Here is a 72,089-nt window from a genome sequence, read left to right on the forward strand (position 1 = left end):
GCATATCAGCAAGTGTTGTGGTTCTGCAGTGACATCTTTTCCACAGCCCACAGAGACAGTGGGACTCTGGGCATATGTCATGTCCCTTCGCACTCACCAGTGAGAGTCTTGTTGCTACCCGAGCCCTGTCAAGCCTGTATCTATCACCAAACTGCCACTGCGGCGCAACATGCACACACCACACATTCCTCAGTAGACCGGAGCAGCTGGAGTGAATGGTCCCCTCACACTGAGATCCAGTTTGGTGTCAGCTGCTGCTTGTTTGCAGAAGAACCTGTGGTGGCCACTTGGCCTGAAAAACAACTGTCTCTAGCTTCAAATAAGAGTCAAGTCAGTTTACATATGTTGCGCAGTTAAAAAACAACAAGTGGTTGACTGACTTGCTCTACACAGTAAAACAGAACAGAGACTGGCAAATGTTGAAGGAGTCAGTCCACAACGTAGGCCGAGTCAGGGATGGAAAGCAAGTTAATGTAAAATGAGAAAGTGATATCCAAATGTAATCTGCGGCCACATTTTGCTACAGCTGAAGGTGTGACATACTAGTAAAATACTTTAAATGACCTGGTGATAAAGTGGTGAGTGTATTAATAATACTGAAAATAGGTATTTTTAATGGTTGCCTTTCTTTTTCTTTCTATTCGTCTTGCAGCCTTTTAGATACCCACACTGGGACCAAGCAGGCCAACAACCTGCTGGGGGAACACCTGCATATAGCGGTGAGAACACTTGCATGAAAACAAGATTGGGGGAAAACGATAAAAGCGTATCTGATCTTGTACCTATTTCACTGCACTGACAATGAACAGATACTTTTGTGTAAACCTGACTCAATGCCCTGGTGTGTGTGCAGTCGGAGAGCCTGACCAGTGAGAGGAAGTACCTGCAGACCCAAGTGTCACAGCTGAGCTCAGAGTTAGAGGATGCCCACAGGACCATCGCAGCCCTGGAGAACATCAATGTGAGCACAGTGCCGCCTACTGGACACATGTTAACACCACAACTTTTTACTACATGCATAAATTGGCTTGATCAGCCCATGCAAAAAAAAATAGGGTCCCATAGGGGGTCATGGGGTCCCGGAAATAGAGACTCTATTCTATGCTGTTCTGACCTGCAGAGAATTAACATATCTCATTGAAAATTCAAAGAGTTCAGTAAAAAGTTGAGATGTCCTGATCACAGTTTTGCTCATGATCCTCTTCATTGATGGAATAGAAATTCTAGACTGAAAAGTTATGTACAACAAGTACCTCAAAATGTTAGTATATTAGTTAAGCGCGTACACATGGTTAACATGCATGTGGTGCTAAAAACACAAACAGGGCAGGGGAAGTCTAGAGAGGGCCTTACATTCATAAACACTAGTCTAATGTGTGCAAGAAAATCTACTCATGTAAGTAACACATCTGAATGTCTCCATTGGTGAAACACTCGTTTCAAAACCAATGAGGCAGAGATTAGGAAACCTTTATATAAAACTCTCACAGATTTACAAAGTGTTATACTTAGTTTTTTGCATGGACTCAGTTCTGACAGAGTTGTGTTTGTGTTTCTCAGGTGCCGTGCTTGATAAAGGACTTATTGGAGAAGCACTTTGGTTCAGCCGATGCCATACAGAAGCTCCTGGCCACTTCTGCTCCGATCAGCCAACCTGTCGCCTCCCTGCAGGCAGGTGGCCAATCACACACGCCTAAAGTGGAGGAAGCAGTCAATGATTGGTTGACGAAATCAGAGGCAGCTCCGAAGAGGGTCACAGCCTTCATACCATTTAAACAGGGGGGGGCAACAACAGGAACTGAAAGCAGTGTTTCTGCTCAGCACGAGTCCAGGCACAGCCCACCTTTCTCTGTAGCTGACATCAGCACTGCTATCTATAAGAAAATGGCTGCCAGTTATGCTGCCAGGCCACAGCCTCAATATCCCCATAGCCAACAGCAGCTTGCTTTGGGCACCAACCACACTGACACCCCTCCCAACCTCCAGCCGGCCCATGTGGGTGGGGACAGCTGGGCTGGGAAGGCAGGGGTAAAGGTAACGCGTTTGGAGCAGGACGTTGTGGATGTGACCGCCGTGTCAGCCCAGCAGATCCTGGATGACTTCCTGCAGCAGCTGCAGCCCCATAAGGAGGCGGGAGGAGGGGAACAAAGAGACAAAGTGGCAGAATGAAAATGCCTTCCAACAACAGGGCAGGACCAATGTATATGATTGTGTTATTGCATTGAAATATGTAAGTCATTGTTATTAGATGTATTTTTATTAAGACCCCAAAATCTGTTATTTTTGGCTTGTATATAATGTACGTTTTAGGTATACTTTGATGGGTTTTATAAACCAGAGGAATAATAAGGAAAGTCTTTGCACGATGCTGAAGCATAAGAGTTGCCAACATTTGAAGTACAACATTATTGGATGCAAAAAAATTGTCTATATTAAGAAAAAAAAAACGTGTAGTTCACAGTGAAAAACAACTGACTACTTTAAATGCTAAAATGTAGTTAAAATATGTGAACGTGCAGTAGTAGAGTAGATAAATACACTAATGAGAAACTTTTTCAAAGTATGCTTTATGAATATACTTCCATTTAAATTATTTTTTAAATAATGTATTTACTGTGTACTCCCATATTCTCTTGTCCTCTAATTTCCCTTAATTGAACAAAGAAGATCAAATGTTGTCTTCGGTGTCACTGTTGAGTATCAAAATATACATAGTCTATAGCCATTCTTTAAAAAAGCCTGTTGTACCATTATAAAAAAGTGTAATTTGTATTTTAAGCAATAATTGTTCAACCAGGGAGATATACTGGATATTTCTTAATAAATAACTTTTGTAGGCAGTGATAAGTAACGCATGTAGAGGTCAGATACAAAATGCAGGTGAGCTGATATGAAGATAATTGTATAACATTATTTACTGATTTATGTGACAATTTAAATTAGTATAAAATGTCTAAATCTTTTTTTGAATTTGTATATATGATACATAAATGTATACGCCCTTAATTAGTGCATTCATATGGGTTAGATGTTTAAAGCTGATCTAGTGGGCAGAACAAAAGTGAAAAAGTGCAGCTGCAACACTTTGGTGTTATTTTTATTTATAGAGGCCCTATCCCTCATCAGTGTAAATGTAACCCTATGTATTATACAGTTATAGATATAGTCTACACCACTGTATTATTTCTATGTATCCTTATGGCTGTTCTACCAATAAAAATGCCTAATCTTAAATTAATACATTAAGTCAGACTACAGACGTCTGTTCTTTCTTCATCATTTCTTGTTCTCTTGTTCTTGTCATACATCATAGGAGTAATATTTCATAGTTAATATACATAGTTTCCGTGTTTGGTTGTTATAGTTGGGAATACAAAACTGGCTTCATCCTGACTAGCTGTGACTCAGGCTGTCATAAATACTTTTTAATAACAGCTTAATCCTATTGATCCAGCTCCACCATCCTCCCTCTCTATTGCACTCACATGCATCTAATCACATGCAGGTCTCCTCTAAATGGTCTTACTTAAACTTTACATGAACGAGCCTCTGCTAACATCCTCCACAAAATCCCTGACAGCATATCAATATTCAGTTATTTTCAGTCAATAAATGAATCATATATATATATCACATGTATATGTGAGCTTTCTCGTAATTTAGTCATCAAGTTATATTCAGTTGGGTGTTAATAGGAGAATACATGAAACTGCTCACAACACAGTCTGTGGATTAAAATGTATATGTTTGCCTCTGAGTACCACAAACCGAGTAACATCTTGTTTGTTCATATCAGAGGGAAGGCAGACATCTCTGACCAATAATTCCAACACTGCAATTCACACCAAAACAATCTAGATTGATAAATAACACTACAGGAAGAAAGATATGTGTTCATGATTTGATGGTGCACTATCCCTTTAGGTAAATTATCTTACTTCTTCCCACACTGAACATTTTCCAGTGTTTGATGTCAAACCTGGGACTTTTGGGCCCGTTTGAATGAATCCCTCTATGTTCTTACTGCATACATTTACCTCATTACACAATACAAAACATTCAGTAATGCTCACAGTGAATTAGATTTGATTTCTCATTTTCCCACACTCCCAGATTTCATTATATTTCCTCCATTTAGCCTCAGCTATAATATCCATTCTGTCCCTGAGGCATCCATAGAGTCCAGCTTGTGCTGAAGGGCTTCAGGTAACAACAGTCCCTCCCATACTTTGTGTCTATCAGGACAAGTTTGCTGATCAGACACTGACCTGTTTTCCTATTGGCCCCTGGACTTTAATAGGATTCAAGAGACTCCGTTAGGGGGATTATGGCTCCAAACTCTCAACTTTGGTCAGTTTCTGTGTCCTCCAGTCATGGGAACAGCGGTTTAGGGGGTCCTTGAGGGGCGCCATCAAAAGCAACATCAAGTCAAGAAGAAGAAATCAGCTTGAAGGGGAAACTCAGCAATGTGAAAGCTACGCAGGAACATTTTTCATCTCTGGAAAAAGGAATAACTCATTCTATCTTTCATTATTTGACAATTATATCCCTTTTTCTATGTTTTAGTTGACCTGATTTTGATTATATATCATCTTTTGGGACAATTTCAGCATCCGAAGAAAAACTTTTGGATTATCTTCCAAGGTTGATTGTGCCCTTTACCATTATAGGGATTTACCTGCTAATCCAGGAACAACTAAGATGAGCTCAACCTTATAATAACTCACCAAATAACGAAGACAGACCTGCATTGACCGCTGTGTTTCTTCAACATAGAAAACTACCTCCGCTGTTTGATTTGACTCTTCATGCAGCTGGCCTCTTCTGTATGATACTCATCTTTTGACCATCATTGCAGGAACTCCCTACTTTTCTCTCCTGTCTTTGTGTTGATTATTGCATGGTAGTGAGCTATGGTGCTGTTGAAGATAAAGTTCACCCAACAGCGGCGGGTGCATTTGGCCCAGGGTCTGTGGCTGCTGTCCTGGACGGCGGTGATATGGGGGGCCATCATCTTTTGTCTGGGTGTTTATCTTAAGATGGAGCTTCTACGCAGAGACGAGGTAGAGAGGGCAATATACTCATATCCACACAAATAATCCAATGTCAACTTAAAAACAAGAAAGCCAAGTTTAAAAACTATAGCATGAATTTATTCAAAGTTATACAAACATATGTTTATATTTTCAGACCTTTTTGTTGTTTACTGAGTCTGCTGTGCTGCCGCTTATCAGTGACTTTTATTTAAACTTAGCTCTAGAGTTTAATCCACAATACAAACACACACACTACTTGTGTAAACATTCAAACAGTGACACTCATGCACACTCATGCATGTTAAGTTGTGAGCACGTTGGGTGTTAAAAAGCTGTTATGAAAATGAGCTCAATGTGTATTGAAGTTAGTTAATGTCACCCGCAGGTGAAGGTCATGCCTTCGACCTGTTAGTCATCGGGCTAGATTGACCAAATTGATTTGGATAGGTTGCCTGCATTGACATCCTGTAGGTTGCAAAGGAAACCCGCAGGCAATGAACACACATACATTCAGATAGTTGTTGACCTCTTCCATAACCAGTTAGTTGTGTAGCAAATGTTATTGAGTTATTGTCGACCTGTCTTAGATGAGAGCAATAATGTCAGAAAGAATCTTACAGAATGATTCACAAGAGCTTAACTATTTTTATGTAAGACAAATATAACATTTAGACAGATTGTGTGTAGAGTATTCTGCATGCAAAATCACATAGTTTTCATCTGTAACTCACATATTGCTGGATAGATGTTACATACTGATTGTGTTGAATAGTGTCAGTATTGGCCTGAGTAATTGAATCGTAATTTAAAAACAACAATGGGGCAAAGGTGCTTTATCGCTGACAGGCCCCTAAAAGCTCAGCCAATGATAAACTCCGTCTATAATTGACTTTTGCTGTAGCCAGGGTAATTAATCAAAATTTGTCATCATATTGCCATAGTAGCCTTCGATCCAGTATATCAGCACCTAATTGAATCTCTTGGGTGCCAAGGTCATTTTTTCAGAATAGATAAGGCTAATTGAATGCAGGATTATTACCTGCTAAAGTGTGTGGAGGAAATGAAAAAGTGACCTGCAGTTGGCTGCTGCTCTTGTATGTAATTATCTCAAACTGCTCTTCTTTCTTGAGGTGATGGACAACACAGAGATCCACGTGGTGCCCAACATCCTCATGATAGTGGGCCTGGCCTCCATCGGCACCAACTGGGTTGCCAGTTGTGTGTGTCAAGACTCATTAGATGCAACCCGCTTCCCTCGTTGGAAAGTTCTCCTGCTGGGTTGGTTTGCTGTAGCTGCAGTGCTCTGTTGTCTGCTGATCTCTGTCGTGGCGCTCAGCTTCGCCGTGCAGGGACGCCTGGAGGAGTCCCTGAAGGTGGGTCACTAGGAATGAATGGAGGGGGACAGGTCAATGGGGAGAGTGGGTGTCAGCATGCACTTGTTGGAAAGTCCCACAACTGGTTTCAACCTCAGCTGATGTGGCTGAAAGATACAGATTAAAGAGTTTCAGCTGCAGAAAAAAGGTTTTCTCACATTCATGCAAACTGAGCAATAAAGGCAGATAATAATTTAAAAGAAAGATGTAGATAATAAAAGAAAAGGAAACAAAATCTTACAAACAAAATGTATCAATATTTGAGAAAACATTAACCATATTGTATAATGGTGAATGCAAAAGCGATCACTCTTGCATTGATCCATCAACTCAAAATGAGGTTTAAAATCTTTGGAGGTTGTCAATTAATTATTTAAATAGTAGTAGTACTAGGTTTCATATTTGACTGAACATATCATAAGTGTATAGAAAAGAAAACAGCATGTCTGAAATACAGTGGCATAAAAAACATCTCAGAGAAAGCTCGCTCTTTTTTCTCTATACAATCTCTCCACTGTCAGGTGGGCCTGAGGAATGGCATTCGCTTCTACAAGGACACAGACGTGCCGGGCCGTTGTTACCAGAAAGAAACCATTGATCGTCTGCAGATGGAGTTTCGCTGTTGTGGAAACAACAACTTTAAGGACTGGTTTGAAGTTCAGTGGGTCAGCAGCAGATACCTGAACTTCACCTCCAAGGACGTCAAGGAGTGAGTGAATCACAGGGAGCAGAACGTTATGAGATGCAGGGAGGCAAGAGGATGAAAGAAAAACCAACTTGAAGGATGAGTGATAAACCTGAAAGAAATAATACATTTAGAGGAATGAAGGATTAGTAGACTTCACATCCAAAAGGTCAAACATTCTGTTACAGAGGGGATGGGGGACAAAGAAAATGGTGTGCAGGTAGAGGAAGAGTGCATTAAAAATAGAACTGGCCTTTACTTTTGAGGAGAACGACATAAATGGATGAAAAGGTTTGCCATGAAGCAAGCAGAGAAAGGTTGGTCAAAGATGAAGTAAGTGAAAAGGAATGAGTCAACAGAAAGGTTATGGCATGATGACACCTGCACTGCTCATTCTTCCCTAATGTGAAGTGTGCATTGAGCTGAAAGTCAGGCCTATCTTTCTTCATGTATTCCTCTTCTCGTATTTATGTTGTTTTCTAATCTGTTTCCTCACTGTGCCTCCCTCCTCTGTCTTCAGTCGTATCCGGAGTAACGTGGACGGCCGTTACCTGTTGGATGGCGTTCCGTTCAGCTGCTGTAACCCCTCCTCCCCTCGCCCCTGCCTGCGCTACACCCTGACGGACAACAACGCCCACTTCAACTACGAGTACCAATCCGAAGAACTCAACCTGTACAGCCGTGGCTGCAGGCAGGCTCTGACCGACTACTACATGGAGCTGATGAACTCAACCGGTCCAGTTGTGCTGTCAGTCATCCTGATACAGGTGGGAAACGTGATGATGCACCTAATTTATTCTTCGAAAAATTGAGACAGATAATTTTATGCAAGACACAGGACTGTGATGTTAATGTTTGCTCACACACACACACACACACACACACACACACACACACACACACACGCACGCACGCACGCACGCACGCACGCACGCAACCACACACACACACACACACACACACACACACACACACACACACACACACACACACACACACACAGACCTCACTGACACATTGATTTCTGTTTTCTAATCAAACATGTTCTTTGCCAGGTGACAGTATTGACGGCACATTCTCTTTAAATAACAAACAGGGCCTCGGGTTGGAACAGGACAACATGGTTTGCATCATTACACACAACCTCGCTAATGAGGCCTCAACCTGAGCTGTAGATAATGTCTGATAATGATTTCCAAGAACAAAACTAAAACTTATTTGAAACATGTAGCCCTGAGATCAAACAAAGAGGGAAGAAGAAGAATGAGCTAACACTTAGTATGTTGTACAAGACATCATATTTATTTTTGCTTTAGTTATTCCACAGAAGTGTTTACTGTCAAAGCTTTGGGAATGTGAACCAACTTTGTTTAAGGTATTGTATGAGTGTGAGTAGGGAAGGCTTGTTGGACCATATGTTTCACTTTTTACAAGATAGAGTACTCTTGATTTAGCATTAACATTTAACCTTAAAACGTGAATGGATTATCAGCCCTGTAATATAATATACATTTGAAATGAGAACAATTTAAAAGACCCCATTTTTCCCTGCCAAATAGGTCAGACTAATTCATTATTCAATAAAAGTTTGAATATTGTTTAATACAGATTCAAGTTTACACTATATCATCATTATGCTGGCAATCATGCAGCCAAACAGAAATTGAAATGACCATGTTGGTTCTAAGGACCTCAGTTTATGTGATACTATAAAACCATTTGACCATTTCATTAGGGGGCAAATTACTTTTTTTTTTATTGTTTCTTTCTCTCCAGATGTCAGTGCTTCTGGGCATGCGGTACCTGCAGACTGCGGTGGAAGGAATCATGGCTCTGGAGGACCCAGAGGGCGAGAGTGATGGTTTCCTCCTGGAGAAAGGTGTTAAGGAAACCATGGAGGACCTCAAAGTCAAAGCTCTCATCTTGCTACAGTTTTGGCTGGTTGACCCCATCGCCCCCGAAGGGTCATCTGAGGATGCAGACTTAGAGAAAGCGGAGAAGGAAGCGTCCCCAACTCCTGCCAGTTAGAGGGGATTTTTGTTTTTAAATATGAGCTGAGGAGGAAGGGATGTGTTTGAGGTTTCTTGGATGTGTGAGTTGGCAGATGGTGGTTACAACACCTGTGGGGTTTTGACACATTAGGCTTGATTTACACACCAACATTGCAGCAGTAGCAACTCCCTCAAACAAGGCCAAACAAAGACAACAAAAAGAGAGTGTTATCAGGCGCTGCACAGAAACGAACATCTCCACCGCAGGACTCATGAATGTGTAGCCAATGAATAATCTGTTCAGGAGATGTGTAGTTCTTTAAATTGTACCTAGAAGAGGATGCAATCAGTTTAAGTGGATGTAGAGTTCACAGATATATCTAACAAGTTTCGACTGCTAACTACTTAACTGCAATGAAAGGATTAGGAACCTGTTAAAATGGCACATGAATTATATATCAAAGGTAGAAGTTTTCTACTGCTTTGTTTCGGCTTCCTTTTGTGCGAAAGTGAATTCCCCTGAGTATGGGTTATCTGAGTTCAGCAAGGAGAGTTGGATTAAGTGTGTGTAAGTGTGTTTGTGTGTATATGCGTTAGTGAGTGTGGTGCACTATAAGCTGTCATCTTGTCTATTCTGGCAGCTCATCAATCTGATAATCCCGGTGTGGTTAATCCAAGAACTGCTGCACAAGCGATATCTGGACACCCAGCAGCACACATGAACACACTGTCATACAGGGACAGGAACGACACACTGATACAACATGTTGGAAGACATTTTATAAAGCAAAACAGTTTTTAAATGCTTTTTATTAGCAAATTAGTAATCATTGTGGTCTGCCATTGCCATCCAATGTTTGCTCATTCTTCTTAAATAAAATCATATCACAGAGTAAGGTCTCTGAATGTTTTATTCATAACTAGCAGATTAAGAAGTCAGGATGAAAGTATGGCTTCAGGCTTGGTCATGTCTTTCAGAAATATAACTTTAATTATGATATTATAAATATTCCAGAAGCAAAATGAGAGATACAAGGTTACCTACTGTTTTTTTGTAGATGATTACAAAAAGCATAGTACAAAAATAAAAATCAATAATTCAGTGAATACACAAACATGTTTTCAAAGTCAGTTCATACTAATTTAAGATTCCCAGTAATTAAGTAAAAGATAACTTCTATTGTACGTACACATACCACAAACATGATATACATCTATAAACTACCTGGTTAGATATCACAACACAGCTAAAATAACTCTTTGCAAAATGACATATACTTTGCTGCAGAAAAATAGATCATTTCCTAAAATAGTGTTCGCGGTACAGGATGTGCTGCATCTAAATAAAAGTAGGGCTGCTTGGTTACACTTCCCCCCAGAGATATTGTTATGGAAATAATGATGTAATGCACCATTTTTAAAAATTAGGAACTTTTATTTCAGACCACCAGAGCTCGCTATTGCACAGTGCTTAAATCTGTATTTGTGTAGACATGACATTGGCAACACTACAGCTCTGACAACTTTAAGGTAATGACTAATTCAAAGCCTTAGTCATTTTCACCTGAAAACCACGGAATTATTAGTTCTCAGAGTGTCCATTAAGCCGTGTGTACATATAAATGACATTCATTCAAGTTTTGTGTCTTGGATAAACAATAAGGCTTGTTGTCATGGTGTTTAAATCGCACAACAGGACATTAGGCCCAACTCTCCACAGCGTCCAAATCAAAAAGTATCTATCTGCACACAATGCAGGTTAGTAGTTGTTGTATGCTTTAGTCATATAGTGTATTTAAATATATCTCTGTGTGTTAGCCGGTGTGTGGAGGGCGTGAAAGGATGTCGTCAAAAAAAAAGCAACATGTGCGTTTTGAAAATTCCGGTGTGGTTTTGCAATGAAACTGTCACACAGTCAGAGAGGAAGAGAAGCGAGGGAGGGGAAGGGCCGCAGAAATGTCAAACTACTTCACTTGACGCAAGATGGATTGTCTTTCTCTCTCATCAATTTTATACTCATTGTTGATAGTTCTTTTTTAATTAGCTGTCCTCTGTAGTACTTCACGGCTCTCGAAACACAACAATGGAATCAAACATTATGGAGATAATAGAAGAATTCATGGAAAGTGCGTTGGCGCAATGGGTACGTCATTTATCATTTATCACGTAGAAAAGGTCATGATTTCAAGAGGCAGTGAGAGGAGAATTAAACGGGAGGATTGTGTGGAAACCGTTCAGAAATCCGCTTTTGACAATGACCAGTAATGCAATAAAACATCAAGTCACAATATATGTATAACATTGTATCTTTTAAAGCACTCTGCTCTCCAGTTCTATTCACCCAAATAAATATAAATGTAGGAGTTGAATAGCTGTAGAAAAATTGCCTGGATACTGCTTTCTGGCTGTTGTGTACAGCAAAACAAACAGCCTACTTCTCCTTTTGGCAGCTTCCCTTGCCTCTTAATGACCAGCTTTTATTTTTCTCCGAAAGCCATGACACTTCCGTGTCCTTGGGCTGTTTCTTATTTGAAAATAAAACAAAGTTATCTACTGTGTATTCAAGAGGAAATGGACTCACAAAAATCAGCAGAGGACATTTGTCACAGACTGGATTTCCAGCTGGGCTTTCCACATGGGGAACCAATCAGCCCAAGGGGTTTTTCACATTCTGGTCAATGAACAGTATTTAGGATATAATGTGATAATGTGCTGAACCTTGTAGGGATACTCTCTTTATTTTTGCCAGACTCCAAAGAGGGGGTCAGAGGTCAGGTAGGCAGGATGCCTGCAGCTGGCAGAGGTTTAGTTTAGCTCAGGGGCACTGTGCCGTCATTCACTGACACGAGTGCTTCCACCCTGCTTCACATATGTTGAAGGGCATCACCCGCTGTAAGTTACCCTGCCGCTCTGTTTACCCTGTCCTGTGCTCAGGGTCTCGAGCTGCTCTGCCTCACCTTATCAGCTGAACCTACTTCAGCTTGTAACTCTTGTTTACCAACAGTGCAGTTTTTAGAAGGTGCAGGTGGGAATAAACCTCATTATACTGCAGTTTGCATTGGCACAGCTCTTCTTAGCAGAGAGAGAGACCTTGGCTGCTGTTCTGCTTGGCTGGCTGTCACTGTGAAGTGTTTCCCAGTGTGAGAGCACAGATCCCACCTGTCCAGACAGGTGCACCTACTCAAGCAGCTTCCTGTTTGAAAATGCTTGCATCTCTCCATCTCCTTCCCTCTTCCCCCCCCCCCCCCCTCTCTCTCTCTCTCTCTCTCTCTCTCTCTCTCTCTCTCTCTCTCTCTCTCTCTCTCTCTCTCTCTCTCTCTCTCTCTCTTTCTCTTTCTGTACCTTCTCTCTGCTCCTGACTCGGTCTTTCTTGTATTTGTCCACCTCCGGCTACGCACTCCACAGACCACAGTTTTCTCCGCACACACATACACACAATCAGAAATAATCATTTATCTCTGTCTTTCCCAGGTTCAGTTGTTTGAGAAGATGGTGGAGACGGAGGATGGCATCCCGCTCTACAGCCAGTACATGGAAGTAAACTCAAGTTCTCAGAGTGCCCGGGATCGTTACATGAGGCTGACCAATGGGATTTTCCTCAATGAGATCATGAGGGTCATGTAAGATTGAATAGGATTTTCTTGTTTAATTGCTTTGCATTGGAGGATATTTCCCTGTCAATAATAAAAATAAAAGGCCCATTTGAACTGTTCTGAGATAATACAAATAAAATCATCTGAAGTGTTCATTTTCAGCTATTTGTGGAACATGAAGAGAAAAACTGAAAATATTCATATTCTCGAGTATCCTTAAAGAGAAAAAACAAAAAAGGGTTTTTATTTTTAGTTACAAAATGTAGAAATGGGCCCTCAAATACATTTTCAATTAAACACAAATCCAATATCGGGAAAACTATATAACAACATTAAAAATAACTAATTTCACTTGCTTTTTAATAGGGATGTTGACAACTCAACAACTATTGGATGGATTGCCATGAAACGTTGCACAGATGTGTATTATCATGTTCCTTAGAGAATGAGTCCTATGAGTTTGGTGATGCATTGGTTTTCATCTGGTGCCATCATGACAATAAAATGTATGTTCTGGATGGATTTGGCATAGAACCTTATAGACACATTATCATATCAACGTTTCAATTAAAACTTGTTTAATTTGTTTTATGAGCAAATACGTGCAAAAACAAAGTACAGTGGTTTGTGTTTATTGCTCACTAGCAAATGTAAGCATGCTAAACTAAGATGAAGAACATGGCAAACATTCTAAACATCAGTATGTTGTTGTTGTTAGCATGCTAGCATTGACCTTTAGCTTATTACAGGCTCACAAAGCAGACAGCTGTAGACTCTTAGCTGTATTCTCTACTTGCATAACATTTGATGTTACATTAATATTTTCTAACCTTGCACTGTTCTGCAACCTGTGTGAAAGGATGCCATAAAACTAGGACCAATTAATATTTGCCACACATTTCAGGCTAATCATGAATGGAGGTTCTTTCTCTTTCAGCAGAAAATATCTTTATCTGTATTTGCCGAACAGCTGATTAATTTGGCCTGTCCCAAGCTACGTTATTTCAACAAATAATTGCATGTGGAGTTTCACAGCCTGCTTCTCTGGCTCATTAAAATGGTATTCACTCTGTTTAAATGCGCCGTTGCATGAGGATTTCTCATCTGAAGAGACGTTGTGCTGGGCTGTTTGATCGAGCTCCACTAAATACGCTGTTGTGTATTTCTGTGTTTGTCTCAGAGACCCAAACCCCAAGGTGGAGCGGCTGTACGGCAGCGAGAGAGAAGATCACATGCTGAGGGTCCAGAACTTTTCTATTTTAAATCGACACATCAGAGCCTTCTACCAGGTAGGGCAGGGTCACAGGGGAAAGGGTGAGATCAAGGTGCTACATTCGATAATCAGGAGCAAAAAGAGGAGTGATCTGAAAATAAACACAAGATGTGAAGTTTTTTCAAGAGTGTTAAATATTTCCACTCTCAAAAGGAAGAAACCCTTTGAATGTTTAATGCACTTTCAGTCCAATTACGCACTTGAACTGTTTTTTCTATTACTGAGCTAGATTTTGTAAGAGGTTTTAACACTTTTTTTTATAAATGATTTATTTTCATTTCAGTGATTAACCTATCGAGAATTGTCATCCAACTTTGCAGTTCACCTCAGCACTCAAGACATTTTTTATGTCTTTTAGCTAATTGTTTTGTTTTTATAGCCTGTTTTACTCGTTTGGTTCACCCTCACTGCTCTCATCAACCCATTTCCAGGTGTAGCAGGCAGCTATTTTCAGCAGGAAAGCTTGTGATAAACCCATTTATACGCTACCTGCCCAGCAGTAAATGGCAGACAATGTTAGCAACTAGCTGGTAAACAAAATAAAGCATGCAACTGCAATAACAGAGGAAGATTGTATATTGCACTTTTATTCGTTGGTAGACAGAAACACTTCTGTATGCTTGTGAGCATTTGCTAACAAAGACCACCTGTCAAAGTTGACAAACAATCTACTAATGTTTTTTTAAGAAGGCAACACATTGTACATCAAGAAATCATAATAAAACTCTCTCAAATTAAGTGCAGTTGACAGATTTTAAATGAATGTGTTCTAATCCAAAAATCTAGCCATTTGTCAAATTTTAAACTTTTCCATTTGTATCCCTCATTTCTCACAGCTTTCATAAATTAGCTTGAAAACATTGCTATCTTACATGCTAGTAAATGTCCGGGACCTTTACCTTCAATTATTTTCCTTTTGAATTTAAATTGTCCGTTGAGTAATTCCTTTCAAAATATGCATATTCGCGTTCTTGCAACAGTTCGATGAGAATATTGATATTACTCTCTCATCTGTGTTTAAGTTATGAAGCTACATCCAGCAGTCAATTAGCTTATGGCTTAGCACAAAGGCTGGATACAGGGTAAACATTTAGCCTTGATAAGAAAATCCATCCACCAGGACCATTAAAGCTCACAATTAATACATGATATATTGTTTATTTTGTCCATTTAAAACCCAGTGTAAAAGCAACTTCTTGGAGTCCCAGATTTACATTTTTGTGTGAGTAAAACCTTCACAAAGCCTAATTGGATATTTTTATACCTTGTGAAAAGCTCTCATTATTATCTCAGCAGTGAAGCAAGTCGTCACACAGAGAGGTGATACTGAGGCAAACCTGAGGCACAGACTCGATAATTTGGAAATTATCCGGTCCTTGATTGAGACACATCTGATATGTATTTTAAAAAAAGTATTTAATTGCCCTATTGACTTTCTCTAGCATTTTCAACTTAAAAACACTGGTGTAAGGACTTTTTTGGATAGACTGAAATGACTCACAGCTCATTATAAATAGAAAAGTCTTGTACGAAAAAGTATCCTGCTAAAACATAACTCGGGGCCAGACCAAATGGCGAGGGAGAGAGGGTGATGCAGGAGGGCTGGGGAAGCAGTTGTCTTGCTGTAAGGTACTAAAAACAAGAGGACAAGATGAAGCTCAACTATCAGTCTTAGCACGTGAATGTTTCGCTTGAGGATATTGTAGAAAGATTGAAGTGTATGCACGTGGTGATAAAGCATTTGCACAAAAAAAAGATGAAACACTGAACATTTCTCAGCAGACATGTCCCTGCTTATTATCAGGCAAACAGGGTGAGGAAAAGGTGGAAGAGTGGCAAGCTTACATTTTTAGCTGCAGTTGTGAGGGGGTTGAGGAAGGAAAGTGAATAAATATAAAACATAAGTATCTCGCATTTCATAATGTGCGTTTTAGGCGCCTGTGGCCATGGGGGAAATGACACATTTCTTTCCCCGGAGGATGATTCCTTTTCTCAGCAAAAGAAAAAAACCTCCCCAAGCGCTCATCAGGTGGACTGAACATGCGCAGCCCAGCTTGTCACACAACATAAGAACACGGGTCTACAAGGTTTCACTTCTTAATTCTCAGTGAATTACTAATGTCCCTTGAAAGATCAGAGCAGCAAAAGACTGGCGATAATTGGGTAGCTCATATCAACACTAGACTTTCACCTGGAGCACTCAGAATAGTTTCCTCTGTTGCTGTGGATGTTTAGTTCCACATCCTCATGGTTTTACTTCTCGCTGCCTTCCTTTAACTTGAATGTTCTGTGTACGTGTTTAAGTGGGCTTGTGTGTGCTTGTGTGTGCTTGTGTGTGCGCTTTTGTGTGTGTGAGTTTGTTGAGTGTTAGCCACAGCAACAGTCTGCATCCTTGCAGGACCTCATTTTCTCTGCTTTGACCTCAGCTGAATCTCTAATATAATATATAATACCACAGATAGTGAGCTGTTTGTGGAGATGATACAGGCGTGAAGGCAGAGCACGTTCACAGCATATACAGATATATACAGACGTTTATCTGTACTTAAGTGTCTCTTAAAAGCACTGTGTCTGTACTCCATTCTGCTTGTTTTAGTCCTTTCTGTAGGTTTGATTCAATGTTTCTGATGTATTTGTTCTATTCTTTTAGTTGGATTGTTTTTTTTATATATTCTATTGTGTTTTGCTCTAGATTGTATTCCATTGAGCAGCCTTTGTTATGCCTCTGAATGGAGACACTTAGTTTTCATCTTTCTGTTAATCTTAATTGTTAATGTCTCTTGCCTTCAATGTATTGACCTTTTTATTTAAATATCTATGTCCTTAATACACTGGGGTATTTTGAAGGCTCCTAAACATCAACAAATGATGTTTGAATTTACATAAAATAGTCAGCAGATGGAATCTGGTTTGCATGTGTAAAAAAAGGCAAAGTAAAAATCGGGAAAGCCAACAGAAGCTTTGAAAACCAAAACTGTCTGAGGGTGGATCGAAAACGAGCGCCAATCGAAACAACATAAAGTGGAATTATTATTATTATTATGATAGAAAGATTGAATTTGGATAATCTAATGTTGCAGATGGACTTTAATTCTCTTCAGCACTGCAGCCAGCAGCTTGATGAAATTTCAGGACTTCTTTATGCAACATTATATTATTTTCAGAGGTACAATCACAGAGGGCTATAATTATGAAAAATATATAAAGTACTTAACCTGGAATTCATATCACAGCAGGGATAATTGCACCATGTATTACCCATAGTATTCATCTATTTCTTGAGCAGGGGGTATTTTGGTACCAAATGGTGATGTATGTGTTTTGGCTTTATGATGCGATGACGTTAGCATGCCGCCAACAACAACAACAAGCTTCTCTATAATTCTTACTCTGGCTAATCCCTGCAGAAGTCTGCTTGGCATTATGAACCATGAGCTGCACGATGACCAACACAGAGCCGCAGTGGCTCATACTCTACATACCCTGAAGGAGCACAAACTTCAGGTTGGCTGCACATGCTTCTGATGCCAACCTCACACACAATGTTGCTGAAGGCAGTGCTGGGCTCTTTGTACACGGCCTTTCTCACTGTACACTTTATATGTTACAGTAAGCAGCAGAGAGAGCTGTAACTGTGACCTGCTTCTGGTGATTTTGCACTGATGCGTCGCAGGAGGATGTAAACAGGATTTTGTAGTGAATTTAAGAGTAACAAATATTACTGCAAACAAATACAAAGCCACTATGAAGGGAGAAGCTTTGGCAGCATGTAGGAAGCATCTAAAGTCTGTGGCTCTTTGACAGAAACATTTTTAATTAACAGGGAAGTTGTTCAGAACACCAAGTTAGTAAAGTCATAAAGTATCAGGCAGATGAATTGACTGAAATTCTATTTGCGAAATTCATCCTCATGATGAGCTATTATGGTGTTGCGTTATGAGGTTATGTAGGAGGAGGAGCAACTCACCGCAGGTCCACATGACAAATACTTGTTTTTGCTGCCAGAATAGCCAGGTTTCTGGACAGGGGAAGTCTGAGCCGTCTGCCATCCAGCTGGACTAAACGTCATTTAGAATCTGCCAGGGGATTTGTCCAAGATCTTTAAGCAGGAAATACAACTCGATGAAACACGCTGACCACAGTGTTGGCGGACTTCCTGCTTGTCCTGAATCTCCCATTTACTCTTCAACACATTATAAAAGCTTGCTAGCTCAGGACAGTAAAAACAGGAAGTTTCAAGAGATCGTATGACTTTTCACTTGAGGGGATTTTGGAATTTTAATGACTTTAGGAGATCGAAATGTTTTTTCTGTATTGAACACTAACCCACAGGAGAGATGAGACAGTGTCTAGGGGACTGTAACAAACTGTTTAAATATCAAAAGCAGAGGTTGATTAAAAAAAAAACCTTTGCAAAAATGAAAAAAAGACGTTCAATTTTGAAAAGAGCACTAGAAAAACAATTACAGTAGAAATCGTATAAAGTTTCTCCCCATTACTTTCAACCAGGAAGCTACAGACAAACCTAAGCTGGTGAAAACAAGTGAAGAATATTAATTATAATTGTACCAACATATACAACAGACAATGACTCACTTAGGGTACTTAAAGGTGACTAGTTGTAATGAAAAAACTCCCTCTCTACTCAACATGGTACAGTCTGAGCTCCCTCACTCTAAAACACATCGGAAGCTCTCATTTCCTGTTTGGCAGTTTGGACCCAAGGCAGGTATTATAAATTGGAGCTCATTACAAACATTTTGGTAGATTGGAGTTTCATATTACTAATAATTGCACTTGAATGAAAAATAATGAGTTCTTATTTAATTAGCGATGTTGCCAGAAATAAAATTAGTTCAAACATAACTATATCAAATAAATTATATTAAAGCCGACAGGTGAAACCATAAAAAACACAATCTCAGTAAAAATCAATAGCAGAAAGAGAAAGCATTCAGTGACTGGGTATGAGGTTTATTATTCAGGGCCATAAACAATTGTTGTGGAGGAAAAAGAGTAGTAAATTGAATTATTGTGACCCAAATATATTCTGAGCTGGACACTTTAGTGCTGAAAAACAAATTCTCTGTTGGACAAACACATTTAATAATACAATCAGCTTTTATATAATGCAATTCCTTGTAACCTGTCAGCAAACAGACAAGTACTGATTCATGTTTGACAAGCCAAAATCAGCCAACAAAAAAGTCATGATTATATTCTTGTCAGGTTCCAGTAGGTTTTTGTTTGTTCAAGCTTATTTGGTTTGTTGCTGGGTTGTGCATGACGTCTACTCGTGACTCTGTACATTGTTAGTATGCCGTGCCTGCAGTGCTGTCACATTACCCATATTATGCATATCCTTTAACCACAAGACATAGAGAACATGTCAGGGGTTTGTTGATTGTGTTGCAAGAATAACAATCTTGCTATTGCATCAAGTGAATACTTTGAGTGAGCTACACTGAAATATATAATCCTAATTTGTGCAATGACTCGTTGTGGGGAAGTGTGAATTAAAAGTTAATCTTATCAGATATCAGCTCTTTGTTTACACCACAAACTGCAGGAGGCTGGTGGAAATGTTTCTGTTGTTGTTTATCAAGCCTCGCTGTGGGTAGACAGACAGGACGGGCCAGCTGGTCACTTAAGGTAAAAACACTTACGTAACTCTTCGCATTTATTCTGTTGTTCAGGAAGACCTGCAGCAGTTGATACTGATGCCTCTCCCAAACGTCGCCATTCTGGGGCAGGACCCCCTAACAGGTACAAGATGATCCTATCAGTGCCATGTCTCTCAGCAGCAAGAAAGTAATTATACTTTTTATACGAGTCCATATCTCTGCTATCTGCGAAACACATTAAGGTGATAATGATAGGGAGGGTGGTGGTGGGGTGCAGGGATGATGGTGATAATGATGATGATGACACTTGTTTCCGTGTCCTCAGAGGCAGCCGTGGAGGAGCTGAGGCGACTGCTGCTGCTCTTACTAGGCTGTGCTGTGCAGGTGACCACACACTCACATGACCATCACGCTTTCCCAAGGTCGATAATGTCACCTAATGAAACCACGGACAGCCAGTAGTTTGTACTAAATGTAAAAGGTCTTTCTGTCTTTTGATCCCTTTGATGAGTGAAATAATGATTGGATGGATTATCTTTGGTCCCCATGAATCCCCTAATGAATCCCAATGACTGAGGCGATCCCCAGATCTTCTGGTCCAGTTTTCTACTTAACCAACACAATACATGACAGGATAATTCCTTTGATATTGTGTTTCAATTTATTGTAATGGAAAAACTATTTGTTTTAAAGAATACAAATTGTGATAATTGTCATACTTGTATTTTGTACAAGTTAAGAAAATACATTATAATTCTCATACTATCTGTCTAAAAGTACATGTAATTCATACATAATCTGTTCAATATTTAATACTCCATATTCCATATTCCATATGTCATATATTTTGAATATATATATATATTTTTGTATATATAATATCTGCATGTATATTTTCTATTTTATTTTATTTTTCTTTCTATTCTTGTTTATTTTGTAGTTTTGTTTTATTGTAAAATGCCTTGTCTATTATGCTGCTGTAACAAAAACAATTTCCCAATTTGGGATCAATAAAGTACTATCTTATCTTATCTTATCTTATCTTATCTTAATAGCAAAACCTGCGTACTATATATATATATATATATAATAAAAGATGAAAATACCGCTTTTTTAAATTATTCAATCTTACAAGTACGTTTTGTTGTTGTTTCTTATGACCAAAAACCCAAAGATAGTCAGTTCACAATCGAACTAAAAAGGCCGGACTCACTGCCTGTATGTCTATCATTGGATTTCTGAACAGCACTTCATGTGATCGACTTCACACATGGCAGATGTATTGCTAAGAACCCAAAGAAGCGCAGTATCGAGAGTGAAGTTGTTTGGATGACTGATTCTCCAAAAAGCTGCAAGCAGCAGGACCGGAGGCCCAGTTATTTACCAATCAAACATTAAATGAGTGATATAAAACAGCTGAAAGCAGCACATTATTACAGAGTAAGAGCAGAAACTATATTTGTATTATTAACAAAGTGAATAAATGATGGACAGTCATTTGCACTACTGTACATATTTTCTTTATGTATTTTTATTTCTACTCCTCGGGATTGTGAGAAACAACATTTCGATCTCCCTGTCTGTTTCTCACAAACAGATGATTGACAAAAAGGTTTACTTTGACTTTTTGGATTTGAACAATTATCAAAATAGTTTCAGAATACATTTCTGTCAATCAATACATCGTCAAATGACTCTAGATTATACGGTGGATAGTGTATTTTACAGATACCCAGTGTTTTTATCTAACACACACACACACACACACACACACACACACACACACACACACACACACACACACACACACACACACACACACACACACACACACACACACACACACACATACCCACCCCTAATTTAATTTCCTCCCTGTGTGTCTGCAGTGTGAGGAGAAGGAGACGTTCATCCAGCAGATCCAGTCTCTAGACATTGTGACGCAGGCAGCCATTGCCAGCTGTATCCAGCAGGTACGTTGAAGTGCAAAACATTTATCAAATCAAGCATCCCCGGAAATATGACACACATTCAGTGACTGACCGTCATATGTGGACATATTATCCAGAGGAGACACTGCTAAGAGGATTTTCTTTCAGAAATATGATTTGGCAAAGAATTTCTTCTCTGTCTGGCCTCTGGGCAGAGAGAGAGAATCTATTATACCTTCTCCTGGCGCTTCAGTAAGTGTGAAAATGAGCTGCTTGTTATTCTGCTGGCAGCCTTTTAAAGGACCTCTGGGTGCCCCTTGCTGCCACCGTTGGATGGATCCTCCACCCCTCGTGTTCACCTCTCCACCTCTACCTCGGTCAAATCATCCTCTCTCTTTTATCTTTTCATGTGATTCTCCGCTGTCCTCTCCAATATGTCCTGATTGCCAAATTGTATTTTTTTTTAAATATCCCCTGTGAATTATTGCCGGCATTACAAAAACAGCATGTTGAATAACAGCGGGTCTGAATTACAGTAACAGCATGTTGCCCACCAGCTCTTTTGTGCCAGGTTTCTTGGCCTCATAAATCACAGAAGTGAGAGGTGCTCTTCCTGTGTGGATGCATGCACCCCCTACTTGCTGTTCATATGCCTTCCACCCGGGGACATTTCGAACGTGTCTACATAATCATTAGTGTTGCATGCATTAGTCAGGCATTTTTGGACACGGTTCCCTAGCAGACACATTCCCAGAGAAATGTGAGAATAGTTTTTTTTCTTTCTTTGCTTGGTATTCACATAGATATTCATGCTGCCTGGATTGTTTGTCCCCAGATCTGTCATTTTATGTAAGATTCCCCAGGCGCATATTGATCTTATCATGTGACCTGAGAAACTGTCCTTGCTGCAGGTGACTCAGGATCCTCGCATGGTGCTGCCGCTGAGGTGGGAGGAGCTGGTGGAGTTTGAAGGTGCAGATTTACAGCTGGTGTTCAGCTCCATGGCCAAACAAATCCAAAGCCTGCTGGCACAAAGAGACACACACCTGGAGGTATACATACACACATATAACAAATACATCTGACATTTTTGAGAATGTGCTTCTTCTATTTCTTGATGAGCTAGAAATCCCACATTTTGTCTCTTCTGTAAATATAAAGCTACAGCCAGCAGCCAGTTAGATTAGCTTAGCATACACTCTGGGAATAAGAGTAGGCTCTGTCCAATGGTAACAAAATCAGCATACTAGCAACTTAAACTGTTTCTTGGCACATAACGTCCTGTAAAAACATGTTTTAAAACTAGCTTTTAAATTGTTTCAAACCATTGAACAGATCCAGGCTAGCAGTTTCTGCGTGCAGTTTTCAATGATGTGTTACGCTAAGCTAACTGTATATAACTAGATATAACCATGTATACACACATCTACAGACCCACACACACGTACCTATCCATAGGAGTACATACTCATGATGATGTAATACAATAAAACAGGGAACATGCATAGTTAAGTAGATTGTTTCATCAGGGCCTTATTGTTTCACATATATGATCATTATTTTGTTTATTTTGCTGCTCAGAGCTCTTATTCAGATTGAAGCAATTATTTACCACCCACAGTTGCTGTAATTCTGCCTGTTGGCAAAAAAGGGAAGAAATGGTATCTCAGGGGAGCAGACTGTAGGATAGAATCAAACTCACAAAACATGAGAATAATTTGAATGCAGAAATACAAATATCTTTGTGGTCTCTGTTTGTATGAACTAATTACTAATCAATGTGATCTCAATATGAGATCAGAGAATCATAAGATATTACATTTTGATCCAATCATTTCCACTGACTCCAATAAGCCCTGATGAAACATTCATTTTAGTATTGTTACCAAATAAAACGGAAGCGAAAAAGAAAATCATTTAAAACTCATTTTATAGAATAAATTGTTTAAAACCCAAGAGGTGTATAAACACGATAATGACACTGTACGTACAATCAGTACAAAATGAACAGACATTATTTCTCATTATCAAACACATTTTGAATATTCAACACTTGTTAATTCCCTTTTCTAATCTCTTCTTAGTTGCTGTAATTCTCCCATATTTTATCTCGCATGTCTCATTTTCTCTCCAAATCTTTATTTTATCCCCTCTCCCAGAGGATGGCAGAGCTGTGTCGGGAGCGTGAGGTCCAGTCTGACTCGACCACGGCGCCCCTGGGTGGTCGCAGCGAGGAGCCACCCCAAGGTCTGGTGCTCCAGCTGGCAGACAGCAAGGCCAAACTTCGGCGTCTTAAACAACTACTGTGAGTGTGTCTGTGAGTGGGTGTGTTTGTGTGTGAGTGTGTCTGTGAGTGAGTGTGTTTGTGTGTGAGTGTGTCTGTGAGTGAGTGTGTATGTGTGTGCATGATTAAAATAACTCAAGATAACCTTTATTAAAGTTAGAATAAAGGTCACATGAAAAATGTGCAAATGATTTTGTCACACAAAAATACGTTGTTTCTCAGCAACGTTTGAGGAAAAATCAGGTACTCACTGCTTTTACTAAATCACAAAGGTCACTGTTGGCCAATTAAAATGCCTACAAATACATTCCTTGTATTTCTAGGATACATAATCTCCTCTAATCCCTTTTTTTATTTAATAAACCAATGTAACACGGAAAAAAGTAATCTGCAAAATACTGTTTTTAAAAATGTTGTAATTGCATTTTGATGCTTTGTTTAACTTATTCTTTAGGGAAGATAAAGGTGATCAGATATTGGATTACAACATGGAGATTCAAACCATGGAGGAACAGCTCATGAAACTTCAGAAAGAGGTAAACACAGCCTGGTGGAAACTGAAACCTGGTGTTCTGATTTAGTTATTCTTCTTGCTTTGGATACACACAATGACTTTGCAAAAGAGCAAACAAATTATGGTTCAGCCAACAGCACGAAACACAGGAGGCTTTTAATAGCCAATGAGTGGATTCCTCTTAGGTCATGTATGTATTCATCAGCAATTAGACCACACACACAGCAGCCATCTACAATTCAATCAGGAGAGATGGTTTTGATGTAAGAATACATATTTATTGCCAGGAATACACGAATGAATGTAATGGAGTTTTGGCGATTAGGCCCCGTTGTGCAGGAGTATCATTCGGGAAGGTAGAACCGATCCGATGAAATCCCCCGGGGTCTAGACACTGGTGGTGGTGAATGGATAGTTGGGTTCGGTCTGAAGGGGAGTGGCTTGGCTTGACCCTGGATTCAGAGGGACAGGAGGTGAAAGAAGGGGTGGAGGAGGGTTGCGCCGATTCACCTGAAATGACAGCTGTCAGAGGGGAGAGCAGATTTAAAAGGTTTAGCGGAGCGCTATGATAGGCTTGTGAGAATAGAGCGAAGTGATTGGTTAAGCTGGGGAGTGACGCCCCCGATCACTTATTGAGAGGAGAGAGAGTAGTAACATGGAAATAGTGAATAAATGAGTAAAGAAGGTCTTCCTGGTTGAATTTACGCTGAGCTTCATTTGTATCCAGAATAGCATTGTGGTTAGTTTTTCTTTACCCGCTGAACTTGACAGTTTATACTGTCCACTAAAAAACAACAGTAAAGTTATCCTTGGTTAACAAGAGGACTTCCCCAAGTCATTTCCTTATATGTTTTTATTGGTTGTATTGCTACATTTTCAAGCGCATTAAACCATGATCCCAAATTAGATTAGAATAGATGAGATATACTTTATTCATCCCAAAATGGGATTTATTTTTTAATCACAAGATGTGTTGGCATTATTTGCAGCTACCACTAAATATGGGAAATGTCTTCTTGAAATGTGTACTTGAAAATGTTTCCACTATCTTGCAAGATTTTGGACATCATCCAGAAATCCATCTTTTTTTTTAATATATGTTCACATTATAAATTCTTGTCATTTTGGATTGTACATTTTTTTTAAATGTACACACAACAAGCATTGCATGTCTGTCTTTTCTCGGAGAATCCTCCTCTGTTGCTGTACTTGAGGTTTCTTAAATGTCTTCCTCATTTACTGTGGGGTATCTTTGGTGTATTTTTCCTTGAACGCTGTACACACTCTAAAGCCCCCTGTCAAAGATGTGCAATTTGTTGTATTCGGCTATATGAATACAATTGAATTGATTTAATGAATTTGAATTCTAATTTGAATCTAAACCTAGTCCTAATGTTCACCTTAAACTAACATTTTGGAGGCAGCAAAATATTTTTTTCCTAAGGACATATCATTCTCATGCTGCACACCCAGTCAAAGAAACCCACATATCTTCCTTCTTCCTGCATTAGACTTTGTCAACATTTGCTGTACTGCAGCCCAGATCTGTTCACAACCTTCTTCAACCTCATCCCCACTGGTTTGGTGTGTGTGTGTGTCTACGTGCTTGCATGTTTGTGTGTGTGTGTGTGTGTGTGTGTGTGAGAGCAGAACCGTTCTCTGCAGGGAGAGGTGAGGGGCATGCGTGCACTGCGGGATGAGCTGGACTGCGCCCGGGAGCGAGCTGCACGGGCCGAGCAGCTCCAGACTGAGCTTCAGAGCTGTAAACACAGGTTGCGCAGCCTGGAGCTCACACGCACTCAGCTGAAGGTACACACACATTTTCACAAACACAGACTACTCATGCACTACACATTCTTCTAAATCAGTCATTCGCAGCAGAAAGAAAACAAGCAGCAAGCATGGCAGCATTGAAACCATGAAATGCATTCAAATTGTTTTGGCATTAAGTTGGATATTTCAATCTCACATACACAAATACAGTCAAACATACAATGCATGTATACATGTATACACATAAAAACACCCACACTTCTCGCAAGTGAAGACCTCTTATGAACATTACCAGTGAAGGTCAAGAATATCTTCTCTTTAAACCTTTCTCTGGGTAAGATTATAATTTTAAGTAAAGTAAAGTACCACTTTATCTTAAAAGCCATATATTCCCTCTCACAGCCCTGAGCATTTCAATCAAGAGTGGGTATGAACAACTTTGAATCTCAAAGACAGCGTATGAGATTATATTGTGTGATGTCGTGAGGATGTAAAGCCCGGAGCTGCTTAATTGACAAAGAGCAGGAGTACGTCCTCAGTTATTGGAGCTTTTACACCCAAATTACATTTATTCTGAGATAGTATAACTGTTCTGAGGCAGAAAATGTGCTCATATCCTTGTAAAACACCTCACAGTGTCCTCACTGTCACCTTCTCAGTCTTTTTTGAATTTATTCTGGCTTTATACTGCATCTCTGTGACAACCCACATTAGCTGGCGGCATGATGTTTTTCTCGCATTTTGGTTTATAATTAATTTTTCACAATTTCACAGTGAACTCTTGTGTGGTTGTTGAAACCAGCGGAGCTAATGTTGGATGTTGACATGGCGATGTGTTAAAAGAAAAAGCCAGCCAAACACACTTCAAGAGTATTTTCATTTTATTTGCATAGTTATATGCAAATCATCATCATCATAGCCATTATTCCTCCCTGTAAAAACAAAATTGTACTTGTAAATTGCAAAGATCTAAGACTTTGAGGATATCAATAGAAGGAAGCCTCAAGGGGACAATCAGTCAGGTCATTACTAGCATTTTGGGTGTGCTCACTTTTTGTGTTTAAAGTTTACGTTTTCTTGAAAAATTGGCTTAACTATCGGCATGTTTACAACCAGCCTGATTACTTGTTTTTCTTGCCCCGTCTGACTTTGTTACAGCTGTGTTATAATTCTTTCCTAAACTCAGTGTGCAATAAGTATTATAACTGCTAGCCATGATATTATTAGACCCAAATTGTCCTTACATGCCACTGAAGAGGACAAACGATGTGATTGTCTTGGCAAATGTTTGCTCTTAATATCATCTGTCTTAGCTCTGAATATAGTATGAATACTGAATATATTCTGTTTTCTGATTCCCGTCTCTTCGTGCGCGGCGCCCCCTGCAGGAGCAGCAGCAGCTGTGTGCGGCGCTGCAGGAGACCAAAGTTCTTCTGGAGGAACAGCTGGCAGACGCACGGGCTCGCTGCTCCTCGCTAAGGGAGCTGGAGAGGGACAATCTTCTGCTGCGTCAGAAAATCATAGATGTGGAAGCGGTGGGTGTGATTAAATGTTTGAGTATTTGTTTACATATATGTCTAAATATGTATCTTATTTTCTGTTTGTGTGCATACGCATGTGTGTGTTTAATATGTGATGAAACGCAAATCTATCCTAAGATCTGGATCTGAGTTTGTGCACATACTGTTATGGCATAGTAGTAGCACTTCATGAAAGTGTATGTGTGTATATCTGTCTGTGTAGGAGCGAGACACCGAGAGGCAGCGAGTTGATGAACTGCTGGAGATGAACATGAGCCTCGAGGCCAACCTGAGGCACAGCAGCAGCGGAGCTAGCGATCCAGCTCTGGTACACCGACGTTTCCTCCAATCGGAACTGGACTCTGACGAGGAGCTGAGCGAGCTGATTGGTCAGAGCACTTTCCTCTACACACCTTGTCATTTAAGACATTTTAATTAACTGATAAGAGAACATATGTTGAGGTAACACTGGCCCACAGGTTATCGATCAATATTAACCGAGTTAATCTCTTCATATATCCATTTTCCTGCATTTCTCTTTCTACCTCTCTTTCCTGATTTATTTTTTCTTCTTTCTCCCTCAGTCTCAGATCAGAGGCCGCTGAGCGTGGAGGTTGGCGAGGCCTCGGCGCTGATGCTGCTCGGAGCCGAGCAAGAGAACGCAGAGCTGAGGAGACGACTGGAGGAGCTGCAGGCCCAGCAGGAGGTCAGGGTTCAGGGGTGTCAGGGTTACGACTCTCAGTTTACACTTCACTGCACTTCAGAAGCACATCGCCAACTCAATAATACCAACTGTGCTTAAAACTTCTCATGTTCATGTCTTGGTTGGAAGATGTTTTTAAAGAAAATACCTTTAGACACACCTTTACATGGCATCACTAAAGTCAGGCAGGAGGCACGTCACTCTAGGGGTAAATGAAACGGGAAAAGCCGCAGTTGGAGGAGTTAAATACCCCTTCCTCTCTCTGCAGGCGGACTCTCCAGATCCAAAGGATGAAATGGCTTGCTTGGAGACGGAGCACCAGGGCACACTCAGAGAGGTGAGCTGAGAGGAGAATAAAGTTAGCTTTAGACCTTAATTCAACAGATTTGACTCGTGCAGATACCATAGACTAAAAGGATGGGGCAATTAAAACTTATATCATCTTTACCACTAAACATTCATCGATCTTAATCCTAGTTGTCTGTCAATCAAGTGACATTTATTGCTAAAAAAGGTTAATCATTATTGCCTCTACACACATATATAATATATATATAGAAATGATTAAATATTCAATTAATTCAGCTCTATATATGTCACATAGTATGATATCAAAATATATCTTAGTGTTGTTTGAACTACCAGTTATTACTGTACTTTTCATAAAAATAATATGAATGCTGATTCAATATGACTCAAACGCAAACACCTACAGAGGCTGTGTAGGCTGATCTACAGATAAGTAGAAATCACCGGTAAGTTTTGACAGCTGTGCAGCTGCTCAAATGTACAAATGGTGTATGAATAATATACGTATTTATTTTTACAATGTGGTAAATATTTTCTCTAGATTATACCAATATTTATGAAGGCTGATACCTGTCATACCTTATAGGAATAAGTTACAACGATACAATGGAGGACCAAAAGAAAAGACACAAGGACACTTAAGAAGCAACAAGCTTTAAAAACATCCCAATATTTCACTTTTATTATTCTATTCTTTTTTTCAGTTTCAAAACATGAAAAATGAAAATGCCACTTTGAAGCAGCACCTTGAACTGCTGGTGACCAAACTCCAACAACTAGAAGATAAGAAGAAGAAGGAGGAAGGAGTAAAGGAGCCAGACAAACAGGAGGAGGAGGAGGAGGAGGAGGAGGAGGAGGAGGAGGAGGAGAGAGGAGTCCAGGGCTCTGAATCCTGCAGGGGAGAGGGGGAAGGAAGGGTGAGGATGACGGGGATGAGGGAGAGAAGAGGAGAAGTCATTGGGAGTCAGAGGGAAGCAGGAGTTGGGGAAGAGATTGTCCATGTTGAAGTTGGAAAAGAAGAACCATGCAATGAGGAGGTCGAGTCCAAAAGGAGAGGAGAGGCAGAGGGAGGTCAGAAAGACAAAGAGAAAAAGGAGAAAGAAAGACAAATAAAGAACAAACAAACCTCAGTAACAACAGACTCAGAGATCCAAAATCACCCCAAAAGTGAAGAAGATAATACAGAGACAACAGTTGCAGATCAGGCTGTTTGTGCCCTGTCTGCTCCTGATGTGGAGCTTCTGACACATCGGCTCCAGGAGGCCCAGGAGGAGGCCGAAAGGCAGGCGATGGTGGCCCAGGATCTGCGCTCCAAGCTGGGGGAGCAAAGCAGAAGGAGCTGGGAGGCCGAGCAGAGGCTGGTGGTCCTGGAGGCCGAGCTGCAGCGTCTGAAGAGAGCGGCCGAGAGCCTGGGAGATGCCCGCAGGCAGATAGAGGTACGCATGGATGAGTGGGAGGAGAGAATGTGCTAATAGATATATTTAGATCATGGAGGTTTGCCTGGTTGGATGGATGAATTAAAGACACATTGTGTTCAATAATATTAACACAAAGGAAGAAAATATATCTCAACAGCTTTAGAAATAAGTTTGAACTGAATTATAATAATTTACAGAACAATTTCATTCAACGCTCTAATGTAAATGTAGATTGTGTCATTCTTTCTTCGAAAATAGAATTACCAAATTATATATCAGTATGTAGGCTACTTGTACTTATGTAATGTTGTAGTAATCATGGAGACAAGAGGCAGAGCTGACAGTTATCTAGTTGTGTTGTGATGTTAGTTGGTTATTCACTGAGGAATACCCTTGTTTTTATGCCATGCTAGTTGTATCTCTCCACAGATGACTTTGTTGACTGTTGTCTTGTCCACCATTTTGTTTTAGACTGAAGTAACAACGACCGGATGGGTTGCATTGACATTTGAGTCAAACATTCATGATACTGTTCTGCCTTTTCCTCTATCTACAAAGTTTCACATTTCAGTTAAAATATCAAAAAATGTACCAGATATATGGCAACAGATTTTTGTTTTAGCAAATGTTAGTTTGCTAAAATGCTAAATTCAGGTTAACTTGCTATACTTAAAGTTTAAGTTTTAAAACAGTGCCATGTCAGCATTGTCACTGTGAACATAGTAACTCAAAACCACTGCTGTGTACAGCCTCAATGAGCTGCTGGCATATAGATATGTTGTGGACTTACATATATTCTTTTACTTACTTAAGGTAAGTTAATCAAAATAAATGAATTCATTGTACCAACGCTCTCCATTTATTTGTAATAGCTCCAAGTTAATGGACCTTCAATTGCAAATCATGCACGAGTTGCTTTCAAAGAATCTATGTGACCCATAAGATCAAATCTTATATTAAAGTGTTTGTATGAAAATGATGACAGTTCCCCAGCTCAGAGTTTTCCTGTTGTTCTCTCAGGTTCTTCAGGCGGAGGGGCTTGTTATGGAGGAGGAACTGTGCCGCCTGCGGAGCCAAGTGGAGCTTCACAGCATGCAGACCACGGTCATCGCCACCCTGGAGGGGGAGCGGGCCGCGCTGGAGAGAGACAGGGACACACTGCGCAGCACCATGGACACCCTGCGCACCGCCCACCGCAAGGTTGAAAAGAACACACACAAACACACACACACAAACACACAAAATGCAGCTGTGACACCAAACATTTTCATGACAAAGACAGATGTCATTTTAACTTCAGGGAAGATGGATGAGAGGCATAGATTTAGAAATGTACAAAGTAAATGAAAGGTATTTTTTGTGAACCATCTCAAACCCCATGTAACAGAAATGCATTCAATTGTTTAATAGCTGATGTCACTAATTTTGTAATCTCTTTAGATAACTACTTGACTATATTAAATACAATACATGTGATAAGGGCTTTGCTTGCATGTGTTTTGTCTTGCATTTACATCTGAAATCTAATCATATTATTGCATGGAGAAGCTGTTCAGCGGGGGGGTGGATTTGACTGTGTGAGCATGGTCAAGAAACTCCTCCACACTCAGAGGAGAGATCTCAGGTGTTGGTACAACTTATTTAGTGTATTTCCCTACATGAGGGTTCAAGGAAAAGCCAAACCAAAAAAGAACTTTTTCAGATACTTCATTGCCGGATAAAGAAGTCTGAGATTTTCTGAAAAAAAAAGGATGAAGAATAACGAGCTAAGTGTGCTATTTGCTGTAAAATTGCAAGACATCAGAGAAATTGCAAGCGAAGGAGAAGAGCAGTGCTAAGTCAGCATTAACGAAATGCCATAAAAAGTATTCATGAATACCTCTCATTCAGAGTGAGTCGTACATAATCCTTCTTCTGATGCCGCAATATTCAACTGTACTACCCGCCTCTTCATGCAGAGAAGATCCTGTCTTTGTTGTGGATGTTGTACCTTAACAACAGTAATGTACTTAAATACACAAATAAACAAATACACTCAGTTTTGGCTAAACCAGTGCAATATGCAGTTTTCAATTCAATGTAAATGTTAAAAATGTTCTGATATGATGCTATCTAGCTATACAACCGCATGGAATCAGGTCATATAGATATATATAACTTAGTAAACACTTGATACTTCCTTATATTTGACTAAAACAACACTCCACTCTCTAAATGTTAAAACAGGAGGAACCACTTTGCCAGCATTTTTGTTAATGAGTAACATAACTTACATCAGCGCAGTCAGCCCCAGATTAAGTGTTCATTTCATCATAAAACAGCAGATTTTCCGGTTATGTTTGAGGAAGACTTTATATTCTGACCACCAGAATGAGAAGCAAAGACTCTTAGAGAATTAATGGAGACTATAACAGTGTGTGGTAAATGAATCATGAAATGCACTCTGCTGCTTTCAGCTGGGGGGGTGAATAAAACCCAAATAGGAAATTACAACTCATCTACATTCTCATTCTCTCGTTGTTGTTGTTGTTGTTGTGTTTGTTGTTGTGTGGGTTTACCAAACTATTTTGTTTTGAAACGTACTCAACAATATGTATTGATTTTGGCATACTTTTTCTCAGTTTATGGAGAAAGATGTTGCATAGGTTGATTGAATTTGCATAAATGAATATCCCTAAGGACTCATGTTTACATTCAGTGCCACACATCAATACACATCGTTTCTAGCTCAATTATTATGTTGAATGCAGTTTTGTCAATAGAAAGCATTTGCAAAGCAGATTTTAGTAACATATTTAAATCTTGATTGTTAGTTTTTTGGCACGTCTCTGCCACCTGTAGTCAATGAAACAGGGTAAAAGTATTGACTGGCAGGAATTAGTCTCACATTACCTGCATACTTAAAGGGGACCTATCATGCAAAATGCACTTTTGTACGTCTTTTATACATGAATATGTGTCCCCGGTGTTCCAGGGAACTCACCAAGTGTCAGAAAACACAACCCTCTCTATTTTCCTCCATACCCAAATCTCTAAAAAAGGGGCTGCAACGGATCTGATAAAAACTGATCCAGATTTGAACGCTGTCCTGACGTCAGGACTGTGGCGCTACGGCTATTGGGCCAACTCCACCAATCAGGGGAATGTGGGGTTGGGCCACGGCCGGCCATTGCTGCTCGAAAGCGCTGGAGACGCTGTAGTACATATGCCAGGCCTGTAGGTGGTGCTGTTCTCACAGAATCAGCCCTTGCAAAAACAGGGGTAAAAAAGTGCAAATTGAGCGAAATGAGGCATGGCTAAAATGCATGATCTGTTTGGTATTTTGAAAAAAAAAAAGTATAAATATGCCTTATATAGGTATGGTCCTACACTATATTATTATAATATAGCATGATAGGTCCACTTTAAGTCAAATTGTAAGGTACTTTTCTGTTTAAATACAATATTTATACAATATATTTTAAGGAAAGAAGAAGAGTCCGAACTATACAACAGTGGAAAACATCTCCATGAATGCCAAAATGCTCCTCTGAACAATTCAGCCTACATATCTTTTGTGCATTCGGCTGCAAAACCTTTGAATTTGGTATTTGGGTTGTATTGTCAACATCATTTTAAGGTTCTGTTTCATATTTATTTATTGCCTGTCTCATTGGTCTAGTTTTTAGATGCATCACGTTTTGTTAGCCTTTAACTATATTTGACATTGTTTGTGAAGTGTTTGGCTATGCAGTGTTCTGAACGAACTGAGATCTGCTGAGAGCAATTATTTATTTTATTTGTAGTCTTTTGTGACCCTTTCTGATTCGTGTTTCTTTTTTGATATGTTACTGTTTGTTGGCGACTAAAGCAGTTACGATTTCAGCAGTTACAATTCAAATGATTGAATGTTTGTATAGTAGTATTAATGATCTATTTTGTCTCTTTTGCCAGAGCGACCAGTTCGAGCTCACCACTCAGACTCTCCGGGCGGAGGTGGAACGTCAGGGTCGCAGTTTGGAGACTTCTCGTCGCCGCGAGGAGGAGCTGGAGGCAGAGCTGCGCGAGGCGACCCTGGAGGCCGAATCTCTGGCGCGGGCGCGAGACCAGGTGCTGCTGGAGGCGTCGAGGCTGGAGCAGGAGAAGGAGGTGTGTGAGGCGAAGCTGGACGGCCAACACAAAGAGGGGAGGCAGAGAGAGAGGGAGGCAGCGAGGCTGAGGCAGCAGCTGGAGAGCACCACCCTCGCCCTGGAGCACAGCAACCAGAGAGCTCGGGCTCTGGACGGCGAACACAGGTACACAAACACTCCTGTTCACGCACTTAACCTTGATCTAAGACTGAGGTATGCAATTAACTTTACAATGCATCAGAGAGCTACCTGGCTGCACCATGCATTTATCTTGAATGTCAATTCTTTCTTTATTCAACCTGTGTCTGACCTATGCTGCTGCTGCGGCTGTGTGTGTGTGTGTGTGTGTGTGTGTGTGTGTGTGTGTGTGTGTGTGTGTGTGTGTGTGTGTGTGTGTGTGTGTGTGTGTGTGTGTGGTGTGTGTGTGGTGTGTGTGTGTGTGTGTGGTGTGTGTGTGTGTGTGTGTGTGTGTGTGTGTGTGTGTGTGTGTGTAGGCGTGTGTGTCAGCAGTTGTCTGAATCCAAGGAGCTCTGCACTCGGCTGCAGGACCTGGAGAAGGAGCTCGACACTCGGTTAAGCAGCATGGAGGAGAGTAAACAGCAGCTGCAGGAGCAGTACGCAGATGCTCAGGCCAAGATGAGTTCACTGTCCCAGGTGTGTGTGTGTGTGTGTGTGTGTGTGTGTGTGTGTGTGTGTGGTGTGTGTGTGTGTGTGTGTGTGTGTGTGTGTGTGTGGTGTGTGTGTGTGTGTGTGTGTGTGTGTGTGTGTGTGTGTGTGTGTGTGTGTGTGTGTGTGTGTGTGTGTGTGTGTGTGTGTGTGTGTGTGTGTGTGTGTGTGTGTGTGTGTGTGGTAGTTAAGTCACTTAGTCACTGACTGCAGGGGATGTATTGAATGGCAAACTCGCCCACACTCATCTTTTCACCTTATCTAATCATAACAGCAGATTCACTTTATAAACTGATATCTGTACTTAAACTTATTTTGATAATAGTTTATTCTATGATACAGATCACTGCTTTATTTCCCACAGCATCCAATCTCTGAACGCTGCTTCTTATCTCTGTCTTATCAGGACTTATCAAATGAGCAGGCAAGTTCCCAAAAACTGTCTGCTGAAGTCGAACGTCTGAGCCAGAAGCTACAAAAAGCAGAGGCCAAACTCAAGAAGACAAACGATTCTTTCAACAACTCACAGGAGAAAATAGAGTCGCTCTCCCAGTGCCTTAAGAAAAGTGAATCCCTTCTCCAGTTGGAAAAGAGAAGAGGAAGTGTGGAAGTGGAAGCTACGTCCAATTCAAATTCAGACTCCTCTAGCCAAATGCACAATTGTCAGACTCACACCCAGGACACCTCACATCTGGATCAATCCCCAGCAGCTGGCAAAGGTTGTGACCTTTCCACGACCCGGGAACTTGCCACAGGAGAGACAGAGAGGCAGCTGAGTGAGAGGCTGATAGAGCTGGAGAGAGAGGTGTGTATCTGCGTTGGAATATAGTGCCGTGAATGTGTGTAGCAGCCTTTGAATCTCATTTGCAGGGTGTCTGTGTGATGGAGATGATCTATGTTATGTTGACATTCTTGCTCTAGGGATGCTTGACGACTATCAACTCACAGTGGGCCTCCACTTCCACGAGTACAGCACTTTATTTCCAGGACTACCGCTTTATCTCTGCTCATCAGTTTTTATAATGTCACCTCGGCTACTGTTAATCTTCCTTATCTCGTCTGCTGCTCTCTTGCTCTAAAGCTCTCACCTTTTCTCTCTCTCTCTCAAACACACACACACACACACACACACAGACACACACACACACAGAAACTCTTACATCAAGCACAAGGGGCAGCTCCAGCGCTGGCAAGGTCGAGAATTACTTTCAATACATTGCTCAGCAGGTGCTGCATTAAAATGACCTTAAGTTTTAGATTAAAAAAGGATAATGTAAAAACTGTAACAACAGAAATGTTAAAATACTCTCTTAGAAAAGTTAGAAAAAGTCCAGAGGGTTTATCAGGGAAAATTAACTTTGAGTATAAAAAGTAACATTTAATCTTGTTAGTGGATGATTTAATACTGATGCATTAACGTAGAAGTCATGGTGTAGCTGCTCAAGGTGGAACTGGTTTACACTACGCAATATACAGCTGGGCAGATTAAAATATAAATCTGAGGTGTCACGAGATGATCAATGAGAGAAGAAACGAAAAATAAGAAGTCTCCTAAACTCAGTCGTTTAAATTATTTTTGGATTTTTCTCTTCTTTTCTTTTCTTTTTTGAGAAATGGCTCAAAACATTAAATATTTAGGGGATATATTTGAGTCTCAAACTGCTAACTTCTCATTTGAAATGTGACAACATACAACCATTTTTGTGATTGTTCAAAAGCCAAACATGCTGAGAGCCATTGGTTTAATGTTCAACAATGTATTTTATTTAGAAGGACTTTGTATGATTTTAAATGTAGTATCTTAAAATGAATCATGACTAAAAACTCCAAACAGCATTAGAGGAGTCAAAGTAGAAAGTGCCTCAAAAAAACACTGAAGCACAGTACTTTATTTATTTATTTTATTTAATCGTTTATTTGGCAGAGACAATGCACAGTAATGAACACTTAAAACATTCAAATGTGTCAAGCGTAACAGTGCCAAATTTAGCTTTGAGCTAATTTCCATCCGCAGTCCCTCACATAAAACATTTAAGAAAATTACATTTACATATGCAAAAAGTGCAAAAGAGCAAGAGCAGCATACACAAGTATTTACCACATGGCAGTACAATATAGCAGCTACGACATATAAGGTGCAAGAGAAGATAAAAGTGCTACATAAAGTGCAAGAGGAGATACCCCTGTGTTAAAGTGCATGGAGTACACTGGAGTATATGTACATAATAACTTTCCTCTACTGACATTGGCAAGGGAAAACAGTGAAGAGAAAATAAGGAAATCTAAAAAAGACAGTGAAAAAAGTTACAATCCCTGGTGTAGCAGAACGATTCAGTCAGGTGCCGGTAGGAAATGTGAAGAATCCAAAATGAACAAAATAAGAATTGTTGCACACAAAGAATTGAGCTCCAGACCCTCCAGATGACTCACACATGAAGTGTGTGTGTTGTTGCTGTGCCAGAACTTGGACAAATGTTCAAATATATTCACATTGTTCAGTGGGTGTCGAGCCAAGATTTGTTCGTCATTTTGGACAAAAACACCAGATTTTATGCCCTCAGAAAAATGTTGCTCCATTGTCTTTTTTTATCTTTCCAACACAATGCCAGATTAATGCAGTCCTTTCTTTATGAGAGCAGATTTCACTGTTAAGAGTCACAAATACGTTTTAAGATTTTATAATTGGATTATAAACGCTTGTGCAAGGATTACACCAACCGAAATCTTGCACTAGGTATCAAGTGTAAACAACAGATGTGAGCTTCTAGTTATGTTATGCGTTATATATTTCAGCAAACTGTTAGACACTGGATGAATTTCATCTCTGTGTTTATAGATTCACATTAATGCACATAAAGCTGCTGTACCTGACTGAAGTGCTTTAAAAGGTCAGCTGCAGATGAGGTGGTAGTTCAAATTATATGGATATTTCCAGACGTGTCTGATGCAGCTGCCTCTGTACAGCGACGCTCTCTCAATATGCAATGTCTCTCCCTCAGAGAGCTGTGGCGGTTGCAGGACGGGAGGCTTTGCTGTCGCGGTTGTCTGAATCCCAGGAGACGGGTGAGCACCTGAGGGAGCAGCTGGAGGCGCTGCGGCGGCACGGCCTCAGCCTGCAGGACTCCTGCACCAGTCTGCAGACACTCAACACCCAGCTACAGGTGATCAAACACAGAGGAAGAGCATAGGATGAGATACAACTTCATTGATCCATTGTGGGGAAAGTCACAATGACTATGGCTGAAACCATTGTTCAACTTGGAAACAATTGACTCCACATTGTTTTTAAATGTGGTCCTTCTAAATGAAAGCAAATGGATGCGGTTTAATCATTATACCCTTGCAATGTGTAAGAAAATACTGTCGTTTTTATGATTGATAACCTCTGGACTACCAGACTACTTTAATGTAGGGAGATTACATATTAGTTAGCTATTTTTAAATTAGACATTGCGTCTTCACATTCTGAACTTGGGTAGATCATCAACCGATGCATCAAGTGCCACCATTAAGTCAACATTATACATTTTCCAGTACTTTATGTTTATGAATAATATGCTTGATAACTACTACAATTGCTATTATCCTTAGCTGGGCTTTAATAAGCAAATATACTGTATGCATGCCAACACGCTAAACTACAATGTTAAACGTTATAAACATTATAACTGCTAAATATGTTAGCATTGTTATTATATGCTGTGTTTGCCTCACAGAGTTGCTTGTGTGTGGACTTCAGACTTCAGTTGAATTCTCCACAGTGTACTCGGAATGTTTATATTTCATCTTCATTATATTGTAACTTTTTATAGCAGTATGTGAAAGTTCTACATAGTGCTAGCATACTGCATGTGGGACTATGAGGAAACTTTAAATGGGTTGTTGTTTTTCTGCTGATGTTGCTGTTTATAACACACAGGTGGAGCAAGCATCCCTGAGCTCCCAGCATGCAGCGGTGCTGACGCGCTGCAGTGAGAGCGAGGCGCGGTGTGCGGCTCTAGAAGCCGAGTCCAAGGTATGGGCGCGGGAGCGAGAGGATTCAGTGGCCAGGATGGAGGCTCTGCGGCGGGACCATGAGAGGATGACGGCTCTGCAGCAGCGGCAGGAGGTGGAGCTGGAGGAGCTGCTGGAGAAACAGTCTCAGCTGAGGAGCAACACCCGCAGCCTGGAGGCCCAGCACAGGGAGCTGGAGGCCAGGTACACACACATACACTGCATTAAACAAGACCCTTTAATAGACTGCAAACACATCAAATCCTGACTGCAGAGTATTTTTCTGACCTTGAAATATAGATTTCTCTACAGTTAAAGTCATAATTGTTGATTTGTTGGGCTGAATGTTATTTTTGCAATATCAAGGTACAAGGAGCTCCTGGATGGTAAAACCAAGCTGGAGGAGAGAGAGCGGGAGATTAAGATGGAGAGAGAGGAGATGGAAGCAGAGGCTCAGAGGAGGCTGGAGAGGGAGCGAGAGCTGGCGAGGCTGAAAGAAGACAGCGAGAGGTAGCAGATACACTCACCAATTAGCTTCATCAGCGTCATGCTAAGAGATCTGATCATCCTTTCACGCCTCTCCCTCTACTGCATGCATGTTGCCTTAACTATAGGCAAGCAGCAGCATTATTGTCTCTAAATTAGGCACAGGGACCGACACAATAATTGGTTTGAATGCAAATGTGCACAGCATGCATATTTTATTCCTGATTTAAAACCTTTTTGGCTCAAAACAGAAACACAGACTTATAAAGCAAACCAACACATACATGTAGGTTGGTTGTAGGTTGGTTGGATATTTTACAACATCCACAAGCAGAAAATATAATGCTTTTGAACTCAAATCATTTATTCATCTTAGATGTTGAGTTATAGTCTCAGCCCTGATTTTTTTTCATCTTGATCACACTGATGTGTATTTAAGCCACTGATTGAGGCTTAAAATACTTCGAAGTGCATCTGACAACCTCCAAGATTACATTTTATCTTGGAGGTTGGTGGATATATAATGATGATGATCATCATCATACTGATACTTATGTACCCTATTTACTTAATCAACCAGGATTTCATCATCATATTTATGTGAATGATTACTCTTGACTGTCTCAAATCATGGGTTGTCAAGCTGAAAACCGGATCTCCTGGTTGTCAGATGACAGTTTATATAAGACAAAAAATAAGCATGTCCATGCAACTTCTTTTACATGAGGAGCATTGTAATGTTCTAACTGAATCAGCTAAATTATATATACATCAATTTGTCAATCGCAAAAAATGAACAACAGATTTGATCATTAATCGTTTGAATAAATTCTTTAAAACTGATTTAAATAATAATTTACTGTCATAATTACAATATATCAATTGATAATCTTACAATATTCCGGTTTAAGAAAAACTTGCAGAAATACAGATAAAACATCCCAAACTAATATTTTTGTGTTTTTTTTCTCTTTAATTATAGTAACCTTAAAGGTCCCATGTCATGCTTTTCCGGTTATTACCCGTCCCCTTGTGTGTTATGAAGCTTTTTATGCATGTAAACGGTCTGCAGAGTCACAAACCCTCAAAGTACACCCTGTAGCGAGTAAAACTCTAACACAGAAAATACCTGTCTATGCTGCCCCAGAACGCCTCGTTGGAGATTTCTCTTTTTCCATTGTTTACTTCTTGGGTATAGTGGCGTATTTCGGGTAAAGTGACGTAACGTAACGTAACGGCTCCGCAGATTGGTCCAAATTGACCAATCCGCGGAGCCGTTACGTTACGTCCGCGGAGCCGTTACGTTAAGTCCGTGGATTGGTCCAAATGGACTTCCTCACACACACACACTCAATCTTTTCTCAGTTGCAGCTCCGCCGATTTCTCCTCCCTGAGACGGCGGGACGCGGCGAGGCTGTGAGTCGGTGTGTGAGCACACATACAAAGTCCCAGCCAGGCTGCGGGTGTGTGTGTGTATTCGGGCTGGGTTTCGGGCTGGGTTTCGCTGTCTCACAGACGGCCACTGGGCACATAGGGAGGGGGGGGGGCAGGAGCTCCAACAAGCCGTTTAGGACAGAGAGTGAATACACATACTATACAGAGATGCTGTATGAGAAACCAATGAGATTTTGGAAAATTGCACAATATAAATGTATTTTAGTATACCTCAACAATGGAATTATGATCAGTAGAAATGGCCATGACATGGGACTTTTAATATCTTTCGCGGTTCATTTTTAACTAACATAAAATGTTTTATTCGAAAACACTTTAAATCCACATTGGGAAGATAAAATGCTTGAGGTTTATTACTGAATATTACCATATTACAATTTCCCCCACAGTGACCATTCAGAGTTTCATCTCATCTCATTGCTGTTCTCGTTACAAAATGAAACAAGGAAATGTTTTCTAAGCAATGGTCTAAAACCTCTGAGTGACCCCGTAATGTGTTCTTTAGCTAGCTTTAATGAGCTGATATCAGCTTGATCTGTTGTTGTTGTTGTGTAGCTTTGTGAGGACTCCTCATGTTGTGTTATAATATAATAATGAGCTTCAGTTAAAGAGCAAACAAGTCATACACAACACTTTTCAGGAGTCAGGACACATAATAGTGACAGCGTTGAGTAAAGCCTGTATGTGTGTGTCTGTGTGTGTCCGTGTGTGTGTGTGTGTGTATGTGTATTTTTCAGGCTGCAGGCCCAGCTGAAGGAGGGGTTGGCGTCCCAGGCGGAGCTGCTGGCTCAGGGCTCGGAGCTGAGGGGGGAGCTGAGCTCCTCCCAGCTGGAGCGGACGCGGCTGGAGGGGGAACTCAGCGGCCTGAGAGGATCCAACCAGAGCCTGGACCTCAGCAACGCCCGCCTCACCAGTCAGTACCAGGTATTAACCACACACACACACACACACACACACACACACACACACACACACACACACACACACACACACACACACACACACACACACACACACACACACACACACACACACACACACACACACACACACACACACACACACACACACACACACAGCTGCAGTTGTTCTGTATTCACGCCGCTAGCGACCAATTGACATGCAAAAATGGGATTTATTGCTTCACAGCAGAGGCACTCAGATACCCTCTTAAAATTAAATAAAAACACATTATTTGGCAGTTAAGTCAAATCTATTAGGAATTAATTGCAGGTTCAAGAGAGAGTGTTTTAGATAAATGTGGAACTGAGGGAGGAACTGTGAGAAGCTGCCATAAAGTACATTTCAGCTTTATATTTCAGAAATAAATATGATTTATTTGTCCAAAAAGAGAATTAATACCAAGTAGCTTTATTTGCCCTCAAAAGATCTTAATTTTTCCATGTAATGAAAAAGTTCTTTAAGCAGGGAAGTGTCGTTTGAGGGACAAAACAGGAGGAAATTGACTTCCTTGTAAAGAGTTGAAGAAGTCAACCAGCAGCTGTTACATCATGCTGCTTCATCCAACTGAATCACAAGCTGGCAAAGGACTTTTGGCCCGTTGATATAAAGTATAAGAAGCAGAAACACAACATCCCTGCAGTAAGAACAGCAGCAGGTTTTCTGGATCATTATCATCAAGTTATTACAAATAGTTGAATGTTGGGTAAATACATATATGAATATCTTAATTATGTATATTTGATAAAGATTAACCTTGAGCCAGCTTAGCTTTGTTTGGCATAACGGCTGTAAACAATGGTAATAAAATGCACCTACCAGCACTTCTAAAGCTTTTAAATTACCACATTGTATCTCAATTTGGTTTCACAGCAGGTGATCTGCGATAATGCTTTTTGGTTCTGAGCAGTTACCAGGCAACCATCTCAAGGAAGTTACTGCAACTGGCAAATAAATTAAAAACACAACCGTACATAAACAAGAGGTTTTCATTTTTACAGGTAATACAGTGTGTTATTCATTGAGCTTTAAAGGTGCTGGTAGGTGGGTTCTGCTTTCATTCTTTGTGCTAAGCTAATTGCTAATCACCAGCTTGCAGGAGCTTGATTTGTGCCATGCCTCTGAGAGAAGCCCCCTCCATCCCCTGATAGCAGAGAGAGTGATGGGGCAGAGGGGTCGGTCTAGTCTGTCTGACTCATCAGTGTTTTACGTCACTGAAGTACCCGGACCCTGGCTCTGAAATATCAGTAGCCCTTTGTATCGGAAAATCTATTTCCCTATTTGTGGAACTGCAGAAAGATTTGTAATTGAGAGTTTTTCTTTTTGCTTTCCACACGGTGAAACTATTCCTTTAAATGACTAACCAGAAGCAAATTAATGCAAGAACATTTTTAAAATGCAGAATAAGCATTCCTCGTTGAGTCTGATGAGCCAAATCGTCTCATCAATTTTAAACCTGCCCAGGGACCACAGATGTAAATTAGCAAGCAGCTAAATTAAAAGTATCTCTTCTCCTTATGTGAGATTAATGTTGTTGTATATGGTCCCTGACCAAAAAAGTAAATCACCAATTACATCATTTCTAGGTTCATTTTGTATTAATTTTTCCCCCACATTACTTCTTTATCCAAACTGTCCCTTAATTAAAATGTACCAGCGTTCCAGTGTGCCTCAGATCATGCATATTACATATTCAGCACCCCACAATGTTACACTGTAGGTATTACGGTTTAATCCTGGTACTCAGACACCCAGGCTTCTCATTATGCTGTTTTTTAGAGAAGTGAAGAAATGAAAACGTTTCGCTTTGATCAAAAAGTTTGGAGCCTGTTCGGTCTCACAGTTGCAGCAACTAATTTCACTGCAGTACATCTTAATGAAGTGCGGCTAAGTAGGCTAAATAATTGGAAACAAATTCCCAAATAGTAAATCAAGAGAGATGTCCATGTACAGGTGTGGCCATACCTCCTACGTTTTCTTAGCTTAGACATTTACTCAGATGTAGAAAAACAGGCCCTCTTTCTACTTTTCTCACTGCTTAGTGATTATGCACACTAGATGCTGTGGATCATTGTGTTAGCCTTGGATGTTAGCTCTGCCTTAAACACCATCTTTATAAAGCTCTCACTGCTCTGGTTTTGTTCACACAGCTTGTAGAGCAGCTGAATGAATTATTTGGTCATTTATAAGAAGGCACTTTCTGTGTATGTGCTTTTCAGTCGCTCCGGTGAGCTCTGACACCTTGCTTCACACTTTTGTCAGGTTTTATTATTCAGTTTTTATTTTTAGACCAATGTTCTAGCAGTTCAGTCATCAACTATTGAGTATCTTTACCTTTTTCAGTTATATTGATGATGGCTGTCTTTCATCTTTAAATGATATTTATACAGATACATAGTGTTTTGTCTGTCTTTAACATCTGTTGCTCTACTTGAATGGTTAGTGTACAAATGGGCTGTAGTATTGGTATATTATGAGTCAGTTGATATAGAGTACAAGTGGAAAACTGCACTTTAAAATATAACCATCATTCTTGTTTTATTAATGCCAGTTTAATATTTAATTTGTTAAGAAAAAAGGATGGTTTTTGTTTTATTCAACAAGCTATTTATTGCTTTGTGTGGCAGTCAAATCAAAACTGACCTTATATCTGTTTATTTATCACAAGTAATAGCTTCAGGGAATATTCCACAAAGTCATTGCATGTTTTCCTTATTTTGTATTAACATGTAAGTATGTTCTGTGTGTAGCTCTTGACCCAGTTAAAGGGGAACATGGAGGAGGAGAACCGACAGTTAGCGGAGCAGAACCAGGGTCTGCTGAAGGAGAACCGAGCCTTAATGGAGCAGAGCCTGGAGCGCCGGGACCAGCACTACTCACAGCAGACGGAGTACCAGTCAGTACACACGCACACACGCACGCACGCACGCACACACACGCACGCACACACCTACACACAAATAGTCCAGATTAAGTCTGTCTAGCTTGTCTTTCACTTTGTTTATCGGACATTACGTTTTGTGTTACTTTGGGGAACGGTAAGAAAAATACACAAAATAATAAAAGACGCCGTATTGTTAGCACTATATACATAATAGTCATATTTATTTGCATTTACTTCATTGTCAATGAACTGAAGCATACAGTATTGAACAGGGAATCAGATATGTGTGTCAACAATATTGTGGAAAACAACAGTTATTATTTATTTCCAAGACATAAAAGCACTCGTGAAAAGATTGAGACTGAGACAACAATTTCACAGTCTAACAGCACCCGGCAGGAGGCCTTTTGAAATGACTGTTAAAAGATTAATCCAAGACTTAAACTGGTTTCACCCTCTGTCTCTAATAAGACATATTTCTTGAAAATGTCATCTGTTTGTAGCTTTTTACTTTTATTCTGGAAGAGATATTTTTTTCGTAAAGGGTTATTTCTCCCCCTTTAATGACTGAGAAAGATGTCACTGTTACTGAACACACATTTAATTCAGCACCCCACCACCAGGATTATCGACTGCATACAATTGCATGATAAACAGCCATGTTCACATTTCATATTCCATATCGGCACAGTTATTATAATAAATAAAGGAATGAATCACACAAATTAAAATCAATCCCCATTGCAAACTGGGATTAACAGGATAATCAAGAATCCAAGATGTAAAGTTGGATTTTGGTTTGATTAATATATGTAAATTGTTGCAGGATATCAATTCAGTGAGTGGAACAAACAGATGTTGCAGATTTCATACAGATAACGTACACAAATATTGTTTTATCTGATTTTTAAGCTTGTTAAGAAGAATTTTAGGGTCAACTTTAAGTAGCTGAAGGTCAAAGTCACTCTGGGTACTTAATATAAATCATAAATAGTGCTATGGGGGAATGTTTCATGGAGTGGATTTACATTTTATTTAATCTTATTGATATAGGAGGACAGACAATACATGGGCAAGAGCTCACAATGTCAGGACACATATAACTGCGTACGGTTCTGATCCACATTAATGGCAGTAATGCACCTAGCAAAGTAAAACTAGTAAAACACATAGCGATCTACCATCGAAAAGCAAGAAGACACTAAAAAGCTAGTAAACATGGATTTAAACTATGTAAGGTCAAAATATATAACTGTTCATTTGTCTTTGAATGTTTTACGAGTAATGAGTTGTACTACAACTTAATTGTTAGGTCTTAAAAAGTGTTTGGGTGAGAAACAACAAATGTAAACATAAAAACTGACTACCTTTACCAAGATGGGGTACTGGTGATCCAACATCAAAGGCTAACTGTGTACTGTGTCTAATTTTTTATCTGCAGTGATTTCTTATCTCTTTCAATTTACATCTTAACACTTGAACATTGGGCAAACTGAGGGAGGAGTTCAAACTGCTCTAATCAATATTCTCAAATAGATCCAATAACTACAGGTGTCTTTGAAAAAGGGTTGTTAGTAGTCATCACCCGACTCTTCAGCTCCCTCTGCTCTAAAATGTTTTTTGAATTAAATATATTTAGCTCGAAGCACACGATGAGTAAGGGGTTTAGCATATTAAGCACTGTAATGTTAGAAGGAGACAGGATTTGCTGTTCACTGTGGGAAAGATCTTCAAGGGAACTATCCTAAACTCCACACGCTCCGACCTCCAGGCGCGTTCATGCTAAATGTGCGAGGGCTCAGGGCTGTCCAGGTGTCACATTTTCAAGTGCATGAGGGCTCTGATTCATGCTTTTCAACACAAACATCGGACCTTTTGTGAGTCCCCATGTCTGCAGATTTGAGGGACTTGCCTATAGTTCACAGCCATGACGACTCTTTTGGGGTCTTCCTGCCCCGAACAAAATGTACCAAACTAAGCATGGATGGCGTAGGGAAGAAATCCGCTAGGACTGGGACATTAATATTTAACATTTACAATATTACTAAATGAATAAAGAAACATGAGATCAAATTGTGAACAGTTGTAGCCACAGTCAAATGCTGCTTAAGGGACGCTTTAAGGTTTATTGAACCAACATATGCTATATTAATATATGCTCTACTTTGAATTATTAATTCATTATGCATTTAATAGAATATGCATTTCTTAAGATACTGCAAAAACATTTTTGGAAACCACACAGGACAACAGACCTGTTATTGCTTATAGTTTGTAAATTCATGACTTTGTAAAAGTGTTGCTCACCCTGTAAGGTAAAAGCCTGAATGATGTGAAAATCTGGCATTCGAGAGCACCTTGAGATGAATAGATGCAAAAAGAAAATCCTAGAGAGCACTTGTCAAATACATACCAGAGGTGTGTTTTATGGCGATGCATTTTTCCTTGTAATGTTTGATGTCATGATGGTGAGTCCCTTTTATCCTGTTTGGATAACCAGACTTGATCCAGTGTCCCTCTCTCCAGTCCTACTGTTCATTATTAATTAAAAAAATATTCAAACTTATTAAAAAAGAGTGGTGTTTTGTGGGAATAAATGAGTAATTGTTCTCAAGTGAAAAAAAAAAAAAAAAATCTGTAGGGCTCTTGAAACCCAAAGGTTTTGTGCTTGTTCTAAAAGCTTTAACCGAAATATCAAAAGATTCCCTGAGCAGCATTTATTTTCTGAATGAATAGATTAGAGTCTTATCATCCCAGTGTCTGAAGTTCAAAACCAAAGGTGTACTGTGCTTTTTTAGAGCAGTTTTATAAACCGCAGTGTTTATTCCTGCAGTTCTGGTTATTTGAGCACAAACTGCAGGTCTCTGTTCAGAGCCAAGTGTGCTGCGGTGTGGTTCATTAGGACTGAGAATGTAATCCAAACTAACACCAGGATACAAATCCAAACAGGCTGGATGTTATTGTTTTATAACCTGCAGTTTCCCTAGCTTAGAAAAACAGGAAATAAAGAATGAGGTGAAGGCAAACTGAGTCTGACTGAGGCTTATTTTCAGCTTTTTATTTGTGTCCCTTAGTGGAATGAAAAGCTTAACGACAAGTTCATCATGAAAAGATAAAATAACAAACAGTATGACATAACAGTCCAACGACTCAGCTGATTTAAAGACTCACAAAGTGAAGTGTCGGGCAAACATATATTTAAGACCTTGGGAAGTGCAAAAGACAGTTTAGATGTTTGATTTACGAAGTCACTTTGTTGTGAGTGACGCAGAGCAAATGAGGCAGTGACTTTGTCCTTCCAAGCTTAATGTTGCAGGAAATGTTCTGAATTCAGTGTGAGGAGGCCTCATAAACTTTCATGAAATAAATCGAATAAGCCTTCGAAAGAGCTTCATCAAACTTTTAAAACGTATTTAATAAATGAGATCCTCATCTGCTGCTCGATTTTTGAAGAGGTTATCCAGAACAGATGTTAGGAGAAAAAATAAACGGAGCTAATGGCCAACTTATTCAATCAAAAAACATCCAATAAACTAGACTTACCTATCAGAAAACGAAATAAGGAGTCTAACAAGTTAATACTTACCCGGTATAATGTTTACCATGTTCACCATCTTAGTTTAGCGTGTGCTAACAAATGCTAATTGATATCTGATACCTGATATCATAGAAACACACCTGTGAGTTTACATTGCAGATATATGGTAAAAAAAAATAAAATAAGGATATCCAAACGTTTTTGCAATTATTCTTTTTGCAATCTGCATTAATGTTCACGGAAACTCATCCAAACAGTAAACATTAGGTGCAGTAGTGTTATTAATTAGATATCTTCCTCAAAACCACAAATGAAAATCTCATCGTTTCGCTACAGGAAAAGTCTGGCTAAAAACAATCAAAACGAGTTTCTGTGTTTAGTTAAAACATACATAAGGTAATACAGTATCATAAAATGCCATGTGTGACACTTAAACATGTGAATGGGTAATATACGAAGATGTGTCTTCTGTTTTATGGCAAGGCATGGCACCCGGAAATCAATAATCATCTTTATGGTGCAGACCCTGCTTTCTTATTGTTCACAACAGTATTTTTTGTTCAGTATCATTTCAGTATTTTTCCAATAGTTGAGATATTTCAGTCTTGACCATAGCGGTGTACTCGCTGAACAACGGACCAAATGTCATCCCTAGATTCATGCCGCTAGCATGGCTAAAAATGTACCCGAGCCTTTGTACTGACCGTTGCTCACCTTGAATAACCTTCCTGATCTTTTCCGCTCACTGCTGTGCGTCAGTAACCAGCGGTCAGCTTATACTGTCAGACTTTTGTTGAGAATCTTTTTTTCCCAAGCCATCTTTTCTGTGGCATGCTATTTCTCATCAAAGTCCTGCTTTGTTTGTCCTCACACCACAGCTCAATCTCTGAGCCCTCTGCTGAACAGCCACACATTTTCAACATCTTGTCATTGCTTCTTTTATTTTTCTTTGGATTCATTTGATTGACATGTTTTTATTGTTTTATATAATAGTATTTTACATTTATATTGTTTTATTTGGCCTCACTGTTCGGCTTTTCTGTTGTTATTTAGCCTTGTATCCTGCTTTTGCACTTTGTACATTGTTTTTAAAGGTGTCATACAAATTGAATTATTATTATTATTACCATCCACACACAGTCTCTCTTGTGATTTGTTGGTTTAAAGAGAATCTAGTAAAAAAACAACACAGCAGGCTTCATTTCTCTGTAGTGAGTTTACAGGAACTTGGTGATTCATATGCCATCAGCCTCGCAATAATCAACGGGTAATGAATGCATGAACTGAATCAAGCAGGCCTTCCTACTCAGCTGCTTTGTTCTGATGCTTCGTGTGTTTTCCTTCAGGGAGAAGCTGAGCGAGCTCCGTCGGGAGAAGCAGAAATTGGTGGAGAAGATTATGGATCAGTATAGGGTCCTCGAGCCGAGCATGCAACCTCCATCAAGCAAAGCCAAGTACTGTATAGAAATATATATACCTTTACACCGTTTATTGTAGCTTACTATTTCTGTGCATCTCAGTACATTAAAAGATAGATACTTTATTGATCTAGAGGGAAATTAAGGCTTCCAGTTTCTCATACACAACAAAACAAAGATACACAGAGGACTAAAAACAGCAATACAGAATAAAATACAGCATTGATAGTACAGTATGTGCTAATAATGGTAGTATTGCAAATGTATGTTGCTTAAAAAGTAATAAAACATTCAAGCTTACCTTATAGTCTGATTGGGGCCACAAACTGTGTTAGCCTGCATTTGCACTTCGTACTTGGAATCTGCTCTGTAAGATGTTGAGGTTTCAGAGTTGTTACAATGTAAGTTTATATAATCCATATGATCGAAAGCTTTTTTTACATGTTATTGTTCAATAAGGTAAAAATAACTAAGTACCTCCCCATACCTGGCATGATAGCTAATTTTCTAGGAGAATGTCTCTTTATATATACAGTTTTGCCTCCATGTATAGTTTTTTCCTTTGCATTGTGGTTTCCATCATGTCTATTAACCTTGGTGTATGAGGACAGTCTCTTTTTGTTCCTTGTGTGATATCATATATTTAAGGAGGAGGATATCAGTGTTGTGCTGCTCTCATGAGGGCTTGTTTCCAGAAATCCGTCAAAATAAGAAAATAAATTGGTACACTGGGATGCAATCATCTCAGTTCATATATTGCTGTCACTTCAGCTAAACGCCCAATTCATCCAGATAAAGCTTACTTTACATTTGTGGGACAGCTGGAAATACTTTTTACATAAACAAACATTTATTCATTAGTATTGTTGTACACATTTGCCAAAGTGTCATGCATTTTGTCTCTAGTGCTACCAATTAATATGGTAATGACATTTTAATTCTAACATTTCCAAATGGATTTTCATGACATCTTGTTACAAAGTGCTCTTTTTGGCATAATAAATGACAGTTGGCACCTTCAGCGACATTTTATCCCCATTTTGAAAACATGCAGCCCTTGTTACACTTGGCATCCTCCAAGTGTTTTCTGGAAAATCAAGGCTTTTTTTTGGTGAGCATGCACACACTTACTGTAGCCCATCCGTCTTTGTAAATGGTCCCTGTCCTCTGTGTCCTCGCAGGAAATCTAACTGGATTGCGGACAGGATGAAGAAGCTAATCAAACCCCGGGGAGGAGGAAGAGACGGACGCGCCCTCTTCACCGCCGCAGGCAGCGTGGAAAACCTGGCCGACAGCACTGAATTTACATCAGACACACACACACCTCACCCTGGTAATACCACACACACACACGAACACACACACACAGCCCAGCACACTACGTCTCTTTCTCTCAAACACACAAACACCAGCCGAATGGTTTTCACAAAGATATGCTCACATACTCACCCCATCAAGCGAGGCTACAGGCATGCATACAAATCATCTCATGACTACCAAGTGTGGTCTGCATTGATACCGCTCTCTTCTGCTTAGATCTCTCCCTGCAGAGAGCCGAGACTTACTGAGGCCGGCTTTCTCTGCTAACCACATGTTGAAAGCAAAAGATTCACAAGGCTTCATCCTCTTTTTATACACCTTGACTGTGGAATGAATGTTACTGTCTGAGAGAGGGGGAGAAAGGTCTCTGCAGACACTTTCAAAGCCAAGATTTAAGCCCGAACTTGCTTCATTGATATTCCTTTCTCTCTTTTTGACATACTGTTGTTGTCCCTTTTTAATGTTACTTTCACTCACATAGTTTTTTTAATATACCACCTAAAGCCTGCTTCCTTAGACAGTGTCAGGACACACACTGGGAGGTATTTCTGTTCCTCAACAAGAGGACTCCTAGCTTTTTATTGAGCCTGTTTCTCAGATAGATTATATCTCTACACAGAAATCACATATTCACATCCCAGTTTAATTGTTATAAATAAATGACTTGTATTTTAATCTGGAGATTGTTTGAGCCAGCCTAGACATCGAGCCAGTCAAGATATATTGCACTTCATGGCTTGTGTCTGTTTATGTTTGAGATGACATTTCCCATAACACCCACATTTAACCCCGAGGCTAGCCGGCTTTATGTCAGGTTAACTTGACCTTTACCCCTGGTCTCTGGTCAGCTTTCAGGATGAAGCCAGGCTAATAACTCTCTGACGCACCGAGGCACAGCGAGGTCTGCCACAGCAGCTCCTTATCCAATTAAGAAATTACGAATGATTTAAAATATTTAAATTTGACATAATTTAATGTTTAATGTTATGATTGCCTTTTTGAACATAAAGGTCAGGCTTCCGCGTTGAGCTGTTTATTCAACTGTGATTTAAAAAAAAATATGTATGCATTTTAATAAACCTAGAATTACAGTTTTTATAGCACTATGAACACAACTTGATTTTAAACTTACATTTTCACCATAAGAAATCATACCATACATCAGGGCTATTCAATTAGTTTGGAATGGGGCCGGTTGATGAAAATGATCCAAAGCAAGGGGCCGGGAAAAAGATGGCTTGAAATATGAGCAATCATATTAAGAGCTTCAGATACAGTAAATACTACAACAGCATAGTGGAGTGCATATATTGTGTTTAATTCAATCAAACAACATAGCTCCAAGGCCTTTATAGATCTAAATGGCAAGTTCAAAACTCAGTACATGTGAAGCTAATTTAACCATCAACATCATTTCATTTGATTTAATTTAGGTGAATTTATCTAATCATTCACGCAGAGATGCAATAAATGACAGGAGTTGTCACTACAGTAGCTAGTAGGTGGGTTCGAAACCCGAGCCCGCAGAAGTTTTCAGGCATTGTCTTCCCCTCTATCTCTCAATTTAACACCCTCTCTGGAATAAAGGCACTATGGCCCAAAAAATAATCTTAAAGAAAAAGAAAAAGAAAGTAGATTACTTTTTAACATTATACTCAAAGGGCCAGTAAATATCACCCCGGGGCCGGATTTGGCCCGCGGGCCGCCAATTGAATAGCCCTGCCATACATCATAAAAAACAGTTTGATGCATCCCAGGAAGAATTGCATTTGACAATGGGTACATTTAATTATTTGAATTGCACAATACAAAAGCAGTTTTGAGTGCTATACATACAAATACAAATAACAGCAGCAATATTATTGCAAATTATGCAAACAGACATCCATACATATATACACACATATGCAAATACATAACACACACAAACAAGCTTATCTGGGAAAATGTGGTTTGTTCACTTAAGAAATTGCTCCAGTGAAAAAGGAAGTCTTTATTTTGGATTTGAAAAATCCTGCTGCAGCAAGACTAAACATCAGCAGGTAAACTGATCCACTCTTTAGGTGCTGACATACTTAAGAATCTGACTGGATTTAGAAAGTGTTATGGGCACATTCAGGTGATTTCAACTGTGTGAGAGATCTGCTATGGGTTATAAACTGATTGTAGATGTACAGTGGAGACCAGCAAGTGCTAATATATTTAAATAAATTAAATACTTAACATGTGTGTTTAACTTAACTTCAGGTCCAAAGCATGTGCATATAATTGTTGGTGTATTGCTTATGATTGCAAAATAAGGGGTTGAATTAGATTACAAAGCTTTATTAATCCCCATTGTAGACACTCATTTGCAAACAAATCAATTAATTCAGACAACAAACAAAGGGCCTAGCAGCAATACATTCACAGTAAACAACACAATCAAATACGTACACAGTACAACAAATAAATATAATACCACTTCATTCACAGTGCTTTTCCTCTTCAGCAGAACAGGGCTCTTTACAATTACACTCACAAACATCCACACACAGACAGACCGATGGTTGACAGAGCTACCCGTCTGTCCAACAGTAACAATTGTCAGTGTTTTATGTTTTCGGGGGGTTGCTCAAGGACACCACCACATGTGCCAGGAATCAAACCACTAACCCTATGATAAATGAAAGAGCAGTTCTACCACATGAGCCACAGCTATCACATTTCTTTAATTTATTTTCTGCACCCGCCATTGTTTGATGTCCTTGAAATTGCATTTGCACCTGAAGAAAATGTATTATGTTCATTCCTGATTTGTGCTGTGAAGATGTTTGTAGATTAGTCCCACCTGGTGCCCCACAGTGCAAGATAAAGCATAGAGGAAAACAAAAGTTGATTAAATGAGCCAATGATTTACTGATGTCAAAATATTATCACCTCCCTCGCCTTTGTACACATATGGGTTTTAGGTACTAATAACTTTTCATCTCATTCTGTTTCAGACCCCCGCAGTGCTCCCGTCTCTCCCTCTCCCCTGAGAAAGGCTCCGTCCCAGACAGAGCAGGACATCTCGGCTCCCGGGACTCCATCCCTGCGCTCTGGCTCCGGGGCCCGTCGTAAACTGGGATCCCGTCACGGTTGGGGTCTTGGATTGACCAGAGGAGGCTCTGGAGTCTCCCAATCCTTCAGTCCTGGGGACCACAAAACACCGCCCCTCCTGAGGGTACGCTCTGACAACAGCAGCTCCAGTGTCCTCTGGGAGGGACAGGGAGGCGAAACAAACACAGACGCACCGCTGAACAGTCAGGAGAGTGTCGAGGCGGATGAAGGCAGAGGTGAGGTGGAGAAAGTGGATTAAGGAGGATGTACTTAAACTTTCAAACACCTCTCCCCAACAAGTCATTTAGTCAGATTTGTGTCTGATAATATTTCTTTTTTTTTTAAGGGAAAAAAAATATTAAGAACATGCCTATGTTTTTTTCTGAAAGAACTGTACATTTATTAAAATAAATAAATGACTTGTTCAGATTGTTTTAAAGTGTTCTTCTGTGTTTGCAAGTATGCTATGTGCACAGTATTGTAAAAGGATAAGTAACAAGTATAAACTCGAGCTTAATAAAAATAGGTCTGTAAAGTAAGACCATGCCTAGAGTAGCCATAACATTAACAGGCACTCAAAGTAGAGCTAATTATTTTTATAAAACATGCTTGCGCCTGTTAGTCTGTTCTGACTTCCAGACGGCCAACACTCCAGTGATGAAACCGCAACGACCTGAGAGAGCCGACTCAATAAAGGAAAATAATGTTTTATGCTCCTGGCTAATGTTTTGATGCAGCTCTTTGTGTGTTTGACATTGTTATATATGATTTATTTCTAGTAATTTTAAATACATAAAAGAGAATACAAGAGAAAAATTATAAATCCTTCTGTCAATTATTTAGTTTGGTGTAACCTAAACACGAACAAAATGTTGCACGCATTATTGGGCACAAGTCACTGATGAAAACTGAATATATAACTACATAATTGTGTTATTTAACCTCTTACCAAAAATATCTGTTGAGTAGTTCATTTAAAATGTTAATGCAAGATCATTTTATTTTACATCTCCTTACTCCTACTTTCTTTTCTCAGTACAAATGTAATGATTTATGTATTTTTAATACCTACAGTACACACGCTGTTTGCTAACCATTTCCTACCAAAAGTCCTCTTTGGTTTTATTTAAATAGCAACAACCATTCCCGTACCCTAACAACATATGTATGTGTTTTGTCTTTTTTTGGGAGGACTTGTTTAAAGTAGAAAGCTGTTGCTTGCTAGCTTAACCGAAAATACTGTTGGCTAAACGCACCGAGCCTTTACAGCTAACGTTAGCAGCCTTGCTAAAGCTAGCTTCAGTCATAAGACTAGAGAGGCCAGTTCACGTAATTGTAATCATACTGAACAACATTCAGCTTAATCTCTTGTTACATCAGCTAAAATATTTTAGACAACAAGCTAATACTAAGTTTGCTGGTTAGCGCTACTTGCCAGTTGCCACCAATACTGCATTTCTAACTATACAACTTCGTTTTTTCTTTTTCCACTCAATGTTAATTATTGATTGACAGTTTTATTGTAAACAGCAAAATGTTTTACTTAAAACTTGACTACAATCTGTTGGTTTTGGGGCTCCATACTCTTTACACACAATAAATCCCTCAGCAGACACAAACACAGCAGCTCTGCAGCGTGTATGGGGCCTCCCATATATACATATAGCCTACTTAGTGAAGACATTAGGAAAATCAAAGGGACGCCATATATTTAAAGTGCAGTGCAAGAAGCGCTTCATTTTGTCCTCCATAAAACTTGATAGGATGAAGTAAAAATGCTGGGGTCTCCTTGTGATCCCTTCCTTTTTAAGAGTCAGAAACGTAGCCTGTATATTTTGAGAGCTGAATACACATTCACATAAGACTTGAAACAAGATATAAAGAAAACAATTACCAGATGCTTTTTAATGTGGAATATTAGCTCTAATAAAAGGCAAATCGAAAGCCGGAAAATCGCTGTAATTGACAGAGACTAATTAAATGTTTATTCAACATAAAGAACTAAGAAATTAGATTAATTGCAATAATCTGCAGTCTAGTTATATGGTACAAGCAAATACAGAATGATAAAGCTCCTTGTAACCCTGGATCATATCTGTGCACAGCGGGATAAACATGGATGAACCCCTCCATCTGGCTCACTATATGGCTGAAAATCCCACTTAATTTGAGGGTTTCTGTTTAAATCCAGTCATTGATCTAATAGCAAATGATCTGCACTAGTGCTTTAATGAGAATCCTCTTTAACTCCTTGCACTATTGCACCAAATGGTGTCAGTGTGGAGCCGGCCGTGGCCTCTGCCGACAGACAGACAGATGAAGAGAGGGGAATTAGCATGCAGCTTTCCAAATGAGCAGACCTGAGAGTCCATCACGAAACTAAAAAGGCCCTCGTATAAGACAGGCAGCCTCCAAAGAGCTGTGCCTGCCAGATTAGGACGAGGATACGTCAGAGTTTCCGGTAGGGTTTTTTTTCAGAGTGTGTGTGAGTGCATAAGACAACAGTGAGGATAATGGCAGGCTGACGCTCGCTCACAAGCCTGCCCTCCCCAAACACACATCCTGAATTATGATTTGCAAATGACAAATGGGTCGCTAATACAATTCATGAATTATGTAGTTGTCATGGTGACATTAATCAAAAAGCAGACCCCCTTCTCTGGGCTCCGAACATTGTGTTTGTGGAATTGAGATGCATGACGGGAGCTGCACACCGAGCCGCCTGAGTGAGCGCAGGGCAAAGCGATAGCAAGATATTGGTTCTGCCAGTCACTCAGAGGCTTATTATGAGTGCAATGCAACAATCACACGCCTTCAGGCACACAGACAGACAGCTCGCACTGACAAAAAAGTGAAAGGTAAGGCTTTACATTCACAAGAAAGGAGCCTTGTGGTTACGCACACAGCAAGAGTGCCCACAGGTTTTTTTTTGTCATTTATAAACCAAACCAAGAAATTCTTAAAAAGGTGCACTTGAAAAGGACAATGAAGAAAACTCAGGAACACAATTCACTTGGAATTTGACCCTTCTTTATTTTGCCTTACAAAGGGTACAGTATCTTTTGAGAAAAGGCTTTGTCGTTGAAAGCAACACAAGAAGCATCAACAACAACAAAAACAGTCAAAGAAAAGCATTATAGAAAGTAAAAGTCTTGGCACCCGAGATTCCTAAAGGGATGAATGATGGATGGTTGCCTTGGTTGACGTCATGGTTGGATCTCAAGAGTCTGCTCAGCTGCTTAATTATTGAGCGCTTGAGGGGTGTGACACTATCAGCGAACATCACTTTGTCAACCCCCCTTTTCAATATTTTTGGCCTCCTTCTTTATGTCTCTCACTTTCTCTTTCCTCCTTTTTATATATTTCCTTTTTCTTTTTTTTAAAGAAACTCTCTACAGCTCTATCTTTCCTCATCTCCCCCTCCACTGATTTACCTCCAGTCCTTGCCTGAGCTATCACATTTTAATGTGTCTTTCTAAAAAGCCTCCAGCGACTAAAAACATCACTTAAACCACTTAGTCCACTAACTGAACAGGCTAGGCCTCCTAAATACTTGTAGGTGCATCAGGTTTGTGTTAGGTGCTTTCAGAGATTCATGTTTATGCAACTTTTAACTGAATCCATATTAAGTTGTTTTTCAACACTTCCCAGATCTGTTCTGCAGTCTGGTTAATTTAAAATCAGCACACACTACAGAAACTTCACTTTGGGTTAATACAAATTATAATTCATAAATTGTTGTTGGGCATTTTCTCCCAGGGAGGCGTCCGGTTCGGCCGCAGAGAGCAGCGTTGTGATCTTTGATTGAGAAGTGGTGGTGTTATTCAATTAATTATATTTAGCTCCAGGCAACAGAAGTCAGGGAGGAGATCTTTGAGAGGAAACACAATACAACAAGGCGGAAAAATAACAAGTAAGTGGAGTGTGTGCGCACACACACACACACACACACCGGCTGACCCTGCAACCTCGCCTCCTCACAAAACTGTCAAAATCTCCGTGCTCTCACCGGGCTTTTACTCAATGAGGTTAGCCCAAAGGTGAGTCTGTTCATCTATAACTTCCCTCCCTCTGCCTCCCCCCATCCCTTTACACCACCCCCCCCTCTCCTCTATTTCATCACCCTCCTCTCTCCCTGCTTGGTTCGGGATCGTTCCTCCTCCCCTAACAGTTTGTCCCTCCCTCCTCCTCCTCCCCCCTCATGCACTCCCTTTCTCTCCCCTAGTGTATTAAGGGGCTTTGACGCTCTCAGTAAAAGCTGATTTATTCTCTTGGTGGTATCGATCGGTTTCTGCATTAAAGATTATAATTCATTACCCCAGCCCCTTTTAATACATTAAACACTCAAAATAAAAATAAAATACTCCCCCACCCCATCCCACCACCCAGACTCACCGTGTCCCGAGGGTGCGGGAAAACACTCTTGTCGAAACGCCCTGCCTGTCGTCCCGGGCCCAGAGGACTACCTGTGTGTGTGTATATATGTGTGTGTGTATATATATGTGTGTGTGTGTGTCACCAGCTCAGCAGTAGAGATATTTACAGGAACACACTCCCCCCTTCATGCACACACTCATGCAGTCTGGCACAGTTTAGATAATCGAACAAAACGACAACAACATTGTCACAAACACACACCGACAAATCGCTGACATCAGCGGTCATGACAGTAAACAATGTAGCAAAAACTCAAAAGATATCTCTTTCATTTTGAAAAGTCAGTTTTTTGAAATCATACATGGCTCAGTTCAAATGTTGTTTCTACAAACATGATTTGACATAAGATGATTTGCTACCACTGGATGGATGGATAGATGGATAGAGAGATAGATAGAATATTTTACCCACGACAACTCATCAGCAGGCCTGATAGAAAGACAAACTGTTTATTTCCCCTCAAAGTCTTCTTACTATTATTTACATACATGTCCTGAGTGCACAGCTGAAATCACCACCTTCTGCTTTGGACACCAGCAGAATACAGATGTATTGAAGACAGGTCAAGTTAAAGATTTGTGTACTGCTACGTACGTGCCCCTGTTAGTCAATATGGCTGGCCCCTGGGGGACGGTAAGGATTTAAGAAGCGCCATGTGTCCCCTATTGATTTTACCCCAAATGGCCGCACCAATCCCCCGCACAAAACAAGATTGCCCTTCCCCATCGCCTTGACAGATTGATTTTGTATCTCGGCCGTGAGGACTTGAGGATCAATCCCTCTGATTCGGCCTCCTCGCACTGTCACTCTGATGGACAATTTCCCTCTCCATCCTTACCGCTGCTCGTCTCTCCTCTTTCTCCTTCCATTAAAAGGACTCTTCTACCTCTAAACTCGAACTTCTCCCTGTCCGTCCTCCTCCCTTATTCGCCCTCCCTCCTCTGTCTCCCCCCTCTGCCTCTCGTTCACTCTGACAGGCTTTCAGACAGTAAATCAGAGACATTGATCCAGTGCAGCGCCCAAGTGTCCTGGATTCTGCTAAAGAGCCATTTTCATTTCACAAGCAGTTTACTGGCCTCGCTACCCCCCCCCCCCCCCCTCCGTAAACATCGCCCTCCTCCCTCTTCTCTCGCTCCATCACGGCCTCATCCATACACATCACCCATCTCACCTAACTGCCGGATCCTCATCCTCTCTGAGTGCCGGCCGCTGTTTTCCTCACACTTTTTGCTGCCTACTCTCAATTTTCTTAGAAATGGAATACCTTTGAAGGCCTGAAACATTCCACTAATACATACTGATTGCTTCCCCACAAAACCACATATTTGTATACCCTACACTCTTCCCCAGCCACGGTCCAGAGCTCGGCACGGTTTCTTGAATTGGTTCCCGTGTCTGACTCCAGCAACGTCAGGACTAATTTGACTTCCCTGTAATTTGTTTGACATCAGCACAATGAAAACATGTGTAGGAAAACTCTTCAAACAGGTCTCCATGTCCCCCAACAGGATTTATATCAGTTTCTACCACATTTGTATTTTAATCTACAGGGAATGCTACAAAGCAAAAGCAGCCAAGAGATGCTGTTGTCCCCAAAGAAAGGTACATATTTATCACACACATATTAGAGATCTGTCTCTAAACTCTGGAGGATATCTATTCAGTTTACATTTTAATATATCTTGGTATTGCAAGTTTCTATAAATAATGTTGTGCAAGATTACTTTCTGCCTGCATTTAAACATCTGCTGTAGTTTCTGTGACATACAGTGCGAGTTTTTGGACAATGACTGACGTTCTATTTATTTTCTCTTTACTCTGTATAAGCACATTTAATGTGAAACTTTAACTCATATTCATGTCTGTTAAATGGTGTAAGTATCAATCATATATGTCTGCTCAATTAAAATACACATAATATATTTTACATTAGGATATAGGGTAAGACTTTTGTACACATGTACAAAACCATAAACAATATTGTGTGTACACACAGGTAGGACGCTGAAAAACACATTCACAGTTTCTTCACTTATGGATATAAAAACCTCTTCTTTGTTTTATTTAACATCCAATGCTTATTTCAGATGTGATAGGTCGTCCTGTATTAAAGTAACACTTGTCAATGTGAACGGATGTAAAGGCAATATCTTTTGAAATTAGAAAACTTTTACAGAAACTTTGTGCCGAGATTGGTTTCTAAACTTCTTCTTCCAAGGTCAATGATGAGCTTCATAAAAGTTGAATGCCAACTTTTCTTTTATCCATGGTGCCAGCTGGGAAAAGTTTGTTGTGTTGGAGTAGATCAAACTTGCATACCGGTTTATAAATATTTTCAATGTTGCCGTGAGATTTCAGAATAAGATTTCACACATTAATAAAAACAATGCAGGCATGTCAGAAGTAAAAATAAGCACTTTTAGTGGACTATCATTGCTGGTGTGATTGCCCGATAGGATAACATACATTGCAGCACTCTCTGTACCGCTCTATACTGGAATTCATTAAAAAAACAAAACGTATTAGTCAGTCAGACACAAAAACATGGGAAAATAGGGTCTGGTTGAAAAATACAGAAGTCACACTTCACAAAATGATGAAGTGACACTGCTTTTTTTGTAAATCTGTGGAGCTCTGTTAGTTTTCTCATGTTGCTCGCATCCCACTGTGGTGATTGTCACTGATAATTGGTATTTTGTCAATGAGCCACCTTTGTAACAGTCTCTGTTAAGGATTGTGATTAAGTGCAATTACATAATTGTGTTACATAATGCCTTTAAAAACCATCTATTTTATTATTATTGGTAAATTGCACTTCTTCCTAACAAGAATCCAGAAGAATACCTCATCTTGTCACTTTGAAAAACCTATTAATTCAAAGCTCTTTATTCAGGTTCCCACCTGGAATGTGTGACAACCTGAATCTGAACAGCAGGAGCGCCTGTCTACCAGCAGCCTGCAGGGCTCTTCAGGGAGAAAACATCCCAACACTGCACACATGAGGCTAGCAGGCCAGAAGTGAGAGGCAGAGAAATGTGTGCAACAGGCAGTCACACAAATAACTGAAGGAGGAAGACTGTGGATGTTCCCTTTAAGGCACTGGTTGATTTTCTTCTTTATGTGTTGTATCTTAAAGTATATATACTCAGCCCTAAATACATCTAAATTCCAGCGCACCAGGAATGCAATGCAACCCATTACAGTTCAATTAAACTAAGTATGTGGATGCGCCGGTGAAGATGGCCGCATCGTCTTTTGGCTCCTCTCCAACTTTGCCCCTTTTCGTATTTTGTGCGTATTTATTTTACTTTTGCCGTTTTACTTAACTTGTATATAGACTCGTACTGCACTATTCCACTTTATTTTAGAACTATTTTTCTTTTTGTATTACTTTTACTATCTGTATTATTATGTTGCATTGTTGGAGAAGCCTGTTTCCCACGACATAATTACTCTGTAGCTATGTTAGTTTGACAATAAAGCACCTTGAACCTTGAACAAAGCAACATACTGAACAGGATATGACATAAGATAACTGAATGAGATGAAAACAATACAAAGATCTGAACTGTCCAGGTCTGCAACACAGCAAACTGATCAGCAAACTGATCAGCTAACTGATCAGCTAACACACAGCATGATGAAATGCATTGAGAGAATCTCAAGGAGAACAGCAACAAATATGTTTAAGTGCAGAGAAAAATGTCGACAAGGCAGTAATCAGTAATAGAGCGCAAGGAACACAGTCAGCAGCAGCAGTCATCAGACTGAAATCATTCTTCATCCAACACCTGAGAGTTCAACGCCGTTGGATACTGTCAACCGAACAAGCAGTGGACCTTTTTCAACACACACACACACACACACACACACACACACACACACACACACACACACACACACACACACACACACACACACACACACACACACACACACACACACACACACACACACACACACACACACACACACACACACACACACACACACACACACACACACACACACACACACACACACACACACACACACACACACACACACTATTGAGGCTCTCAAGCAGTGGTGGAGAAAGTACTTCGATTTGTAAAGTAAAGACAGCAGTACTACATTTTAAAAGTTCTTAACTAATCATCAGCATTAAAATAAAATACCAAAAGTACTATCGTATATATTGAGTTACTTGGCTACTACCATTATTATGTATATGTATTTATCACAGCTGGTAGTTGTAAAGCTAATTTGAATAAATGTAAATACTGCTGCTGGATAGTTTAACCTATAAATATAGGTCAAAGTTTGTTTAGTAATTGACTGAAAAAAGTGATTAGTATCTAAAAGCTGTCACATAAATGTAGTGGAGTAAAAAGTACATTATTGGCTTCTAAAATGTAGTGGAGTAGAAGTATAAAGTAGCATAAACTGAGAATACTCAAATAAAGTACAAGTAACTCAAAATGTAAGTACTGTACTTGAGTAAATGTACTTTGTTACTATCCACCACTGCTCTTAAGACACTCGCACACACACACACACACACACACACACACACACACACACACACACACACACACACACACACACACACACACACACACACACACACACACACACACACACACACACACACACACACACACACACACGTGGGTTAGCGCGCCGTGTGCAGCGAGTCATTTCCAGGGCCTGCAGAATTATTTTTGTATGTTCAGGAATATGGCAGGGTAACAGCCTTCAAGTTAACGACACAGTTAGCCTAATTGTTCTTCATCTGTCATCTCAAACAGAGCTGTGGACCGTTTGAGTCCCAGAGAGAGAAAGAGAGAGAGAGAGAAAAGAGAGAGAGATTACTGACGGGGCAGTGATGAAAATTGGTCAGAGGATAATGAGTCTCGTTGTCTTTTCATCCTCAGACTTTCCCTCTCCCTCTCTCTCTCATTACTCAGAGTGACTGGTCGGAGTAGCTTCACAGTCTGTTGCTTATTCAAAAACCCAGCGCGTCTTTAGATGAGTTCATCAGGCTTTCCATCTCTCTTTTTTCCCTCCATATCTCCATCCTCCTGCCGGCTCGGCATCCTCTCATCCCCATGCACCTTTTTTCCCTCCCCCTCTCTCAGTTTGAACTTCTACATCCTTCCTCTCTCCGTCTCTTTATCCCTCCCTCCTCCATCTGTTTATTTTGTTTGCACCATACTGTAGAGTAGAGAGGGACGAGGAGGAAGAAGGCCCGGACAGAGAAGGAATCAAAGAGCTCAGAAGCGGAAAAGACAATCCCTTTGTGACAGATCAAGCTTTTATAAAACAAGAGAGCTTTCTTTGTAGTTTACTTCCCCCTCAACAGCCCCTCTCCTCCCCTTTGTCCCAACACGACACCCCCCTCCTCCCTGTGCGTCTGCACCATCGTGGCAGATAGTGTGGTATCAATAAAGAACGTTGTTGGCAGATGAAAGTCGTGGGGCGGGACAATGGCTCGCTAAACGCTCAATTCACTTCACACAAATCACTGGGGCTACATCCTGCAACAAACAATTACAAACTCATACAGATGCGCAGTGGGGAGAAGCTTGATGGCGTTTGCATAACACACACATGGTGAGTTGTGACAGCAGACAGGGAGCCAGGGTGGATAGGAATTGGACAGCTTTGAGACAAAAATGATATAAAGAGAAAAAAGGAGGGAAGGGGGGAGGATTGGTGATTGTTGTTAAAAAATGAACAGGTGCTGTGGCTGTGCAATAGAAAAGGCAAAGCTAAACAAGTGAAACATTTTACAATAATATTGCTGGCAGGGAATGTTTTTAGGTGCTTTACTCAAATAATGTTAGGAACTTAATGCCCTATTCGTACCGTGCTAACATTACCAAGGGTCCTTGTGACTTAGAAAGTAGCCCATATGTCTTTGTTTCATTACCCTTATTCACACGGATAAGCAAGGTCTGTTTTTTTACAGTCACAATGACACCAATCCAATGAGATTTGATTGCCTGGCTCATATGCCAGGCAACACATTGTCTTTGCTCACTAGAACAAATGTAAATTTGTGTTCAAATAGATTTAATTGATTAAATTAATTATCGGTTCAAATAACAACAATGTTTCTCAGGTTGTCAGCTATGAAAAAGGCCATGCGAGTATATCCCATAAACATCACATGTCATAATTGCATTTATAATTAGGCTCAAGCAGCTTGCTTCTACATTTTGTGTATTTAGAGGTTTTATCATGTCACTGTGTTTATGTGTGTGTGGGGGGTGGGAGCAAAGTACATGTTTATTTGATGTATTTAGACACAATTAAGTGTGCTATATATGCACTACTATGGATCTAATGAGTGTTTTGCACGTGTTAATGTACTGATGTGCAAATAGATATTCTGAACAAACTGTGCTGTTGTATTTGCGGTAAAGTGTCTTTACTGTAGGGTATTTTATTATATGTACAGCACTTTGGCTTGACCAAAAATCGTTTAAAAATGTGCTATATAAATAAAACTTGATTTGATTTGATTTGATATGCAAAAACAAAAGTGTGGTTTTGACCAGAAGGAGAAACACTAATGCAAGCCTCAAAACCACACTTTTCTTTTTGCATATGAGCCAGGCAATCAAATCTCATTGGATTGGTGTCACAAACTCCTAGTCAGCCAGGACTCTACTTTGTGAGGAGGTTAAAGATTGTTTATCACTTTTTCCTCTCTAGACATTTTTGAAAAAATACATTACATTCAAGGAGCAAATATTCACGAAGAGACACAAGGTCAAGGTGTCTCTCAGTGTTACAGGCATCTCTTTTTGTGTTGTGGCCGTTGGAGAAAATGTTCTCAGGGCTGTATAGGGGATTTTTTCGCTGAACAGACGCATGTGGCCATTCTCCAAAATCGGAAAGAGCAGACGGCGCCATATCCAGTTCTTATAGTACATCCCTGATTTTACTCGAATGTACTGACATTATCCCCCTGATATGATGTGAATGGTTATGCGTAACATCCGCCTCCTGAACGACAAGAGCAAGCCAGCTATATGCCTTCCAAACAGAATACCTGTTGAGCCTGAAGAAAGACGCCATGCGTGTTATCCATCTCATCATCTTTTGAGGTTTTGCTATTATGATGGATTTGAGCTTGCTTTTTATGCAAATGGGTCTCCATGCTGTGCAGCGAGATGAGCATCCTGATTTCCCCCAAAATGCTGTCATAACGTTCATTTATAATTGCCAATCCAATCTTCATAAATCTTGACCGGGAAAGAGGAAGAGAAAAGGCACGGAGAGAAAAAGAAACCATGCACGAAAACCATATGACGCTGGCAAGCCCTACTGATGCTACAACTGCCAATATATACATGACCTTTATATAATGTGTATTTTTATCTGAAAGATTATTATCTTTCAAATGAAGATATGTAAATAAATAGTACAGACAGGGATTACATAATTAAAATGCAGTAAAATATCTGGAATTGGGTTAGAGGTATAAAGTAAATGGAAGTTGAATTACTGAAGAAACAACCTCAGTACATTACCTGAATACATTTACTTGATTACTTTCCTCCACTGCTGCCTGATAAACAAATCCACTTTTCCCGTCTCTTCCACATTGAGATGCGAGAAAACTAAAGGAGAAATATTCATGTAAAGTGTTCCCTCGTGAAGCCACAGCTCACTGGCTCACATCGCATCCCGAGACATAATCAATTCAAACACAACAGAAGCCTGTGTGATTATTTTTAATAAGCTTTTGCTATTGTCTTACACACACACACACACACACAGTTATGCCACTATTCAAACAGCACAGGACACATAACTCATAGCTGATGCCAAGCTGCCAATTATCACAGACAATGAAGGTCAAGTTAGAGTGCAACCTATAGGGTCCATTTTTCACAAGAATTATGAATGTCATTTCAAACCTTCATCATGATGCCTCTCGTAACCATTAGTGGGGAAAACAAAGGAACTAATCAACATCTGCAGAAGAGCCAGCGTGCACTTAAAAAAAAAAAAGCAATCATCCAAAAAGGTCTTGATCTGCGATGACCTCGAGGAGGAAGAATCTGGATGTTGAGCGGCGAGTATCCACAGCAACCGAATCGACTCTCTTAGAGTTTACTCTTGACTGTGTCCTCTGTGGGAGAAAAGAGAGAAAAAAGATGAACTTGTAAAACGAGGGGAGAGAGCATTTTGCTTTGGTCATGCAGCGGTTAATTGCATTTTGGCTGGATCGTCTGGTGGCTTCAGAGGGATCTGTTAGCGCGGATTAGTCACTATGAGTCCAATATGGCTCGAGACACAATAAACAACATACAAAGTCACACACACACACACACACACACACAAACCAAACAGACAGCCAGTGTGGGTGGTGCCAGGTGTTGGAGACACATACGGTTTATAGTGTAGACTTGGAGGCCTGCCTGCAGCCGCTCTTTCACACACTGACAGTTACGCTTCATCTACCAGCCAAGCACCGCTGCTGCTCGCTCACTGCTGCTTCAAAATCTGCTGTACATCCATTAGGGAAAAAGACACACCAACAGCTAGTGCTGACTTTTTTCTTTTTAAAAAGGGACACACCTGCATGTCTTGGAAAATGACCTCCTCAGTAAACCAGCCTGTGTGAAGATGTGAAAGTGCTGATTTCATGCTTCAGGTGAAAAGTTGATGCTGTGTCACAGTTTGACACTGGAGTTTGTTGAGTGGAAGCTAAAGTTTATCCCATAAAAGAAGAATTAAATCCGGCCTTCTGTCTCTAAGGCCGGATGGTTGCATGGTTCAGTATTTATTGATACTGTAGTATAAAATAACTTTATAATCTGAACATTAAATCAATTAATTTGACTCAACACGGGAAACCTCACCCGGCCCGGACACGGAAAGGATTGACAGATTGAAGCTAATATTACACATCTTTAAGCAGCTTTAATTTATGTTTAGTTAGCAAGGGGCAAAAGAACAAGCTGTGAACACAACACTAGTGTATTACTGTATGTCTTCACAAACATTTGAACAAACATGTTGGCAAACACAACATTTGCATGACTTTGCAAGTCTAGGCATGACGTCAAGTTACTGACAAATACAAGTCTAATATCAAAATAATCTAACACGAAGAAGACCTATTATTAGCTCTGGGAATGGTTTGAAATGGTTTACTCATCACTCCTTGTGTCATAAGAGGGCGTGGTCTATTTGCCGCTTCCTGCCACCCCCACCTGCTTTGGGAGTGTCGTGGACGTTGTGTAGATGCATGAAAGCAGATGGGGTTATATTTGCATAATGTATTTACATTTATTTTTGCCAAATCATTTATTTAGACACCTAACAGCTATAATTAGGAACTCGAAAATGATTTATTTAGGGCATTCACATATATAATAGTTTCCAAATTAAACAATGAGAGGAAAAACAAATATAAAGTCCAACTTTGAATATATAATGTTATTATTAATATGATCAAGTCATTGTTGGATTGACATATTCATAGCACTTATTGACAGTAAGAACATCTAGAATATTATCCTTCAGGCTCTTACTCTTAGTTATGTTTCAGGCTAGTGTGAAGTCGATGCTTTAACCTGGTCAATGCAACATTTTATCCACAAAACACTTCTAAGTAAACTCTTACATATTTAGACTGTTGTATAAAGTAGAGTTAAAGGGCATCGCAGCGTGATCCCATTATTTTTAGCAATTGATCTTCATTGAGGCCGACATTGAAACGGGTGAAAAACTCTTCCCTGTATCGGCACTACTGGTCGGATCTGTCTGCAAAAAGATACAAAAATATTAAGACTCTGAACCCAATGTGTGACTTTAAAGCTTATGCTGGAGATACGGCAGCAGAGTTGATTGGATTCCTCTCTTATTTTTAATAGGAAGCTCCTCTGTTCTCTTTCAGTCTGCTTTCACTGCTTGTATGTCTGTGCACATTTATGTTATGTTCACATCTTGTGTTATATAATTAAGTGTGCTTTCTTTTCTTTTTTCTGCTGATTTTCAAACACATCTTCAAAACACGGGATTGTAAAAGTACGACAATTATGATAAATGTCATGCATCCTGCAAACGGTATATATAAAGCCTTGATAGCAGCATGCATATCAATTATATACAGAGAGAAGCATTGAGAGCCCAGAGGCAGTACTCTGTTGTTTTCACTCTACTGCCACTGAGACAACACTCTGCTTTAATTTCAATGTCAAACCTATTTCAATGCATTGTCTTTCTGTTGAGTTCAAGCTGCAAGATATGGTTGAAAGTGGGTTTGTTGTGGTTAATGTTTCTTTGGGGTTACATTTGTATGTAATTAATAAAGACTGATTGCTTTGCAAGGTGAACATCACAAACAGAGGCAGGATGTAAAGGCACTAATTCAGGTCCACAGTTGTTTACATCACCTTCTTACTGTGTGTTGACAACATGACACTCAGTGACCCTGAATATTTCATTTAAATGTAAGATTTTAAGCGAGCAGCTGTGCAAAACGTGAAGGTGAACTTTTGCAGAAGCTTTCTGATTATGTTGTTGGTTTTGAGGAAAGGATTGATAGCAGCTGTGTGCTAAAAAGAAAAAACAGTTTTATAAAAGCAGAAAGTACGAGATGGGGGAGACCTCTCTCTCAAACTGTTTTGAGACTCACCTCACGGGAGGTGAGTTTGATTTATAGCAGCGGTACAGCAGGACATTAGAGGTTAAGGCTGCAGTTGTAATACCAATGCTTAATTTGAATAATTGAGTGAATGACTGATCATGTTTAGGGGCTCGGACTGCTTGGCATTATAACACTATCAATCACGGGGGTAATCAAAACAAATGGGTGAAGTCACCATGTCACAGCTTGAGCCAACATGAATATCACGTATTTATTCAACTTCATTTAACCACAGAGATTAATCTGCAATGATGGCACACAACTTTCTCTCGGTTAGTTTTGAAAAGCATGTGAGACAGAATGTTGAAATTGAAAGAGGAACCTTGGAGACCTACAACATGGTTGCTGATTTATTCTTTCACTTTACTTTCATTTTCAGAGGAAATTGATTTGAATATGTTCTTCCTCTGCAAGCGTTTGTTGTACTAGTCAGCTTGAGGTCAGAAGTGGAAAAAAACATTTATATTCAACTGAAGTGTAAATATTTGTTAAGTGTGCTAGTTTGAGTAAATGTCAGGGTTTCCGGTCTGCACACAGCACTTATATTTCACACAGGGGTTCAAACAGACTTAATGTAGTTATTTATTTTTTACACACACCATGCTGGTTACCTGAACAATAAGCTGCTGTGATTGGTCAGGCTAAAGGAGCAAATTATAGCAAAACACAGATGAGTGTCTCACAAAAGTATAAAAGTCCTTGAATTTCAAAAATGAAAAGAAAACACACTCACGCATACAGTACTTATTCGCTTAATTCCTGAGAGTGATATTAGAATATCTGGGCAAAGTAGGTTTCTAAATGTAGCGAACATAACTGAATTTTCAGGAAAGTTGTGACAAAGAAAATACAGGTGCGTTATTTCATCTTGTAAAGGGGTCATTGCATGGTTGAAGGGTGATCTCAAAACAAAGAGACTTGAATTTGACATGTTTTCATGTTTCAAATTTCACCCATGCAAAGAGCCCTCTAAAATCTACTACTTTTTAAACACAGGCTTAAACAAAGGTAAATGGAAACACACCTGAAACACAGGCTTAAACAAAGGTAAATGGAAACACACCTAGTGACTGCAAACCACTTCCCTGAGTCTTGTCGTCACTACCATCACTTCAAGTTTCTCATACACTGTATGTACATGTTTTGTTAGCCAGATCACAGATTTGATTAAATCTAGTTATCCAGGGATCTATGCAAATCAGTGGGATTAGTAATCCACCCACTTTTTTTTGGTAACAGTTTAAATTCTTAGGGAGAAGAATAACTCATGCACATTAGCAGTTAGGTATAGATAGATAGCTATCTACGTACTATCAATAAACAAACCCATCCACATGAATGGACTAAAAAGGGACACAAAAGAAAATAGAGCCGACCATCTCCTGACTCCAGCTCAGTACTCATCATCTTCTCAACTTCTTCTCAGAATGAGAGGAAAAAGGCATATTTGCATATTTATTTAACCTATTTTACCTCTTTATCGTGTCACCCGCTAAATGTTTGGACCACAGATGACTAGTTAGTTTTGAAATGAAATGAAATAATGTTTGAAGTTCTGGTTATGATCCTCAAGTTTGTCATGTGGATTGCACTTACAGTAGTACTATATATTCATCTCAGGAAAGGCTGTTATAATAAATAAGTCAGAAATGGAAAGTAAGAATGCCTCATTTTTAGTAATGCAATACATCTAAAATAATAAATAAAATATGAATCTTGTTTGTTCAGCTTTGCCGCCTACTAAAGTTATTTCCAAACACAACGTTCATGTTATTTTTGTAGCCCTCCATCATATCTGACATTTAACACACTGTCTTTGCTCACTAGAACAAAATGTAAATTTGTGTTCAAATAGATTTAATTGATTAAATTAATTATCGGTTCAAATAACAACAATGTTTCTCAGGTTGTCAGCTATGAAAAAGGCCATGCGAGTATATCCCATAAACATCACATGTCATAATTGCATTTATAATTAGGCTCAAGCAGCTTGCTTCTACATTTTGTGTATTTAGAGGTTTTATCATGTCACTGTGTTAATGTGTGTGTGGGGGGTGGGAGCAAAGTACATGTTTATTTGATGTATTTAGACACAATTAAGTGTGCTATATATGCACTACTATGGATCTAATGAGTGTTTTGCACGTGTTAATGTACTGATGTGCAAATAGCACACAGTGGATGGAGCAGAGTGTTTGTCACACCACTGTGTGTGTCTCTGTTTGTGTGTGTAGCTAAATTGAGCTGAGCTGACATCACTGTAGATAGGCAAGTGTGTGTGTGTGTATGTGTGAAAGACAAAACTCACCAGCGGGGAAGTAGAGCGGGAGGGTCTTCATATACAGCTCCTTATCCGTCGGCAAGAACACACAGAAGATGACTCTGTCCAGCTGACACACACACACACACACACACACACACACACACACACACACACACACACACACACACACACACACACACACACACACACACACACACACACACACACAGACCTTTATAACAAACATATGCAATAACCGTGAATTCATCAACAGCAGGGGAAACAATGTATGGGCTCAGAACAGTCTCATAATACACACATGCACACAGAAGGATTCACACTTGTATTTCATGATCCGCAAAAGGATTCACACTTGTATTTCCGGATCCACACTTGTGTTTTTCAATGCACACACAAATGTGTTCCGTTTCATATACGTACATGTACATAAAATCCAAATACAGCAAAAAGTTTTACATATGCATTTTTGATCCTCACATATTTATTCTCCGTTTAAAACCGCTGCACCTGCAAACACAACCCGCTTTCTGTGCATGGATCGCTGTGCATTCGTGTGTGGGTTTTTTGAGACTCCCCTGACGGTCACCCGATTCGTACTTGTAATTTTTTCTATCTATAGCCAATCAGATGTCTCCTCAATTCTAAGCCAATCACATGAGCGCGCCCCCACGAGGGTAGATTTCTTGCGTTCATGACGTAGCGCTTCATGTACGCATTTTGCGCTGTCCGGAGCTGACACGTCCATGGAGCCTGTCTGCAGGCGCTAATCTCAGGACA

General features: G+C 39.9%; 3 protein-coding genes across 4 annotated transcripts in view; 2 read left to right on the forward strand and 1 right to left on the reverse strand.

Moving 5' to 3' along the window:
* Nucleotides 1-4,913: 4,913 nt before the first annotated feature.
* rom1b (retinal outer segment membrane protein 1b) lies at nucleotides 4,914-9,122 on the forward strand. Its single transcript, XM_034136353.1, has 5 exons — nucleotides 4,914-5,063; nucleotides 6,167-6,409; nucleotides 6,931-7,118; nucleotides 7,615-7,861; nucleotides 8,871-9,122. Exons 1-5 carry the CDS (start codon nucleotides 4,914-4,916, stop codon nucleotides 9,120-9,122), a joined length of 1,080 nt encoding a protein of 359 aa, XP_033992244.1.
* Nucleotides 9,123-11,011: 1,889 nt separating this feature from the next.
* ccdc88b (coiled-coil domain containing 88B) lies at nucleotides 11,012-54,700 on the forward strand. Its single transcript, XM_034137154.1, has 27 exons — nucleotides 11,012-11,228; nucleotides 12,557-12,705; nucleotides 13,859-13,967; nucleotides 19,648-19,717; nucleotides 19,901-19,959; nucleotides 21,465-21,548; nucleotides 22,418-22,558; nucleotides 23,666-23,811; nucleotides 24,245-24,326; nucleotides 25,955-26,113; nucleotides 27,466-27,612; nucleotides 27,821-27,986; nucleotides 28,182-28,303; nucleotides 28,569-28,637; nucleotides 29,314-30,045; nucleotides 31,048-31,227; nucleotides 33,961-34,301; nucleotides 34,631-34,790; nucleotides 35,209-35,607; nucleotides 37,802-37,963; nucleotides 38,722-38,999; nucleotides 39,162-39,305; nucleotides 41,474-41,660; nucleotides 44,447-44,592; nucleotides 49,465-49,572; nucleotides 50,718-50,869; nucleotides 53,841-54,700. The coding sequence occupies exons 1-27, from the start codon at nucleotides 11,169-11,171 to the stop codon at nucleotides 54,194-54,196; spliced, it is 4,908 nt and encodes a 1,635-aa protein (XP_033993045.1). The 5' UTR covers nucleotides 11,012-11,168; the 3' UTR covers nucleotides 54,197-54,700.
* Nucleotides 54,701-66,085: 11,385 nt separating this feature from the next.
* Nucleotides 66,086-72,089, reverse strand: part of macrod1 (mono-ADP ribosylhydrolase 1) — a 110,559-nt gene continuing 104,555 nt past the window's right edge. The window contains exons 9-10 of one of the 2 annotated variants that reach the window (XM_034138997.1): nucleotides 71,337-71,418; nucleotides 66,086-66,502 (exon numbers count right to left, since the gene is read on the reverse strand). In XM_034138997.1, the coding sequence (XP_033994888.1) occupies nucleotides 66,477-66,502; nucleotides 71,337-71,418 (108 nt within the window). In that variant the 3' untranslated portion in view covers nucleotides 66,086-66,476. Of the gene's footprint in view, nucleotides 66,503-69,649; nucleotides 69,670-71,336; nucleotides 71,419-72,089 lie in introns of those variants that run through there. The other variant, XM_034139008.1, reaches the window with a different exon arrangement.

The sequence above is a fragment of the Trematomus bernacchii genome, unplaced genomic scaffold (genome assembly GCF_902827165.1).
Source record: "Trematomus bernacchii unplaced genomic scaffold, fTreBer1.1, whole genome shotgun sequence".
NCBI lineage: Eukaryota > Metazoa > Chordata > Actinopteri > Perciformes > Nototheniidae > Trematomus > Trematomus bernacchii.

Coding starts and splice junctions, on each gene's coding strand:
- rom1b (XM_034136353.1), top strand. CDS start 4,914: ATGGTGCTGTTGAAGATAAAGTTCACCCAACAGCGGCGGGTGCATTTG. Junction 5,064..6,166: donor AGCTTCTACGCAGAGACGAG/GTAGAGAGGGCA, acceptor TTCTTTCTTGAG/GTGATGGACAACACAGAGAT. Junction 7,862..8,870: donor TGTCAGTCATCCTGATACAG/GTGGGAAACGTG, acceptor CTTTCTCTCCAG/ATGTCAGTGCTTCTGGGCAT.
- ccdc88b (XM_034137154.1), top strand. CDS start 11,169: ATGGAATCAAACATTATGGAGATAATAGAAGAATTCATGGAAAGTGCG. Junction 27,613..27,820: donor AAATCATAGATGTGGAAGCG/GTGGGTGTGATT, acceptor CTGTCTGTGTAG/GAGCGAGACACCGAGAGGCA. Junction 34,791..35,208: donor AGATGAGTTCACTGTCCCAG/GTGTGTGTGTGT, acceptor CTGTCTTATCAG/GACTTATCAAATGAGCAGGC.